General features: G+C 37.6%; 2 protein-coding genes across 2 annotated transcripts; both read left to right on the top strand.

Annotated features, from left to right (window-relative positions):
- The first annotated feature begins 3,617 nt into the window (after nt 1–3,617).
- LOC140235592 (retinol dehydrogenase 11-like) lies at nt 3,618–13,295 on the top strand. The gene is made up of 6 exons (XM_072315596.1): nt 3,618–3,693; nt 5,438–5,581; nt 8,311–8,502; nt 9,983–10,261; nt 12,071–12,272; nt 13,196–13,295. Exons 1-6 carry the CDS (start codon nt 3,636–3,638, stop codon nt 13,293–13,295), a joined length of 975 nt encoding a protein of 324 aa, XP_072171697.1. The 5' UTR covers nt 3,618–3,635.
- Nucleotides 13,296–28,723: 15,428 nt separating this feature from the next.
- LOC140235819 (tetraspanin-18-like) lies at nt 28,724–33,812 on the top strand. Its single transcript, XM_072315820.1, has 7 exons — nt 28,724–28,849; nt 29,703–29,909; nt 30,261–30,335; nt 31,057–31,161; nt 32,118–32,387; nt 32,965–33,048; nt 33,600–33,812. Exons 1-7 carry the CDS (start codon nt 28,724–28,726, stop codon nt 33,810–33,812), a joined length of 1,080 nt encoding a protein of 359 aa, XP_072171921.1.
- The last annotated feature ends 38,277 nt before the right edge of the window (nt 33,813–72,089 follow it).

Here is a 72,089-nt window from a genome sequence, read left to right as displayed (position 1 = left end):
ACACACGCTGTTACATGTGCGAGTCGACTTGGCACTTGTGTCGCCTTTGTCTTAAGTCATCAACAAAGTGTAGATCTTGGAGATTAAAGGGACTGTTACTGGTTGAGGTGGGGATTAAAGTTTTGAACATTCCTAAGTGAGATAATGAAAAGCCTCGTATGAAATATGAAAGAGCATGTAATTCTAAGAAGGATTCAACATTTATTTGATGAAAATTGGTTTTCAAATGGCTGAGATATCCAAAAAAAGTGATAATAATAAAAGGCGACAGGCCACGCCTTTATTAGGATCTCTTTGTTTCACCTTGTTTTTGGATATCTCAGCCATTTCAAAACCGATTTTCATCAAATAAACTTTTGATACCCCTTAGAATTGCATGCTCTTTGACATCTCATAGAGTGGTTTCTGAATATCTCGCAAAACGTTAAAAGCTAAATCCTCACCTCGACCAGAACTGTACACACCCTTTAACTAAAATTCCATATCTGGCGACTTTTTGCTGGTTTTGTGATGCAGGATCACATGATATCATTTTTTTTTTTATTGGAACACACTACATTGGTATCGTCGGCAAATATATAGAGTGTATTGTAGTAACATAGATGACTTTGAAATGTCATTGATGCACACTGCAGGAATAGTAATTGGCCCAATATAGAGCCTTGTGGGGACACCGCAATAAGTCATATAGGTGATGCTTCATGGCATATGTATTGCTTTCTATTTGTGAAATATATCTTAAACCATTCCCCGGCATGCCCTGAATTGTAATATAAAATTGTAATATGTGTACAAGGATAGTGTGGTCAAAACTTGAGTGTCGAATTCCTTGCTTGGGTCCGTGAACACATCAATGGCGTGTTTTTTACTCAGCTAAGTCATGCGGCAGTCTACCGTACCATGGGGTTACTGCCGTATCCGTGGAATAGAATTTCCTGAAAAGTCTTTCTATAACTTCAGAAAGACTAGAAAGAATATTATCATAGGACGATAGCATATTACAGAGCAGTCGTTTGTTGTGGGTTTGTTTGTTGTTGGTTTTTTTTTTTTGGGGGGGGGATTGGAACATTATTTGCGATTTTGCATGCGTTTGGAAATATTATGCCAGTTGACAGTGAAAGGTTACAAAGATGTAGTAGATGTGTTGTAATATTGCCAACAATTAAATTGTAAGAGTTTTAGTGATGTTAGTGAAACGCTCTCTCGTGGTGTACACCTTGTTCTTTGCAGTGCTACTTATTAATATTATATATATATATATATATATATATATATATATATATATATATATATATATATATATATATACATATATATATATATATATATATATATATATATATATATATATATAATGTTTTTAGCGTTGTGTACACAATGCGCACACCTATGAGCTATATGTACGAGAGTGAGTGACTGGGTGCTTCTTCAAACCTTCCATAATTATTATCATTATGATAAATTATCTAATCCATGTTGTGCGGATAGCCGCACCAACAAACACGATACATTTGATTCACCTGTTCACCTGTAAGTGCCAACCGAATGACTCGATTGATTAGATTGATTAAATTGAATTTATTGCCTTTTCATGGGGTGGAACACCCTGATCAGCAGAGTTGGTTTCCATGGGGGTCCACATACATACACAAATAATGGTAAAATGCAAAAAAAAAAAAAAAATACAAACACCTTGAGTAAAGACAAATATCTAATCCATGTTGTGCGGATAGCCGCACCAACAAACACGATCCATTTGATTCACCTGTTCACCTGTAAGTGCCAACCGAATGACTCGATTGATTAGATTGATTAAATTGAATTTATTGCCTTTTCATGGGGTGGAACACCCTGATCAGCAGAGTTGGTTTCCATGGGGGTCCACATACATACACAAATAATGGTAAAATGACCAAAAAAAAAAATACAAACACCTTGAGTAAAGACAAATATCACGTTTACACAACAATATCAAATAGAACGATACAAGGCACATAAAACAAGCTTAGATTCAAAAGTTGAATACATTTAACACAGCTATAACAACTAATTATGGCAGTTATACCTTAACATTAATTGTCCGATTTTCCCCCAAACTTTCACTGATGTGTTCTATTGATATTGTTGCCTTGACTCAATCTACATATATATGAAGGAGGACTTGTCCTTTAATGGCATCCAAACTGAGAATGCGTACAGCGCCATCTGTTGCACAACAATTCTACAGTTTTCTAGGACAAAGGAAAAGGACGAATCATGAGTCAACAAACTTTCGACGATATCGTGTTGCCGTTTAGTATAAACACAATAAAAAATGCACTGCTTTTTCTGCTTGATAGATATACACTAGAGTATATATTTACGTACATATTCATAACATGAACTTGTTTTCATATATTCCACAATATCGATTCTCTACTAGAAGCTCTTGCTTCCAAAAGGCGCTAAATCAATGGATTTAGCGCCTTTTGGAAGCAAGCTCTTCATTTTCACTCCTGGTTACAAGTGTGGAAATGGATCCCAGCCAGTGGTAAATTCAAATGTCCCACGTGTTTGTTATTTCTTACAACCTTCAAACCCCTTCACAAGAAACACCCCAAAGCCAAAGCAATCAAACAAATAAATCAAAGCCAACAAATAAACAACTGTATATAAAAAAAAAAAAAAAAAAAAAAACAGTAGCCTTTGAAGGCTATTCTAAAGGAGATTTCGGGCAGGCTTGGTTTGCTGCAGAGGATCAAAGGTTAAAAGATGACCGGTACTGCTATCAGTTTCAAAATGTCAAAAATGCAAGTAACAAAACAAGACATCGAAAAAAGAAACATAAGTATAAAAAGATAGGAGAAAATAAAAGAATAAGAAAAACAAATAAACCGAAACAAGGCAAGACAAAACTAAAACAAAAAAGTATAAACAACAACAACCAAAGTAAAGCAAAAACAAATTAAACTCATAAGAGGCAGAGACATGGTCCGAACTCGGTGTATGGTTTTTCTACCGTGACCAGCGTCTGCATATCCTCACAAACGGAGACCTTTTTTTTTCAATGACTTTAACTTAAAAAAAAAAAAAAAAAAAAAAAATGTGTGCAAAATATTATCAGAATGGTTTTACATTTAAAAAATTGACAATTTCACCTTGTCTAAAACAAAACTGATGATCAAGGAAAAATGTGTATGGGAAAAACTGAAATTAAACTACGGACTATCGTTGTACTTAAAATTCATTTCGCTGATATCTATAATTAAATAACATGACTGTATGGGCATCAAATTTTATACTGCCTCACTACTGCAGCTCGTGGAAGAACGGAACGCTATTAAAGTGACCAAAGCTTGTTGATATTGTGACGTCACACATTTAGTTGAGTCGGATCGTGCGAACTCTCAGTCCGTTGAAAAAAATATTACGTGCATTTATAAGAGGGGTCACGCACTACCTCTGCATAATTATACGCGCTGTACACGATACACAGCTGCCCCAGCGGCTCCGCGTACTTATCCAGGACACCACTGCCGTACACATCGTTTGATGTGTGTCTATATACCGTATATTGCCGCCCAAGTCGAGCCCTATCTGAAAGCCTATTGTGACAGAATCCGCGCCCAAAAATCCACTTCATATTCCGGGCTCAGATGAACACTATGACAGGATCACTCTCACCCACCACCGCAGTTGCTGGCATTTTGACTGGTAAGGATATACACCATTCTTATTTAATTAAATTCATAACCAGAGGTTCATACTGGACATCTTCTCCAGCTAATAAATTCATCATTGTAGACTGGATCAGTGCCAACTCGCTCTACCCTAGATTTCGGCCACAAATTCAAGGCCGCGTTGCGGGTTCCTGTGTACACTAGGTCAGAAAACGTTCGAGGAGATTATCTCAAACATTTTTTTTTTTGTTGTTGTTGCTCATTTCCTTTACCATGTCCTGTTTACTTGACCAATGTACAATAGGTCGGAAATCATTTAAGAATTCCTCACAGATTTTCTTTATCTATTTCCTTAATCATAACCTGTTTATTTGACCTTTTATTTCTACTGCATGTCTGCCTCTTTTTTTTTTTTTTTTTTTACTTGACTTATTTTTTTTTTTTAATCCGCGTGTTCTAGTGAGGCGGAGTTGTCCCCCTGGCCGACCTAGCAGGTACCCAGCGTGCGTGCACGTACCTTGTATCTTGCACAGCTTTACTGTGAGACGGTGAGAGATGATGATGCAAGAAATGATAAAATTAGGGTCTTGCTGCAAAAGGAAGATAATACATCACCAGAAATACACCAGCAATGACCAGACACGCAATAATTGAGGTGGAACATTGAACCATGGAAGAAGCACTCTTGGAGGGTCGTATGGGCACCCGATTGTGACGATGACCTTGACTTGTGCGACAGAGGACGCAGAATATACACTTTACATTATTATGGTAGAAAAAAAAAATAATACACGATATTAGTTTCTAGTTATACTAGTATCCCGCAACGCTATTACGACACAGATTAGCATAAGAAACGCCACCGTCTGAAGAGGGCAGAGGAGGAGAAAGAAGAGATATATTATGTTATATATCATCTTCTTTCTTCTCATACGTATCATGTATGATTATAATTATATCATATATTTATATATTGCATTTATAGATAAATACATTATAGCTATATAAATAGATAGATAGATAGATAGATCTATAGATAGACAGATAGATAGATAGATAGATAGATAGATAGATAGATAGATCTATAGCTAGATAGATAGATAGATAGATGGATCTATAGATGGATAGATAGATAGATAGATAGATAGATAGATAGATACGAGTACAGAGATATTCGTGCAATTGCAAAGGATATTCACTTGGATAAGTACTTTGGAGAGAATGGCATAAAAGTATAGTGTTACTAATAGGGTCGTTTCTATGTAAAAAAAACTACAACTATTAGAATTTTCCTAATAGTGTTGAGAGCGGCGTATAATTCGAAAATTTGTCGTATATTGTGTATAACCGCCCATATTTCACAGGGTGTGGATGTGAAAATTAGAATATGAAAATGGGAAATATTAGTTTTACCTGTGACACTGTTGGGTTTACATTGTTGTTTGCCATTTCTAACCATTTTGCTAGTTTGATTTTTTTAATTGAAATTGTTGTTATTACCGTAAATTTCTAAAAATCCCCAATTTCAGTGATCAATATTTTTCCTTGCTCCTCCCCCTCCTCCCCCTCCTCCCCCCTCCTCCACCCCCCCCCCCCCCCCCCCAGTTCCATGACTCTATAGCTGCTATGCTTCTGGCCAAGGAGGTCTTTTTTTACCTCCTTGCTCTGGCTAGTTGCCAAAGTTGCAATTTTGCGCCATATAAAACACACAAAATCCATAAAGCAGCAATCATGGCATGAAAAGAGTTAATATTATTCCTCGCAATCCCTCTACCCAGCTGCTATTGCCATGGTGTTCACGAGACGATGGCTGCAGGGAGGGCGCTGTTACAGCAAGGCGCGACTTGACGGCAAGACGGTGATCATCACGGGATCCAATACAGGCATCGGGAAAGAGTCGGCCAAGGACCTGGCTAAAAGAGGTATGATAATGTGTGCTGTTGTTTAAATCTACTTCATTCTCTAAGGCTGCACCCGAGTGCACATTCTGAGGGAATTGATGGGAAACGGGTTCACGATCGCGCATGCGCATTGAGTGAGGTGAGGACGTCACAGCCTTTACATGTCTCCTAATGGCCTTCATATACCTTCCCTATAGACATTATAGAATTCCTACAGTTGACGTGAAATTTGAACATATTGTTTCGGCATAATTCGCGTAAATATATGATGTAGAACTGTATTTACTTTGCAGTAATAATTATTGTTTGTTTTGTTTTTTCCTGTGCAGAGGGATGTTGCTGAAATATAGCCACGAAATAGCGTGACTATTGCAATAGTTCATTATTTGTGCAATTTTGCTTAAATCGATTTTTTTTTTAATTTCTACCATTCCATTTACACGAGGTTACTCAGTTCATCAACATCAAACTCATAAGTACCAATCATCGTGCCAAAGATGTACTGGTACCATACATAAAGAGTACTCGACAACTTCACCTGCAGACCTAAGTGTTTGTGCGCACACCTGGTTCCAAGCCAACCTGCAACAATTTAATTCAATTCAATTCAATTATTTTCATACTTCTTATTTATGAACATTACATCAGAAATAATAATACAAGTTATTTTACCTTGTAAACAATGTGCAAAAACAAACAATATACATGGTAATAACACAGCAATTGTAATGATAACTGGTCGAAATCGAAATGGGGTTGAACAAAGAGAAGTACGACGGGACCTATAACATGAAAGCAAGCTTGTTTGGCTGTAAGCCCCGAGTAATCAGTGTTTGTGAAAAAGAAACGGAAAACGGATAGATCAGACCAGACGATTTAATGGTACCGAATAAGACAAGCGGGGAATGCCTATATATGTGATAAAAAAGAAAATAAAAAAGAACTATACTAAAGTGTGAACCTTCATTGCGACCGAGCTATCATTCGTTTCCGGAGTAGAACATGATTTGCATATAGAGCGTACATGAACAAAAGTCTCTGACGTCATCACTTCGGTCCTCTATATACAGAGTGGCATTTTACTTCAGTCCCTTTTTTAAAATCTCACCCAGCAAAGAAATCGCAAGAAATTTAAAGTTTAAAGAAATCATTTCTTGGTTAAACTTCAAAGGGAAACTGCAGAATTTCAAGGAACTATAGATCAGATCTCTTACAAAAAAAAAAAAAAAAAATCATCTGGATCATCTCCTTTTCAAAACTGTCACATTTCAAGAAAATATTCTTGGGTTCACATCCTATACAAAACTACAAGATTGCAAGTTGCTTCCTTCTGGCACAGACTCCTGCATTACGAAAGTAGTCCAGTCCAAATATAAGTTATTCTGATTTAAAAAAAAAAAAAAAAAAAAAAAAAAAAAAAAAAAAACGAGTAAAGTATTACGAATTCAACAGTAAAAATTTGACTAAATCGGATGAAAAAATAAGGAAGTTATGAAATTGTTAAGTTTTGCTAATTTCTGCAAAACAGTTCTTGTACAGTGGATATGAATATGCAAATGATGAGCTGACCATGTCATAAGCTCACAATTTTCCATTGATCGTGTACATAAAAATGACGAAAATTCAATGTTTCTGTCGTTGAAGTGGGAAACATGAAGTTATTCCTGGTCGGATAACTTCAGAATAGTGATCAGTTAGATATATCAGGATTTGAGCCTGCGCATAATTGCATTTGAATAAAAAACTGGAAATTTCAAAATTTTATGTAAGTTTATTAATGGCAAGTTGCGAGGGATGACATGCTCACTTTGCCATTTGCTTTTGCGTGTTCATATTGACTGTTCTAGAACTATTTCCTAAAAAATTAGCGAAACTTCAAAATGTCATAACTTCCTTATTTTCACCCGATTTCGATCAAAATTTTACCGTTGAACTCGTACACTGCAAAAAGTCCGGTGTTAAATAGTGAACACCGAGCTGGTGTTAAATTTTCGGTGCTCATTTATGGTGTTAAATTAACACCCCCGGGTGTCATTTCCAAATTTTAAACTGCTTTTTGAAGAGTTTCTTAGTAACTGCACTTCTTGTTGATTTTTAATTTAAACAAGACGATCAAGAATTTTACATTAAAATACTAGATTTTTGAAAAAAAATGTGAAAATAATTTTACACCAAAGTAACACCAGCTGGTGTGGTCCCTTATTGAAGCTGGACGGGTGTTAAACCATTGATATTAACACCAACAAGTATCAAATCAACACCATGTGGTGTCATTTTTTAATTAACACCAGTACAGTGTCAAAATAACACCAGGTACAGTATCAAATTAACACCACGAAGTGTCAGGTGAACACTTTTCAACACCATCACAGTGCATTTTTAACACCTGTGGGTGTGGTCCTTTATTGAAGTTTGATCGGTGTTAGATTTAACACCCGTGGTGTTCAATCTAACACCCATGTTTTTGCAGTGTAATATTTACTTTCTTATCAGACTAACTTAGATTTGGACTGGATTTCCCCCTTTAAAGAAGTCATGACGCGTCGAAATCAAATTTCTCGATATTGACATTTTGTTTGATTTGAAAAAGACAGCATCCATTAGCTGCTTACACCTTGTCCATTTGATGATAGAAAGAGAGACAAAATAATAGGGGGAGAGAGGAGGAGAGAGAGGGAGAGAGAATGTCGAAAAAATATTCTTTTTGTTTTTATTAGGCCTAATTATGACATCTTCCTTTGTGTGTCCAGGAGCCCGTGTCATCATGGCGTGTCGTGACCTGAAGAAGGCCGAGGAGGCACAGCTATGGGTCATCAGAGAGTCAGGAAACAAGAACGTAGTGGTCAAGAAGCTGGACCTGGCCTCGATGAGGTCCATCCGGGACTTTGCCGCCGATATAAAAAAAGAGGAAGAACGCCTCGATATCCTACTCAACAACGCAGGTATGATAGAGTGATGACCAGTCTTTACTAAAAGGAAACTGAAAAAAAAAACCAAAAAAAAAAAAACTCTTAAAATAGAGTTCATCTAAAAACACCAAAACCAGAAAACCGAAGTAACAAAAAGATAGAAGAAGCACTTGCTAACACCATCCAAAAGGATAAGGACACATTAATGTATTGCATGATCATGTGTGACTTTTTGCGAAAGTAAATGAATGTATGTTTTTTTGTGCGTGTGTGTGTGTGTGTGTGTTGTGTGTGTTTTTTTTTTTTCTACACAGATACACTGCTTGATGAAATAATATCGTTTGTATTCTTTCGCACTGCGGGATCGACAAGGCAAATTAATTTGCATGATCACACGGTCAGAGAACTTTGTTCAAACTTTCTTATCCTATCATGCATATAACAATGAGTATTCACAAGCTACTTTAAATATTTGAAAAAAAAAACAATTTGTGTTCACACAATTACGTTGTGCTTATATTATGTACCATCTTATGTTGAAAATGAAAAATGAATAACATGATATGAAATAAAATACGACGATTATGTCACCGATAATAAATTGATATCTGTCAGAGATATTACAATTTGGCTTTTTACATAAATGCTTACACAAAGGTCATGATGCTATATTCTACTGTTGAGGAGAATTCAAATGACGTGCAAAACTATCCCTCGTAGACCCATGTATATCTTGATATACCGCCGAATCGAGGCAATGGAGTGGTAATGATAGTAACAACGACACCAGTCATTAGAATTATAAAAGAATGATGATAATAACAATAATGATAATGATAACTAATGATACTCATCATGATCGTCATTATCATCATTTTCTTCCAATAGTAGTCATAAGAGTTGAGCAACTAGGTAACAGTGTTACTGGTAACTATTTATTTAAAAAAAAATGAAAATATAGATATGCACATAAAATACTATTTAGGAATTACCTTTCGATGACAATATTGATGATCTTATTTTTATGTTTAAGACATCATTTACCATCTGCAGATGAAACAAAAACCTAGCTTTAGTGCTTCAAAATAGTTCTAAAATGTGAGTTAGGGATTGAAACAACCAGTGTAAAGAAGCTATAATTAGTATAATCAATGTAAAGTATTGTTAAACATACAAAATGTGAACAATAGTTATAATAAAATTGTCTCTAGACTAAACCGTCTATAGTTATGGTTTATTAAGAAAAATAGTGATATCTCCTGATATTTTAGGTTTTATTGCAAAATTTTTATATGGTAGGATGTTTTGTGATACAACTGACCTACACATATGCGTCAACTGTGATAATTCGAACATTTTTTGAATCACTGCTCCCAATGGTAAACAGTACCTTTAAAATACACCATGTAGTTTATTTGACAAAAAAGAATGTAACAAAAGTGACAAAAAAATGTGGTAACCATGGAAACGCGGCTTGGTAATGATTTTGTTAGATGAACTTTGACCTCTCCAGGAATCATGATGTGTCCTCATTGGAAGACGGAGGATGGGTTTGAGATGCAGTTCGGGGTCAACCACCTGGGTCACTTTCTCCTGACCCACCTCCTACTCGATCTCCTCAAGGCCTCAGCCCCGAGTCGCATCGTCAACGTGTCGTCGATCGGCCACCAGTTTGGCCGGATGCACTTCGACGATATCATGTTGGAGAAGAAGTATGATTCCATCGTCTCCTACGGCCAGAGCAAGCTCGCCAACATCCTCTTCACTAGGGAGCTGGCCAAACGGCTCTCGGGTAAATCAGCCTTATTCTGTTGCCTCGTTTGACCGTTTATGTGTTTGAATGCCGATTGGAACTGAAAACCCGCAGTGTTGTATGACGCACTTTCCAAAGTCCCTGGCACAGAGCGGGTTAGCATTCATCAGTGCGGTTTAAACTAAACAGTTTTTATATTGATGATACTTTAATTCAATATATACATTCTCGGAAATTCAGCACAGTAGATAGAAGATTACTTTGCAATATCAAAAGAAAAAATCGAACAATCAAGATTTGAAAATCATATAAGGCAAACTACAATTGTATGCGTCTTCTTTCAGGCAAATACCAACAATCAAGCAACCAACGTATTTTTCTTTTTTTTTTTCAACGCAAAGACCCAGTTTTTCAGCCTTCGGAAATATTTTAAAAAAATAGTTGAGGTTTAAGGAACTAGGAATGAAAAGAAATATAGAGCCTACGGTTATGACAAGAAATAAAAGTATGCATGTCAAGTATGAGATGATAAGCTATTAGAAGTTACAATAAACAAATATAGCGACAAATTGATTACAGGAACATCATTCGATGTCATTACGAACTTTACCTATTTTTGTCTTTACCTCATGTGAAATGTCTTTCACAACACAGCATTGTTATTCGTTTCTGATTAAAAGTAGTACATGTATCACAATTTCATTGATAGTTTTTTTTTCTCTTTTTTTGCTTTGATGTTTCATGAAAGTCAAAATGTGGCAGGCAGTAATAGGAATAAGGACGCACCTCCCATAAACGATTACTAAGTTGAGGCATTCTTTAATAATTATTATTTTCCATCATATATAACATACTTTATTTCCTTCACAAATGAAAGCATGTGATAAACAATCCTATAGGTTACTACCTGCCCACAGGCAGGTAAGTAAAAGGAAAGAAATACAATGGACCCGGTCCATCACACCACAATTGACCGTTACACAAATATATACATGTATGTACATTTACACACAAACATAATACATTTGATCAGCTGTTTCAGGACGAAAAGAAAAAAAAAATAAAACATGAACTTATATCAATACACATTTAGCCTAACAAAAAAAAAAACAACAACTCTATATAAATCACTCGTTCAATTACTGCGAGTATACGAATCTACCCAAATCCACCCAATATAATCATAATTATTTCTCATCCAATATTATAGAAAAAAGAATTATTATAGAAAAATTATTTGAAGTGACTGTGTAAACGTGTAAACTATCACGCAGTGATACACAAAGTCATTCATGCGATGTGGAATCGTATCGCAATATTTACCTCCAACAGCATACTGCGGTAGGTTGAGCGGGTTCTATCAGCTACTTTTAGTTTGTGTATACAAACGTCTTCCGGTGACATTGTACAGCATGACAAACATATTGAGTCCTTTCTTGTCTTTATTCGGTTTGTCCATGATATCTAAATAGCATCACGTTCTCTTAAAGAGTTGTTGTTGTTGTTGTTGTTGGTAGTCCTTCACTTCGCTCGCAAGACACAAAACTGAGGAGAATCTTTTGTCCAGATGTCGTCACACTCAACCATTGTGTCAAGATTCTCACAAGAAGCCAAACTATAATAGATATACCTCCACCCAAAAGTCAGTTTACTACGTGATACCGAGGGTTTTTAGTTTGTTTACTTGTTTGTTTTCTCCGCTTGCACAGTGGATACTGATCTGTTTTATTTAATATTATTGCAATTGTTGTAAAGATGACCATCCCGAATAAATTATCCTTTGTGATGACAGTCACGTGTTGAAGGACACGCCTCTTTCTTTCCAATTGCAAATCCTCAACTTTCCAGGGACGGGTGTCACGTGTTACTCTCTCCATCCGGGCGCCGTGGACACCGAGCTACAGCGGCACATGACATCATACAGTTGGCTCTTCGTACCTATCCATCCCATTATGCGTCTCTTCTACAAGACGGCCGAGCGCGGCGCGCAGACCAACATCTACTGTTGCGTGGATGAGAAGGCGGCGAACGAAACTGGCCTCTACTACAGGTGGGAATTATGATAATCAAACAACTTTAGGATGAAAGAAAGACATTATTCAGAGGGGTGAAGTTCCAGGTGTCAGTTTCTTCAATTAGTCTCTCTCTACAAATTCAGTTTGTTTAAGCAACTGCTGATCTGTAAATTAACAAACATGTCGGAAAAAGGAACCAGTGGGACTCGAACCTGTCATCTACTACTTTCCGCAGTTTAATTTGTAGAGGGAGACAAGTTGAAAAAAAGTCACACCTGAACTTTAGGATATACATCCAAGGGATATCATGAATCGTTGTTTGATACCATGATAAAGAAAACAGTTTGCAATGTGATATTTGAATGAGGTGAAACATGGCATAATCATACTTGACGAATTTCTCCAAGTCTTTTTGTTTCTCATTTCTTGGCATAACGACAAATAGGGTCTTTAAGCTTTATATATTTTTTTTTCATATTATCGTTTTGCTATCAATATCCTCGAAATGCGGAGACTATCGTACCAAACTGAATCAAAACGAAATGACTGCTTCGCCGGCCACGGAGGGATGGCGCTCTCTGCCTTTTGATCAATCGACCCGTCTTGCAGTTCGCCTTCCTGTAACCGACATTTAACCCTCTTTTAGTCTGTTTCCATCAATATTATTGCAGGTCATAATTATTGCCATGAATGAGCCCAACCCACATTATGTGGGTACTGAGAAGACTGCATCTGACTTGTTGTCAACAACCAACAATCGAAACTTACTTGCGCTACAATTTCTTGCCTTTTTTCTTTCTTTCTTTTTTTCTTCTTGTCGCGATATCGCGTTAAAAATCCCTGAATGAAACCGTTACCACATTGACAAAAGGACTTGAAGAGTAATGATTAGTCTGCATTTGGGTGAACTGATACATTCATCATCAAAAATGCCTTTTGCATTCCTGTCTGCTTGCAGTGACTGTGCTGTTAAGACCCCGTCTAAGGCAGCTCAGGATGACGCCGCTGCCAGCAAGTTATGGGAGCTGAGTGCAGAACTGGTCGGCTTGGAAAAATAGCGGGTGAAAAAGAACATCCTGCGATAGAGACGTGAATGAGAGTTAGGATGAAGATGAGGAGAAATAGGAGGGGAGGACTAGGGGAGAGAAGGAGGAAGAGGAGGAAGAGGAGGAAGAGGAGAGGGAGGAAAACGAGGACTAGGTGGAGAAGGAAGAAGAAGAAGAAGAAGAAGAAGAAGACCGCCATAATATGAGAAGGGGAGGAGGAAGAGGAGGAGGAGAGAAGGAAAGAGGAAGACGCCTCAGTTTTTTTTTCTTTTTGGTCTTCATCTGTTTGTTTTATTTGAGCGAGATGAAAATGAATCATGTCATTATCCCATCGGTTGCTTTGATTTTTCTTAGTGATGGAGAGAGTATAGTATCACATTGAAGTTCTCAGTTGAGAAACAAAGTACATTTACTATAGCTTTATGACGTTCTACCTGTTGAAATATCGATTCTTGTGTGAATGTAGTTCATGATTTGTATCAGGGAGTATAGCTTCCCACCTCCCTGTTTGTATGCTTTGCAAGTGTTAGTTTGTTCTCTCTTTGAAAGTGAATATGATGTGTATGAACAGATCGAGATCTTACCGCTTTGGAATAATATCTGAGAGCCGCGGCTGAATTGTTCGATGTAGTTCAGACAAGGGATGTTTAAGTTTATTGAATGCAAGTTTAATTCCTTCAACATAAAAACCAAGCTTTAAAGTAACTACACGTTTCTCCTGCTTGTTTCTTCTGCATTGCCCTGATGGAAATTCTCTGCTGGCAAATATGAATGTCAGTGATGTGAAAAGACTCCAAAAAGTCCAAAATCGAGCGGCTCGCCTGGTGCTTGGTGTAAAGAGAAGATCCCCGAGTGCTCCTTTACTGAAGCAGTTACACTGGCTCCCCATCAAAGAGCGTATCGATTTCAAACTAGCCCTTCTTGTCTATAAATGCATGATGAATACCGCTCCTCAATACCTATCCAACCTACTAACCACCCCTACAGCCACCAGATATCAACTCCGGTCACAAAATGATAAGACAGTCCTACAAATCCCACAAGCAAAAACCAAAGCTTTCGAACGTACATTTTCATATGCTGGATCTGTTGTCTGGAACACTCTACCAAAACAACTCCGTCTATGTGATTCAGAGGAAATGTTTAGAAGGAAACTCAAGACTGAACTATTTCAATTGTAACTACTAAGTATGTTCCTATGCTTTGTGAATGTTGTTTGTTGATGTATGTACAGCGCTTTGATCAGGTCCTGTAAAAGCGCTCAATAAGAAATAGTTATTATTATTATTATTATTATAATCGGTTAAGGGGTGGTATTAGGAAAGCTTTAGAAAGCTTGTTTTTATTTGACTGCAAAAAGCTAAATCATGCACATGCAAATAATACTGATTCTTATATCCGGGCGTCGCCTTTTTAAAAGACTCAATGTTCACGTAGCAGGTTCTCGTGCGTTTTGGTCAGAAAGTGATCCGCAAACTTTTGTCTTGGACGCTGTCAACACTGTACGAGTCAGTTGTGTATCAATGTACAGTATGTACAATCATGACATGTGCTTCCAGCGGCATTACCACTTCTACCGTGTGGACGCATCCGAGATGAAATACTTGTACAACCAAATGATGCCATGGCATATACAATTATGAACATTAAGTGTTTGTATATTATCTGGAATTATATTCTTGCTATTAACACTGCAAAGCAAATGTACTGTCTTCTTTATTTCAGTGTATGGGCATGGCTGGAATAATTATGCCCAGTTCATACCTCTGTGTCTATAATGTAGACCTTGGCTTTTGATTTGTGCTCACGACAGCTGAATTGGATGTCCGGCACTCTCAGGAGAAGTCGCGTATAATACCTACATGTAATAATGTGCCATCAAGCCTAACCTTTGGGGCCTTCTAAGATCTTCATGGTCCATGTCCCACTTCCATGCAAGACCTAAGAGTATGCTCTTTTATACGAGTACGATTTTTATACAACTTTGGCAGATTAGTGAACCGTGGAAAAGTTTAACAGTTCTCGTTACACTCCATGGTAGTGGTGTTGCTTATTTCATGGTGTACCGGTACTTGTTGTGTATTTAACTTCGGGTTTTCTATGAAGAGTACTGCAGTAAATGCAGAAGGAGTGAATAGGCCTTCGTGATGCAAACGAATGCACGCTGGCAACATTCATGGATTTGTATAGAAGCTGCACGCATCGATGAATAAGATTGGTACTTAGCTGGCAATTAAGATAGATGCGTAAAGATAGACGGATGGATAGATTGGTGGATAGATTTAAAAGAAGAGAAAGAGACAGTGGAGAGGGAAAGAGAGGGACAAAGGAAATAAGATTTTGATAAAGGAGGATGGAGAGGAAAAAGAACAAACAGACAGGCTGAATTAAAGCTACGCATCCACCAACGTGCAAGGATTAAAGGGGGACTCCAGTGCAGTTGGAATTAGTATGAAAAGAAGGACTAAATTTTTCTTGGCATAGCAATGAACATTTTTCTTGAAGACGAGTGGGACGAAAATAATATAAACTAGACCCGGAATTTGTCAAGACTGACAAATTAGGTGATCCGATTTTTTTTTTAATCAATGATTCGAGTCCTGATCACAATAGGCATGACCATAAGGTTTCATCCTTGTTTAGAGACATTGGCCGTGTGATATTTGGATTCTCATTTAGAAAAGGGAGTGAGACCTGCCATCTTTGGTACCGAATTCCGTATACACTAACGGAAATACAGAATGAAGTATATTTGACCTTTGACCTCACTTTGCACACCCAAAATGGCGTCTAAGCAAAAAGTGATTATTTTATGAAATGATTCTTGTAACATGGTCTTTGCGTGTGCAAAATATGGGAAAGATAGGACATGTATTCACCAAGATACTGGATGAAACATTTATGACCTTTGACCCTAATTTACATACCCAAGATGGTGTCCGATCAAGTAGTTGTTATTTTATGAAATAATGTACGTGACATGTACTAAACATGTGCAAAATATGGGATTGATAGCCATTGTTGTTGTTCATCTATTGCACAGAAAGTAGAAAGAAACAAAAATAAAGAAAAAATTATGTTATTTTATAGAAATTTGAAGGAGAAGCATAAAAAAATCAGAAAAAGATAAAGTAAGGAAAGGGAGATTAAGATTAACTAAAGAAAAAGAAGAAAAAAAGTGTTTAAAAAATTTAAAAAAATATTGGCAGGGGTGAGCCTCGAACCAGGGACCTTAGGATTACGAGTCGGATGCGCTACGCAATGACCTATTTCATTCTCCATAGGCCCTGTGTATTAAGCAAAATGACGCTGCATCGAAGCCTCGTGCCATTTTCAACCAAGTTTTTCGACGTGATGCCGACATCGTATGAAAAAATGGAGGGCACACTTACGATAGCCCAAAGTCTCAGCTACAACATATTAAAATCTGGGAGAAATTCACCGAAGCATAAGTGAGCTAGTGCTCGAAAAAGAGAGTCATGTCAATTTTCACTGCCAGAAAAACTGCTCTCCCATAGAGATAACACGTACACTGGTCAAATTTGACAATATTACTTTCAATCCATTTTTACGAGGTGATGCCGTCATCCAATCAAAATGTTGTAATTATATTAATTAAAGATCATATAATAAGCTACAACATACTGAAATCTGGGTGTAAATTGGCAAAGGATAAGTGAGATACGCTTGAGTGAACTTGAAATTTGATGACGTCATTTTGAAAATTTACTTTTTTTACTTTATTAAGAAATTTGATATCTTTTAATCATTTTTCCAGCATCGCCAACCCATGAAATAACATATTCAACTCATCAGCTTTCAGAATATGTAAAGAAAATGGGGGGTCACCGTCCATCCTGACAAGTAAAATCGGATTTAAAATTGGCGTTTTTTTGGCATCGTTGCACTGTATATCGCCATTGACGCGCGCGCGGAATTTCAACTTTGACGGGCCCGTATGACGTCATATTAAGTCGGATTGACTTGAAACTTGGTAGAAATATTCCTTGACATTTCAGGCATCCGATAAATGTAAAAAAACGGGAAATTTCTATTGCATATGAGCTGTGTGTGCGAATATGTGCGCGCGCGTACGCGTCCGTCCAATTTTTTCAATTTTTCAAAAAATGCTCCAAATGGTCTGAAACGTGTGCAAAAAAAAATTGAGCTCGATTTGAGCATACAAATATTTCAACGCGCGCGTACGCGCGCGTTTTGAGATAAAAATGAATTTTGAGAATATGAGTAGAATTCACTTGACTTGAAATATGTGTGACGTAAATTTCATTGAAGAATTCCATTCTATTAATGAGATATGCATGAAAATGTGTTTTCATATAATGACGTCATAGTGACGTCACGGTCGACTGATCACTATGATTTTACTTGCGCTGTCGTCTTTGCGACATGATACATATATGGTATAAGTTTGACATTGAGAGGCAATGCACTTTCTGAGCTAACCTCTGCACAAATTTTGTCCAGAAATAAAGAAGACTAGAGATTGTAATTTGTCATTACTGACAAATTAAGGTGATCCGATTTTTTTTTTTTTTTTTATCAATGATTCGAGTCCTGATCGCAATTTCTACGCATGACCATACACGTTTCATCTGTGTTTAGAGAGATTGGCCGTGTGATGTTTGGATTATCATTTAGAAAAGGGAGTCATATCTGCCCACCTTGGTACTGAATTCTGTATACATTATAGATAACAAAGATACAGCAACAAATACATATGACCTTTGACCCACCTTTACACTCCCAAGATGGCATCTGAGGAAAAAGTGGTTGTTTTGTGAAATGATTCTCGCGACATCGTCTATACGTGTGCAAAATATGGGAAAGATAGGACAGGTATTCACTAAGATACAAGATAAAATATCTATGACCTTGGACCATAATTTACATACCCAAGATGGTGTCCGATTAAGTAGTTTTTATTTCATGAAATAATGTACGTGACATGAACTAAACATGTACAAAATATGGAGGTGACAGGGGCTGTTTTTCTTGAGTTATTGCAAAGAAAGTTGCAGAAAGACAGAAGTTTCTCAATACATCGAAGATAAGCTTTAATTTCAACCAAGTTTTTAAACATGATCCCGACATTGTATGAAAAAAGAAAGGCACACTTTAGATAGCGCAATGTCTCAGCTACAACATATTAAAATCTGGGAGAAATTCACAAAAGGGTAAGTGAGCTAGTGCTCGATAAAGACAATCATGTCAATTGTCACATTTAAAGAAATTCCCTCCCATAGAGATTACACGTCATAACGAAGATACAGAAAGAAGTACATATGACCTTTGACCCCAATTTCCACAGACAAGGTGGCATCTGAGCAAAAAGTGGTTATTTTGTGAAATAATCCTTGTAACATGGTCTTTGCGTGTGCAAAATATGGGAAATATAGGACATGTATTCACTATGATACAGGATGAAACACTTATGACCTTTGACCCTAATTTACATACCCAAGATTGTGTCTGATCAAGTAGTTGTTATATTATGAAAAAATGTACGTGACATGAACTAAACATGTGCAAAATATGGAAGTGATAGAGGCTGTTTTTCTGGAGTTATTGCAAAGAAAGTTGCAGAAAGAAAGAAATATCTCAATACATCGAAGATAAGCTTTAATTTCAACCAAAATTTTTGACGTGATCCCGACCTCGTATGAAAAAACTAAGGGCACTCTTACGGTAGCGTAAAGTCTCAGCTACAACATATTAAAATCTGGGAGAAATTTACCGAAGGGTAAGTGAGCTAGTGCTCGATAAGGATAGTCATGTCAATTTTCATTTCCAGAAAAACTGCACTCCCATAGAGATAACACGTAAACTGGTCAAATTTGACAAGATTACTTTCAATCCATTTTTACGAGGTGATGCCGTCATCCAATCAAAATGTTCTAATTTTATGTTTGAAAGAACATGAAATAAGCTACAGCATACTGAAATCTGGGTGAAAATTGACCAAGGACTAGTGAGATACGCTTGAATGAACTTGAAATTTGATGACGTCATTTTGAAAATTTACTTTTTTTATTTTATTAAGAAATTTGATATCTTTTAATCATTTTGTCAGCATTGCCACCCCTTGAAATGACATGTACAACTCATCAGCTTTCAAAAAAGGTAAAGAAAATGGGGGGTCACCGTCCATCCTGACGAGTAAAATCGGATTTAAAATTGACGGTTTTTTGGCATAGTTGCACTGTATATCGCCATTGACGCGCGCGCGGAATTTCAACTTTGACGGGCCCGTATGACGTCATATTGAGTCGGATTGACTTGAAACTTGGTATAAATATTCATTGACATTTCAGACATCCGATCCGTGTGAAAAAGCGGGAAATTTCTATTGCATATGAGCTGTGCGTGCGTATATGCGCGCGCGCGTACGCGTCCGTCCGATTTTTTCAATTTTTCAAAAAATGCTCTAAATGGTCTGAAACGTGTGCAAAAAAAATTTGAGCTCGATTGGAGCATACAAATATTTCAACGCGCGCGTACGCGCACGTTTTAAGAGAAAATATGAATTTTGAGAGCATGAGTAGAATGCGCATAACTTGAAATATATGTGACGTAAATTTCATTGAAAAATTCTGATCCATTAATGAGATATGATTGAGAATGTGTTTTCATATAATGACGTCATAGTGACGTCACGGTCGACTGATCACTTTGATTTTAGTTCGATTGCCGTCTTTGGGACACGATACATACATGGTATAAGTTTGAACTTGATGGGCATAGCACTTTCTGAGCTAACCTCTGCACAACTTTTGGGGAGAAATAAAGAAAGAAGAAGAAAGAATCCGTACAGATACAGAAGGTGATCCGAGAGGATACTCGGATCACCTAATTAAAAAGAAGAACAAAGAATCAGTACAGATACAGAAGGTGATCCGAGAGGATACTCGGATCACCTAAGAAGTTAAGACATTTTGAAGTTTCGTTAATTTTCATGAAGCAGTTCTTGAACAGTCAATTTGAATATGCAAATATTAGAGTGAGCATGTCATCCCCTCACAACTTGCAATATAGTTTGTACATAGAATTTTGAAATTTCTTTTTTTTTTTAACGCAACTACGCCCCCGTCTCAAATCCAGATTTATCCAACTGATTATTATTCTGAAGTCTTTCAACCAGGAATAACATCATGTGTTACACTTTAACAACAGAAGTACTGAATTTCGTCTTTTTTGTACACGATCAGTGAAAACTGTGAGGTGAAAACATCAGCAGCTCACTCATTTGCATATTTATATCACTCATTTGCATATTTATATCAAGTTATCAACTGTACGAGAACCGTTTTGAAGAAATTAACGAAACTTCACAATTTCATTACTTTCCTAATTTTACCCGATTTTGATCAAATTTTCTGTGTTTTACTCATAAGATTATACTCTCTTTTTTTATTAAAATTACTTATAACTGGACTTGAATTCCTCTTGAAGGGATCTCTACAAGAGATCTTCACCCGATACGCTATACGACCAACATATCTACAATTTTTACAGGGTCACAGTATCTCAATGGTGGAAGTAAGATCGTCATTTGATCATGTTTGATTGGCCCTTCAAGTATATAGGTCGTAAAACAACAAGCCACGAATCAATAACTGCGTCATTAGTTCCTGTTCATAACAGGTTTGCAACAACATAATGACATGGAGAGATTTAAGGGGGACATGGAATCATGGGCATGTGATTTTCTTCATTTTTTCTCGTCATACGGTGGAGCCATATAAGATGTATTATCATGGTAATAGTTTCCGCACACACAGAAAATACATTTGTGTCCCAACTGTTGACTGATATTATCACACAAGTGCATTGAGAATCGCCAAATAGCTACATCACATGTATACGAATTTTGTTAGTTTTTTTTCCATAGAATATTGTGATTGTTATCTTCATCAGTATTACTATAATCATTACTGCAACTTGAACCATTTTACTCGTGTCATACGATCTATTCAATTGCTCACGTAAATAAACGCAATAAATACTCTCTCAGACATTCTTTGCAAGCGACAAAATCGCGTGTGGCCTTCAAAATTGATGATGATATAAATATGTTTCAGTCCCATTCTCTATTCATGTACAGCATTTCAATTCACGATCACGTCTTCCACCGTGCAGCGATGTTTACCTCTTGTCACCTCCGCCAGTATGTTGCCAGTGAAGATGAGTTTCCTGAAGTCCACGCACCTTTCCCTCGGCGTTTTACGCCGTCGAACATGGGAGGGTCACGTAGAAAAACCCGTAGACGGAAAAAGAAAAAAAAAAAGAAAAGAAAAATAGTCGTCAAAGGAATTCGCACGCTTGGGCGCGCTCATTGTCGACAAACCCCTACGACTTTCTGCGCTCCCATTGTTCGTGCGCAGCGAAGACGCGATGAGTAAAAGGAGAAGAACTGGGCAGGGCACACGAGCCAAGCCGAGACGCTTTCTCCACGCTATCTAACCCTCCATTCACGGCTAAGTATTCTCTATAAAAAAAAGGCCTATACAAGTAGCTGGTATACAAAGTGACAAATTCAACCTTTCAACCTCGCATTTTCCCCACAGAAGAAGAGGGAAGATCTGAATGGCTAAGGTACCTTTGCTGTAGTAAGAGGGGCGGTAACGAGCTATACCGGGGCTTGTGGTTATTTTTTGAGCAAACGCGTCGGATCGCCGGCTTCTTAAAAAGCATCAACGCTTTCCTCGTTGAGCTACTTCGGAAAAATCATGTGATACTCCGGGATCCCGTTTCAGTCTTTAGCGTTATGGTTTTGATATTTCTTGACATTTGATATCTCAACGCCAACACCGACGTCGCTTTAAACTGACGCGTCTACCCCACACCTAAAGGTATGTACTTACACTGTGCTATATCCCAAAAGAGTGAATTCGTTCTTTAAGGTCCCTCGAGGTCTTTGTTTGTTTGCTACTGACAGTGTGGTCGTAATACGGACCGAAGGAGTTTATCTTGTTTACCAGAAAGCCCACTTAATACTTAATACTCAGTACATCGAAATGGTTCCGTCCTTCTGAAACAAACACTGGGCTGTTTACAGAATGATCGAAATGATATGCAACATTTACAATTGAGATGTCAGTTATTACATACATGTAGATATTAGTACTTAAGTAAAGGTTATGCCCTTTTACTTGTCAATGTGTTACATTTTATACCTGAACGATTGCAGTCATCAAATTTTTGTTTATGTTTAAACAGTTTAGCTTCTTTGATTTTCTGTTCCTATTCACCTATACCGTTTCTGATGTAGTACAATGTAGTGGAGAGGGTGAAATTAGGTAGGGTGAACGTGTAAGATATACATGTACATGTATGTACTTTATAAAATGAAGATCACTTTACATGTATATGAAATCAAATGTTATAAGTGCTCTTCACACTTGTAATTGCCACCTTTGATATTTTCTAGCCGTATATAAAAATACATATACATTATGTAGGTATCGCCTTAAAGTGGAGAACACACACACACACACACACATATAAATGTACATGTATATAATAAAGTATTGGAACAAGTTTACGCGGTTGACTGCAGGTTCATCCGTATTTATTGCAACTCTGAGTTTCATGTAACCTCCATGAGGCGCAATCATCAGGCAATTATTACTTCCCAGAAATAATAATTTGAACAATGAAGGAGGTTGCATGAAACTCAGAGTTGCAATAAATACACACATTTTGTACGGATGAACCTGCAGTCAACCGCGTGAACTTGTTCCAATACTTCTGTCTAAAACTCTTCCTTTGAGGATATCGAGCACTCTCCATAGAAGGATAAAATCACCAAGTATATATATATATATATATATATATATATATATATATATATATATATATATATATATATATATATATAAATTACTTAATACATTTTATTACACATACCCATACAGTGAATGTATGTTGTTCATGTTGTATTCTCTCGAAGATGGTAACAAACAGCACTGATTTCCTCTGCAGTATGAGGGCATAAAAGTAATGAATGACACATGAAATTGATCTTACATGTGCATTATATAAAAATATGACCCATGGTATACTCATGTACATGTACATTGTTGGAATACTTCTGATATCAATGGATATCGCCCAACTTCTTTTGTCACTGAGCTATTAAAATTGATGTAAGTATACAAATGTACGTAAATAGGGCCTACTTGAAAGAAATATGTTTTTTTTTAATTCATCTAATTGTGACTATACTTTCCAGGGTTTTCAATTTGATGTGTCTAATTTAAAAAAAAAAATAACACCGCTATCACACAAAGGAAATCCAATAAAAAAAAAAAAACTTTAAAAAAGGCCTGCAGTACGTGTATCGTCACCTCTTCATGTTAAAAACGAATAAACCACATGCCCCCACCCGTCATTAAAGAAAAAAAAAATACAACGGGACCCTCTGCTACAATAACTGTAAAAATCGTGAAAGAAATCCAAATACAATTTCAACTTTAACTTACTACCCACACCTTACAGAAAACCCCATCAGATTTGCTTTGGTGATCGAAGAGAAATGAGGATCTTTGCAGACCATGTCAGGAATCTCTTCCCTCCAAGCTGCGTTCACATATTAATATGCAGTTCCAAGAGCATCCAAGTTCTAAACTTGGTAGAATCAGACTCATGACATGCTCTACACATTTCTCAGTGACTTGAATTGAATGGGGTTTCCTCCAACATAATGAAATAGGTAAGACGATTTATTTTTGGACCCTGAAATAGCATTCAGATGTTTAATCATATTGGAAGTAATCAATGCGAAAATCCCATTGTATTCTTATGGGGGACATACTGTAAAGAATATAGGCCTATGAGAAACTACGGTATGTATACTGTCGTTCTAATACACAACGACTTCGTTATGCTAAAAAGTAAAAAGCGCTACGTATACAGGTATCAATTTGACACACAAGTAAATTCACATATCTATTATTGTACATTCATGCAAGCATGCAGGAATTCAACATACATTGTACATTCTTTCTTAGTATATTGTATAGACATGTATGAATATAGCAGATCTTTCAGATAGATAGATACTGATGATTAAGATGAAGGCCGTTAGTTATTTCTCATCCGATGTAACTAAGGGTTGCTGGTTTATGTCCTGCCTCACACCATGGTTGAAATGGTGCGAGATGCAGAAAGACTTAACAGACATTAAGAATTTAAAAGGAATATTCTTTGTGTGGTTTATAGAAATGATGAATTCAGTATAAGGAACACATTTAGCTTTGCTAAAATTCAGTAGATTTTCTTTCATTCTGCTCCGGAAGACAGAAAGACGTAGTCAGAGACGAAATCAAAGTTCGTTTGTACTACATGACGTATACATACATTGTAAGGATGTACGTTCAGATATTTGTACAGGTTGATAATAAAGCGGCTTGGGGAATTCTTCGTATCAAATAGGGTTACTGAAGTGTATACTAGGCGTAAGCGCGTTAGACACGTTACACATGTGCGGATGAGAAGGACATCACAAAACGTGACTAAGCCTTGAAAACACTGATCCTTTCAAGAAAAATATGAAGAAGAAAGAAAAGCGAGATAACCCTTGCGTTGCATTCTAACGAGTATGATATCAAAACATTTCAATGATGTTCCAAGGCCGGGAAATCCGAGGAGTTCGAGCCGCTCCGAACAATAATGATATTAGGAGTCTCATTTTAATAACAAAGGGAAGCTATGGGCGTTATCTGCGCATTTATAGAACAGTTGACCCATCCTAAGACTGTATATATCTTCGCTGACAAAAGCACGTCATTCCTGTGTCGTAAACAGGGCCTTGGGGCTTTTATCTGCTGTTTATTATAGACCACATTCGCTTATTGAAGTACATGTATCACGGAAAACGCCCTATTTCAAGGAATATCTAGTTAAAGTGAGAAGCAAAAGAGTTTTAGGTGTTGCAAAGAAAAAACAGCAACAGCGAATGAATGATGTGTAAAAAAAGGATTCATGAATATTGGAAATGGGGGATATTAGGAATAGGAAACGATGCTGTTTCAGACTGGCACAAGCAATATTTTTTTTTCTTGTACGTCTGAGCTTTATGCTATGTCTTTATTTCTGCATCACTATGCAGGCCTAAAAGAAAACAAAAACAAAAACAAAACGAGTATGGTGGTTCTGGTAGGCTTACACGATTCGATATTACACTGATAAAGTATACGCCTATTATACCTGTGTTAAAGCCTCTCCCATATCATTTCTTTTTGAAGAAAAAAAAAATCAACAACAACTCGTAAATCTCATTTCGCAGTGTATATCTATAAATCTCGTTCCATAAACATGTACCTTTGTGGTTTCTTGAATTAAACTTTGGGTCAATGTTCGTCATTACTCATAAGAAAATAAGACAACAACGTAGTTTTTCTTTCGTGATTTGGTGATCTTGAACATTTTACGCTTTGGTCCGACTGGATATACTGTACATTACATTAACAAGGAATGCTGTAATCAATACGATCAATTCGTTGATAGTGATAGCCAACCAATATCACTATCTTTTCCAATGTAGGCCTACTTTTCATACTCGAGACTGCCTTTTCCCTCCATTTCTATAGTGTTCTTTAAGTGTGTGTTCGTGGCTAGTATGTGCGTGGGTGCATGCGAATCAGCTACATTATGCTCTTTAAATGGTGTATATAACTTTGATATGTGCATATTATGTGATTTATTGGTTTGTTTAGTGAGTGGCTTTGGTGGATATTCTCGACACGTCACAATATCTTTTATCCTTTCCTTAGGAATAAGGGCTCCATCAATTCAAGCGCACGTTGTTTCTCTATAAAGAGATGTGTGAATTTATCATTTATTACTCTGTCATGGTTTTCTATTTACCAAATGACGGGATAAATGAAAAAGAAGTTTAAAAAATATGTATTCTGAGATCATCATTAGTGTAGACCCCTACTACATTGTAATTCAAAGTGATTGGATATACGCATCATAAGAAACTGATACCTTGGCCTGAAGGCTACATTGTAAGTTGAAAGCAGACATTCATGACAAAATGTAAATAGATAATATTCGATAATACATTGACATAAATGCATTGCCATCGAGGATTAAGGCGCATCTCCCAGTATTGACGACAAGTATTTCATATATTACTGGTATCATTTCTGGAACTGGAAAACCCCTATGGCACTCAAAGCCGTATATGACCAAAATGTTCTTCTTCATCCGAATTCTAGATTTCAGAGTAAAAAATGCTTTATGATTTTGTCAAAAACATCGCTACCTCTAATACAACGGCTTCCCGCTAAACCAGTCGAAATCATGAAAAGCGTGACCATTCATATTCCTGTTTTTATTAGAATCCTCTACCAACTAAAAATGGGAGCTAAAGATTGGCATCATTCAGTTGCACTTGCCACTTAGCGCTCAAAAAAGCAGAAACTGCCAGCTCGCTACGACTGAAGAACGCACTCTCTCGCCCGTAATTCTGGTATACGCCTCTACACCTTTTGCGAATGAAAGTATCAAGCAGTGCTAAATAGTCTACAAATCAATTTCTGAAGAGCCATTGTCCTGCTTGAAAAGCACGTCACCTAAAATGGTCGGAAAAATAAGGAAAAGAGACACTCTCGCACAATCGGAGGAATGTTTACGAAAGGGCGTTCAATAAAACACGGCTTGTTTGGCTCGCTCGTTCTCAATAGCTGATCGCTCGGGACACACACAGTACAACGGTAGGCTTTTGTAACAATACACAAGCAAGCGGTGAAATGCCCGACGCACAGCGATGCACGGGCGCCACGATTGCTTTGTCAATGCATATTACACTAGTAATCTGCAGTCCAGAGCATGGACGGCTTTATACTGTTTAAAAAAAGCTTTTGGACGACTGGAAGTGTCACTTTCTAACATGCTTTATGACCTAACATCCGTATCCGGGTCTTTAATGCACCGGTGAGCAAATGCACTGTATGTGATAAATACTGTAAAATAAAGAATCACTCTTGGTTCCATCTACTTTGATTAAGAACCCAATATTGTACATTTTATCTGACTAAACGTCTTTTGATCTTTCTCAGCTATTTTTTTTTCATATTGAGATCGAAGTAAGAAGATTTAAAGTTGTTGGTTTTTTTTTGTACCTCTATCTCGTCATTATTATCATTCTTTCCTTACTTATGAATGTATGAGCACGTTCGTCATTTGGGAATAGAATTTCGAGCAATTATATTATTACTTAGTGACAGTGTGAATCATGAAGGTGATGTAATTATCCACTTTTTTTTTGTTTCGTAATTATTTCACTGCCTATTTGCAACTAAATTTCCCCCATCTCAAATTTTACCGTTTTGTCTTGTGCGCGATGTAAAACAAATGAAAAGTAGAGAGATAAATAGAATAGGTTTAACACCATTCCCCCCCCCCAAAAAAAAAAAAAATAAATAAATAATAATACAACATGTAAGAGGATCTGTTTTAGTTTGTTCAAGACTGAATAAATAAGCAATAAGGCTGCAGAGAAACTTGATTTTAAAAAGGCCTAACCTAACCCTAAACCTAACCCTTACACACTAACACCCTTATGCACTGCATCATATTCCAAAAAAAAAAAAAAGTATATTTCAGAATGTTCGACATCTTAATTGAATTATCGAGGACTCTAGTGCATGTAATCGACCCTCACTTATTACATCAAAAGTTATCTCGATACGATACATAGTGAGTCTTGGAATAAGCAAAGGATGGTCTGCAGATGTATCGGCCGTGAAGAATCCATCAGCCAAAAATACTATTAATATAGCAATGTTTAATTCAAATGACAGCCTTCTTCGTAATGTTAGTAAATTTCGGTCACATGAATGTGACGTCGGCCGTCAAAGAACCGGAAAGGACCGGAACAAAAGGACCGAAAATGTGACTTCATCAAAATTCTTTATAAGAGGACGACACCTCCTTTCGAGGATGAGTGCATCAATTTTTGTCGGTGACATAGTGGGAGATCAAATAAACGTAAAGAAAATATATCGAAACTTTTTTTTGGGGGGGGGCAGAATAAAACGTCATTTAATTTTTGTCAGAACAAAGGATGGGATACTACATGTACATAGAGCTTAAGATATAGAAGAGTATTGTGTGTTTGAGTGGCAATAGAACAATAGAATGCCGTTTGCTATTATACATATTTGTTTGCATTCAGAAAGACATGACTTTCCCTATTGCTATGTCTGATTTGTTTGGAATATTCTGCGTACAATGCATGTCGCGATAAAATTCACTACGTATAGGCTTTGTGTTGATAGATAATGTCTTTAATAATCGAATAATCCCATTTCCAATTTGCCTCTCACTCTGTCTCTGCACTCGATTCTAACGATTTTTCTTATTGGTTGATTGTGTTGTCATGGTTACAGATTGTCCATTGGGGGCCGAGGATGGAGAAGGAGCAGCAATATGAATCCAAAACCACAAATAGGAATGAGATCGCGAGTCGCGGGTATCTTGAGGTCGAGGAGACGCGGATGGTAACCTATGCACACGTATTCAATGGAATCTTGTTTGTGAGTACATTTACCATATCATTTCCATGGTCTTTGTCTTGTACTGTATCCATTAATAATTCATGATAATTTTCATTTGGTTTCGCAACAGGGTCATGTATTTGAAATGATCGCATGGTTAATAAAAAATGCAAAGGTAAAATCTACATAGAAGATTATGAAGAGAACACAATAATATGAGCCGTTAAACCATGCACATGCATGATAAAAGAAACTACTTGAAACGAATAGACTAAAAAGAAAAATATATAATGTAACATAAAATACATTAAAATATACTGTCATTGGTAAGATTACTGTTAAACATTCAAACCGTCTTTTTGTTGATCAGTTACCATGAATTAAGCGCACTTTACCTCCTGCTGTGTCAACAAAAATCAACAAAATTTAAAGTAGATAATTTCCCGTATTTTTTCAGCTGACTCCAACGTGAGACTAATAAACATAATATTATGTGCAACATCAAAATGTATCTTTTAAAGAAGTTACGTTTGCTTTGTCATGGCAACATGACCCATAAGAAATGAAAGATACCTCAATTGTACTACAGTGCACTCACGTTATAACGAGCACGGCTATAACGAAATTCCGGTTACAACGAAGTAAAAATTAGGACCGCGACGTTATTCGTTCTATGTATTTATGTTGTTTATATGTTCGTTATCAACGAAATTTCGATATAATGAAAGAATTCTGCCGGTCCCAAGGACTTCGTTATAACGGGAGTCCGCTGTACTTTGGAATCATTATTCAAAACGACATTTCTCCCCAAACACACCCTTCCTCCTCTGGCCGTTGTCCATCTACCCCTAAACTTCCTCCTCTATCTCCCTCCCTCCTGCCCCATCCGCAGTTTTCTGGTCTTGGAGCAATCGCTATCTCACTATGGGTGTGGATCGAAATCTCGTGGTTCGACTCCCGCGACGGTATCATCGATCTCATGGGCCCGCTCTACTACGTGTCCAACTTCACACCGGTCGCGGAAGGGGGCGTCTTGTTCTTCGTAGTCATGATCGGCGCAGTGGGTCTCTGCTCCCGTTCCCGTTGTACGCTCGTATGGGTAAGGATACAAACCAGCGGATATTCAATTCGATTGTGATTCGGTTTCTATTATTATACGTGTACCAGTTTATTGAAGAAATGTTTTTGGACGTGTGTGGAGCAACTTGCACTCGGGAAGCAAGAAATCAATCCAGAAAGTTACCGAAGACGATGTAGGCCCCAATATTTACACGAATCATTGCGAAAGGCATATTTGGAAATTAGTCGTCGTAATTCGAAGAAGCGAAACATTCGAAGGCTGTGGGTGCAAATACTATGCACTGACGTCAAGCCGACAAAAATGCTTGCCTTCTTCATTACACCACAGCAAGCTTTTGATAGCTATTTCCTTTTCTTCTTCTACCCACAGTATTTTGGCCTGCTGTTGCTACTCTGCGCTGTGTCTTTTGTTCTTGCAATAATCTCCTTGACTCTCTTCTTTGAGGTAAGATTCAGCGATCAATGTAGAGGCCCTCAATTTATAACAGAAGTTCATCAATCCAAATGAAATCGTACATACGAGTTTTTTTAACAGTATCGAAAAAAAAAATCTATTACGAAAGTTTTTTTTTATGTCTCACTCCATCAGTTCAATTCATACAGCTATATATATATACACGTAGGCCTATCAACCATCCGCTATACGATAGTATTCCAGTTGTTTCGCTGTTACAGTGCACTCCCGTTATAATGAACACGGTTATAACGAAATTCCGGTTACAAAAAAAAATGCAGGCTGCATCATTATCCACTCTCAATGTATTTTTATCGTTTATTTGTTCGGTTATAACGAAATTTCTATATAACGAAAGAAAACTGCAGGTCACGAGGACTTCGTTATAACGGGAGTCTACTGTATCTATCAGAGAGAGAGAGAGAGAGAGAGAGAGAGAGTGTGTGTGTGTATGTGTGTGTGTGTGTGTGTGTGTGTGTGTGTGTGTGTGTGTGTGTGTGTGTGTGTGTGTGTGTGTGTGTGTGTGTGTGTGTGTGTGTGTGTGTGGAATCTGCCTGCACGGGTGAACTTGTAAAAAGATGAAATTACAGATAGACGGTGAACGAAAATGGGAGAAGACTTGAGATCGATTGAAATGCAAGTGCTGTCTTAATCATTTTTTTTTTCTGCTTCTCCTTTGCCTTCCATTTCGTTTTCTTCTTCACGATCTCAGCTGACGGACACGATAAAATCGTCTATGCTGTCTAGAATACGGGATCACTATGATACTCAGGGCCATGAAACCACCACGAAATATATAGACGATATTCAAATAGAAGTGAGTATTGAAGTACAGTCTCCATTATACCTTGAACCTTTTCGTCACACTTCAGTTCACACACTTAAAGGGATCGTACAGTTTTGGTTGATACCTGATTTTAGGTTTTTAACAATTTTTGGCGAGATAATGAGAAGCCTCTCATTAGATATGAAAGAGCATGTAATATCCAAGAGGGATTCAACGTTTATTTGATGAAAATTGGTCTTGAAATGACTGAGATATCCAAAACAGAGCAATCCCAATAAAAGATGGGACCCACCTTTTATTAGGATTGCTTTGTTTTTCTTTGTTTTTGGATGTCTCAGCCAACAGATTTTGAATTCCTCTCAGAACGGTATGCTATGTATCATTTCCTAAGTAGTTTCTTGGTATCTCGCAAAAAGTTAGAAGCCTAATCCACATCTCCACCAATACTGTACTGTCCCTTTAAAAATGTTATTGTAATACATGCATACTGGTGAAGGCCTGACTGCAGAATTCTTCCCTTTGAATACGAATGTCTGAACGGAATTTAAAATGAAATGTTTTCCAAGAAAAGGTAGTATTTCACATAATCACGTGATCATTGAACAACGCTTTCGACGGCTAGTCAGAGCCACGTGTATCACTATGTTCAAGTATATCAAACACTGGATTTTTGTTTCTTTCATTGATATGCCCACCATCTTCCATTTCCTTTTTGTTTTACATTGTTCAACAACCAAAAATACTCTTTGCTGCTTTCACAGCCTTTCTCTCGTTAATTTTTTGATTGTTTGAGTTAGATAAAGATTAAATTGAATGTCATATTTCTGTTTGCATTTATACATCTCAGAAAACGTATTTCTGCTACGGACTTTCAACTGTTATTCATACCCTATAGCCAATACCCTCAATCGACTCTGTGTAACTTCGTCCAGTATAACGTCATACTTATCATAAGAATATAACATCTCTTTTTGTTTCTTCTAAAGTTCAAATGCTGCGGATCGACAAGCTATTCCGACTGGGCGTCCTCCCAGTGGTACCAAAACCAAAACAACTCAAGAGCCCGGGGTGCCGACTTCCCCCGCATTCCTTCGTCTTGCTGTGTTCAAGAAAACATCACGTTGACATCGACGTCCTCCTCATCGTCAACTTCGACGTCGCCATCGTCAATGGAACCGATTTTTGTCAACGAAACAGCGTGTATGCTCGGTGTTGGTGACGATGGGACGCTGCCGAACATGTACATGTATTCTAGGGTAGGTCATACGTCAGCGAAAAAAAGTGAATTCTGGAATTATAATCTTCATATGAATTTGGGGGATTTTGTATTACGCCTTGCTATCGCGTCGCGGTGCAGATTCGGCATTCAAGCAGACAGGTTCCCGAAAATTCAAGAGAACAATAGTAGTCCAGAAAATATTCATTTGGAAGACCAAGCAGAAGCAAAATTGATGCAATGAACGGCAGCCACTACATAATAATCAAGACTGGATCGGGATTTTGAAAGTACAGTAAAAACCTGTCTTAGCGACCACCTGTCTGTAGCGGCCACCTGCCGTATACGACCGCAAAGAAAATTCCCTCCGAGATTTAAAAGAATAGCATGTTAAAAGCCTGTTTATAGCGGTCACCTGTCTCTCACGGCCGCTTTTTTCTTGCCCCTTGGATGGCCGCTATGTAGACAGGTTTGACTATATAAGATGTCTTCTTCAGAAGGCTCATGATGTATTATTTTCTTCTACAGCCGAACACTTGGTCTCAATTTTAGAAAATTTGTGCGATAAGGTAAATCCCTCTACATAAAAATGATATTGGTGTCTTCTACCCTTACAGGGTTGCCATCAGTACATCAAAGACCCAATTGATGTCCAGATCCTCACTCTCGCCATCCTCGGCATCGCCCTCTTCATCGTTCAGGTACGTCGTCTTTAGTGTTGGGCTCTTCTTTCAGGCAGCGCACATCAAATCATGAATTCTTCAGAGAAGATTAGGCCTATTGAAAGATAGAATGTAGAGTAACAGTATTCCTGTAAATTGCATCACAGAGTTCTTGCGATCTATATGTTTTTGACTTGGAATAAAACACTTTGTGTCACTTCATTGTCGAAATTTTGACGACCGCTTTACGGTATCTCTACACCAAAATCGACTGTTATCGTTGGTCGAAACCCAACTGGGACTTTGTGTCTGTTTCCGCCTAACTTAACGCTGTCCTGCAATGTCCCGTATTGCCCAATCTCCGGACGAAATCAGTTTTCTAGACGAAGTCGTCGTTAACCTGAGCTTATTCATAGCAAAAAATGTATTGCTCGTTTTGCCAATGATTAAAAGTGAAATTCATTTTGACATTTTTAAAGAAGTAGACTTGTTTGTTTAAACGTACTCTCACACACACACTCGCAAAACAACAACAACAACAACAACAAAAAGCAACACTAATATTGGTATACGTCTTCTTTCTCTTCCAGTCTGTGTGCGTTGGCGTGCTTATAAACCTCTTCAAGAAGATGGGACCACAGTCACCGGCGCAGATGAATTTCCAGGAATCCGACACGGCCCGTCAGACTCTGGACAAACTCGACTACTGGCTCGATCGCGAGACCGAGGAGATCAAGCGACAGAGCGCCCAGCGAAAGAAGGCACTGCGGAAGAGCATAAAGTCTTTGACAGAGAAGACGTAGCAATCCGCTTCTATCTCGCAGGAACACGGATTTTTTCGCGTGGGACTATCGAACATTCTCAGCATGGTTGTCCCGATGTCCAGTTCACGTCTGTCAGTGAAATGCTGGCTGATTGGAAACGCTGCAGATATCATTGGTCTGCGTGTCGCCTTTTTTGTCATCTCATCAAAATCTGTCTAACTGATGAGGACACTAGTGGCCTAATACCTAACAATGGCTGTTGGACCTATAGGCCTAGGTCTAGACCCTCGATGTCTACAAAGAAATTGCTGCAAACCTAACGACACGATCGAGTTATGTGTAAGCGGTTTAATTAGACATGCTCGTATCATAGACGGTCCTGTCTGTTTTCAACAAACACTGCGCCCGCCGTCTACATTTGCATGCCCCTTAATGCAAGTGATGGTTCGAGATCTTGCTCTGACATTTATAATGTCACTGACAGCCGCTGAATGAGAGCACGTGGGTAAAGAAAGCCTACTACTATTGAAATTTTACTGACTGCAAATCGGACCGTGTCACAAATTACATTGTCAGGTAGACTTGAGATGATGTGAGGATATTTTTTTCTACCTGTATTCTTACTAGTATTTGAATGCGCATATCGTTCAATGTTGTTAAAATTGCACTGAATGATTGTGCCTTTGCAGAAAAAATGTATACTCTAAGGAGCGTACTTACTATAGAATTCCTTCCATGTCTCACAAAATATTCGGTACAAAAGTGTATCGGAGCACGCAAACGCGCAGAGGGAAGACGTATGAACTTTAATTCAGTCGTCAAAAGATGGCGCTATTGATAAAAAAAGAATGTTTAGTTGCACCATTAATGTTTTAGCGGTTAATCATGTATTATGGTGATGTCACTGTCACGATTTATGTTATTGATTAAGAAAAAAAACTAACTTGCGTTGTATTGGTTTCATCATGTATATTTCTGAAGCCTGCGATGCGGGGTAGCCTTTCTCATGTGAAACTTCGATTTTATTTAATACAAGTGTACTCAATAAAGACTCGTAAGTGAAAATATGAACGGTTGTATGAAAAAAAATGATACATTACATGAAACTATGGGACATAGAACCTGCATTGCAATCATGGGAAAATGAGTACAATAAATTTCGAAGCCTGTAAAAACAAGGCGTTTGTAATGACATCAAACCAAATCTAAACCTTATTCACAAGATTATTATTATGAACAAAAATGCACCTTGCTTGTTTATAATGGGGAGTATATCGACCAATGTAACAAAATAGCACCATTTCGTTCCTTTATTGTTAGTCACGCTTTAGTTCTCTTTTTGCCAGAAGGGAGCTGCTGCTTAGCAAGCTCTGTGACGATTGCACAAATTATAATCGCTGGCAGCCAAGGGCTTAAACAACGCGACATGGATGCATTATAATATCAGCATACAGTGTAATAATGTTGTCACTCGTTTGGGGTAAGGTAAAGCAATAACTTTACTTCAATAAAATGTGTATTTTATGTAATTAAAGTGAGTAAGATATACAACATCTTTCCCAGCTTGTTGCAGTATCGTCTTGTGTCGACTACTCATATGCGTAATACGTTGTTGTTGTTGTTGTTGTTGTTGTTGTTGTTGTTGTTGTTGTTGTTGTTGTTGTTGTTGTTGTTGTTGTTGTTGTTGTTGTTGTTGTTGTGTTAAAAAAGGAAAAGAAAAAGGATCCTCTTAAAAGATATTTTGTCTTGAAAAATGCAGACATCAAGTCAGACCACAATAGATCTTAAACAAATCAAACATGATTATTTACATTGTTATGAAATAATATCGTCTCGGGGAGGGAGCTCATAATAAATGTCTCCACGAGGGTGCTTATAATGGAGGTCTCCTCAAGGGAGCTCATAAGAAAGGAGGGGTGTAGAAAACAGTAGGAGGGGAGGGGGGATGTACAAACATTGACATTAGCCACGGTCACACTGGCAAGAAAGTCTTCCATGCAGGGTGATCGCAGTACTGTGAGATCTACTGTATCCGGCGATTGTATTATTCTAGAAGTGCGCCCTCAACATTACCATTCACTCGCTGTCAAGCGGTCTAGCATCAATTCGCGAAAATTTCATGCCGAGAATATTATCATGTTTTACAAGTAGTTGGAGCCGCTGCGATGCTCAGCTGAGAATATGAATAATTATGCTTCAGGACTAGGGTTAGAATTGACTCTGTTTAGGATTAGAGTTAGGGTTAGAGTTAGGGCATGGACCTATCTAATGTAGAACAGTCCATGATTAGGGGAACGTTGACCTCGGTAGGGTAATAAACTGAGTAAACTCCAACCCAAATCTCGAACTTCAAGCATCATCGGCTGAGCATCGCTCCAACATACACTATGCTACCCTTTCAAGCTCGGGTAGAGGTCTCAACCACACACCTTCTGCTGGCCACATTATGGCCCATTATAGGTCCATAGGTCCATTATTATTCATTATTATAGGTATGTGTGTGCATATTATTTTGACTCATTATCACAGAGAAGGGTGATAATTCTCTATTACAGAGATACGCACTGAAGATACTGATAAAAACTATGTAGGCCTAATACCTGAAAAATCCGAATTTAATGCTAAAAGATCGTTTTTAAGAAAATACAAATTCCATCAACAATTTAGTTACTAACATAGAAATGAATATGCTGAATGTAGTAACCCCGCGCATTCTGATGAGTATCTTTTCAGTTATGAGTTCCTTTTTGCTAAAAAAAAAACAACAACAACAACAATGAAAGTATGTAGAATTAGCTTTGTATGTTCTTCGATGTCGTTATTCGGGTAATTTTGTGAAGCATTTTATCCAGCAAAGACGGTACTTGGTTTGAAAATAAGAAAAAATGTGAAATTCGTAACTATCAAATGGATAGTCTGCTTTCCCGCAAACTTTATTAGGGTGGGCAGCTAGGGATAGTAGTATTGGTCAAGGTGAGAATACATTCTTCTTTTAACTTTTTGTGAGATACTTAAAAACTACGTTATGAAATATTAAAAAAGCATACAATTCGAAGATGAATTCAAAGTTTATATGATGAAAATCTGTTTTGAAATGGCTGAGATATCCACAAAAATTAAAACAAAGCGATCCTAATAAAAATGGGTCCGACCTTTTATCAGGAGCTTTTTGTTTTTACTATCGAAGCCATTTCAAAACTGAACTTGCATCAAAATAAACTTATGAATTCCTTTGAGATATAATTATGCTCTTACATATTTCAATATAAGAGCTTTTTGTTTATCTAAACAATCATCATGAAAAAGAAAAAAAATGTTGGAAACTTCAAACCCCATCTCTACCGAAACTGTCCCATCCCTTTAATGATTTTGATAATAATCGTATATTTTTGGCATCTCACATTGGGTCATAATATAACTATATTCCTCTTAAACAGGTGTGACCTACGGCGAACATCTAACATAATCACATATCATTGATATTCTCTAGCAAAATCATGAGATGCTGTATCGAAGTAATTGACTTTGCAACGTAACTTCTCTGGCTGGATGATCTGAGAATAATAAGCTTTGTCAGAAACCAACATCTAATGTTATGTGTGCCGATAACACTTGAAAAGGAGCTGTATTAATTTGTGGAGTATTATAAATTCAGCTAAAGGACGCAGTAGAATGTCATGCATTAGGCATGTTAGGTACGTTTATACTACAGAATTTATCATTTCATGATAAGTACTTTGCACTTGTCATGAACTGGTCAAATAGAGAACTATTGATGCATGGTCTTTGAAAAACATTGTGTGCCTGAAACCACTTTAGAGCTGTGTAGGCCCTATTTATAGTTTGTTAATGATTTTACTTTCGAATACTTTTTGAAATACGTTTTTGCTTTGTAAACCTCCAGACGAAAGGACAGGGCGTCGAAAATGGGTATAGATTATCATTCTATTGTCATATTACTTTGAAGGATAAGGTCTTCTTTTGATTCTATAATGGTTTTATAAGTGCGTAGTTAAACGTTCATCGCCATTTTGATACAATAGAGCTGTATACAGGCACATCTCGTGAATCGAAATATGCAGATATTGAAGACAATCATCTTTGACGCGATGGAAATATTCACACCTTTTTCAGAAAGATTGATACGTTATCACGCTATATTGGATTGATATCAGACGCGTAATTTAAGAGTAAAGTGATTCGTCAACAATATATTATACAGCAACTCGTTCTCTCTCTATTCCGATTACAATTGATCTGTCTTTACTTGCGTATATATATATGTATATACATACATAATTTCCCAGGTCTGTTAAATATCATTATTGATGGTTACTTCAACTTTTACATTTTCTGTCACACACATGTTAAACATGATCTTAGAAATTTTGTTTCACGTCACCAAAACAGTCGTAGGTTTCATAAATGATCATTTGGTTTCATTTTTTTAATGATTTTGCGTAAGAGCACCTGGAAGACTTTTAAATTGCAATATTTCACTCGATATTGAATTTGATTTCTTTGTCAAAATATAGAATAATATCATACCACCAGAATTGTAGATGCGCTTTAAAAATCGGTTTGATATAGAACAAGTGAACTATTGAATAATGAATGTTACACTTTTTGCCATGAACATGAGGTTATTGTATAGAACTGTATATATCATAATATGTTTCGGTATAATATTGTACTCTCCGTATGGCCCCAATGGAACATCATGCTGCAGCATTGTCATGGTTAACAAAAAAGAAAAATGATAATAATCATAATGTATCCTGGGCAATTCGTTCGGGGTTTTTTTTTTTCGTTTTTTTTTTTTTTTTTTATACCGTCAGGTTTGTACTACTAAGTTACTACTATACTACTACTGCTATACTACTACTATCACTATTACACTCTATAAAAAAAAAATAAATGGTATATCAACATTTAAAGATGTTGTCACTCTTCGCGTTCAACCTTTTGCTGAATAAAATTTAAGTTTAATCTAAAGGGATGGTATAGTTTCGCCTGAGATGGGGCTTCAGGTTTCCAACGGGGTTTTTTTTAATGACTTTTTTTTTAAAGATTTTAAGAAATACGAAAGAGGATATACATACAAAGAGGAATTCAAAGTTCATTAACTTGATGAAAATTGGTTTTGAAATGCCAAGAATTCCAAAACAAAGCGAGCCTAAGAAAAGGCGCGACCCACTTTTTATTAGGATCGCTTTGTTTTACTGTGTTTTGAGATGTTTGGACATCTCAGCCTTTTCAAGACCGATTTTTATCGAATAAACTTTGAATTCCTCTTAAAACTGTATGCTCTTTAACATCTTATAAAGTGGTTTCTGAGCATCTCGCAAAAGGTTAAAGGGATGGTATATAGTATCGGTGGAGATGAGAATTGGGCTTTTAACTTCTTGTGAGATAACACAAAACCGCATATGTTAATAGTACAGAGTATATCATTCTAAGAGGAATTCAAAGTTTATTAGATGAAAATTGGTTTTGGAATGGCTGAGACATCCAAAAACAAATTTAAACAAAGCGCTCGTAATAAAGGGTGGGGCCCACCTTTTATTAGGATCACTCTGTTTTGGATATCTCAGCCATTTCAAAACCAGTTTTCATCAAATAAACGTTGAATTGCTCTTAATTTCAACTTCATGTTCTTTCATATTTCATAAAGGTTTCTCATTATCTCACCATAAAAAAATGAAATGTTAGAAACCTGAAGTTAGGTCTCAACTACAACTTAAAGGAACTGTACAGTACTGGTTGAGGTGGGGATTCATGTTTTGAACATTCTTAAGTGAAATAATGAGGAACCTCTTATGAAATATGAAAGAACATGTAATTTTAAGAAGGATTCAACGTTTATTTGATGAAAACTGGTTTTCAAATGGCTGAGATATCCAAAAAAGTGATAATAATAAAAGGCGACAGGCCACAACTTTATGAGGATCTCTTTGTTTCACCTTGTTTTTGGATATCTCAGCCATTTCAAAACCGATTTTCATGAAATAAACTTTTGATACCCCTTAGAATTGCATGCTCTTTGACATGTCATAGAGTGGTTTCTTAATATCTCGCAAAACGTTAAAAGCTATATCTTCACCTCGACCAGAACTGTACACACCCTTTAAAAGCTGAATCCTCGTCTCAACCATAACACAAAATGACTCAAAATGTTAAATCTAAGAGTAAAAAATAAGATACATTTAATGTTGAACTACCATTTCAGAAATGGTAAATCCATTACGTGGGTGTGTACATAAACAAAAAGATCGGAGGTGTGACAACACTTAAAATGTTGATTCACCATTTTCATTTTTAGAGTGTACTATTACATTGGACACACCCACATGACACACGTATGCAAATCAATGAGGTGAAGGTGCCATCACCTTGCCGGTCTGCCATTGACCTTTACACATTATCTACAATTGATATCCTTTTGAAATAAAATCATAACGATGAAATAGTAGCGGTCGAAAGGAATCATTGTAGTTGTGTTCAGATTATAGTATCAGCACTTAGTACGACTTCAGGTGGATCGCGTTCTAGTTGTTGAAGTATCGACCAAAAACAATTTTGTACTATTTTCAATACGATTTGTACTTTGAATTGTTGTATACGTGGCCGCAAGGGAATCGATAGAAATTGCTTGTAATAGGCAAGCAACCGCAGAACCGACAAGTTGTCGACTAGAAAGCCGCTGCAGCTGGGAGACAAAACTCATAGAATCAGGAGAGACATACGTAGTCTTATTAGTTTATTATAAATGGGCTTTAGAATCTCTGCAATCTGATTGGTCAATTGTCGTGCATTAATTTTTACTGACCCACACTGAGCCATGCGTCCGGTAAAATCCGAACGTATGGCCAAGGAGGTATGTTCTCTCATACCTCCTTGGTATGGCTCAAGTCTTGTATAGGTGTACCAGACGCGTACCGGACGCATGATGGGGAATATGGTTGTACTTCATGAATTTACGGGCCCATTTTATAACACAAATGATGCACAGGCCTATTTCGTGGATCAGTGAGAATTTGTTAACTTTGGAACAGTCTAAAACCCACTCGCTACGCTTTTGGGTTTAAACAGTTCCAAAGTTGAACTCGCGTATCAAATTCTCCGATCCACTCAGTCCTGTGCATCATTAGACACAGCAGTTCGAGAAGTATTTCTATGTTTCAGATGTATTTCTAGGTAGGCCTATAGACAGACAGAGATAAAAAAAAAAAAGCTGTGACGTATAGTGGTGGATGATTGGATGGAATCTTCTCTCCCACCTCCCCCTATAAAGTTCAGTTTCGTAAAGAAATTTGCAAATTAATGCTGATTGTAATGTATGTCTGTGTATGCATGATTATCAATGTTGTCATTGTAATGTATGTCTGTATATGCATGATTTTATTTGTTTGTTTTGGTTGGTTTCTGTTTGCTTCTTTGCGGTTTTCTATTTGCTTCTCTGTAGTTTTATGACTCCTGTAATGCAGCTACATGTATATCTAAAAAAAAAAAAAAAAAAAAATTCTTTCATTGTTGTGTGCGATTTCCCCGCGTCGCGGGGACCAATGGGAACGCGGGGTAAGAGTGGGTACACAACGCTCCAATTATATACTTCTTCAATCCAAGGAGGTAGACCGCCTTGCTCAAAATCAAACTGAAGGCGTCTTCAAGTTCTGTGGATCTTACCATGGACCTACTGTAGGTCCATGATCTTACCCACCTCACTTTTTGCTTCTTTGCCTCTTGCACCGATATCCCATTCTCCCCTCCATCCCTCCCCTCCCTCCCCATTCCCCCCTCCTTTCCCTCCTCTCTTCCCCTCTCCCCCATCCAATTTACCGCCCCTTTTTTCCTACGACATGACCTTCCTCGATCGACGTTCATTTCTGCGCCTTGCTGATCTGCAGTCTGTTGTCCTTGCGTTACAGGGGAGTGTGTGTGTGTGTGTGTGTGGGGGGGGGGGGGGTAACACTCGTACACTAAAGTGTTGTACATATAGTTGACTGGGTCGAGGGTCATCGCTCCTCCCCCCCCCCCCCCCCCCCCCCGCCCCCACCCTTCCGAGGAGAAGATTCTCCGGTTTTCTTTGCGGGGGGTTTCTCATTACACTGTTGTGTATGTATTTCCTCAAAGACTGTGTGTGTGTGTGTGGGGGGGGGGGGGCTAGTCTGCATTCCCTCTCTCTACGGTTCCGTGGCCCCTGTGTAAGCACTATGAACAAAGCCTCCTCAGTAAGTTCACACTTCCGGGGTTATCAATCTCGTTTAAAAATAGAAACCAAGAATTATTTCTGCACACGAAATCCGCCTTCAGTTTTGTTCGGATCGCGCATTTTTCTCTCCTCCCAATCACCCGCAGTGTTGGAACTTGTAATTTGTAGCCACTTCTACTTTGAATAGCCATACCTAACGTTAGTATGAAAGTATCTTGTTATCAATTGCCACCGTTTACTGGAGTTTGTCTCCGACGGAGACAGAGAGCCGTGAATTGATAATAACTTCGTGTTTAATAGAATCTTACGTGGTTTGTTTACATTTCTCAGTGGTCAATAAACTTGGGGGATTGATTTGCTGAAAGAAAGATATTGAGCAATACGTTGAGACTCTTCCATTATATATGTAGGGGTTTGGAGCCATGTTGGGAAAACAGAAAGAAAAAGTAATAATACAATCTCTTTATCATATCACCATAAAGGAATAAGATAAGTAAAAGTAAGATACCGTATTTTATTATCTAATGACAATGACGGAAATATACGCCATGACTAACCAGAAAGTAACAGACAAAGTTCAAGGTTTGTAACCTCAACCCCGGCTACACAAAGAGTGGATTAGCCCGTAAAAGTTGTTTCTTCCACTTTTCATCACACACGTGCGTTCTCGACAACCTTTACACACACATTCCCCAGGAACCCTGCTCGTCCAGCGAACAGCTCGATCAGCGCAAAAATCGAGTGTTGTAACAATAAACCATTCGGCTTCTCAGTTGTTCCTCGTGGTTACGAACGATCAGAGCCTCCTCCCGATGGCGGCTGTGATGATACACAGGAAATCTTCGTTGATATCGTTAGTGGACGCGTTGTCGTATGTCGTGAACCTTGCAGGGCTGAGCATCTCAAAGGTAATGTCAATATATAATGGAATATTTTTGTCGTTTCATTTGATTTTAATTCGCTGTAAGTGCAGGGGCACTCTCTCTCCGGCCCATGTGTGAGATATTTTTCAGACGTGAGACGAGAGAGTTTTGTCGAGCGAACCAGGCCAGACCATCGAACATCGCCACCCGGCCCGGCGACCCCCGTGAGCAAGAGCTCCCTGCAGCCCCTGATGTTGGATCGACAATTTTGACCTCGCCAAGATGTTTTTAGATCATCTTAATTGCACAGATAAATCAGTGTAATTTTTCTTTTGATCAACATTATCTGGTACCGGTATATAAAGCGCGTTTAAGAGTCACGTGGTTCCTTGTGATTGCAGTGGGTGGTCTCAGAAAAAGCAATTCAACGTAGAGTTCTAGGTCGTCTGAGCCCATAAATAGTCACAATCCATCACCCCTTTCTAATACCGAGATGGTGATTTTCATGAGAAGCACCATCAATAAAGCGGTGCACAGATTCCATCAATTTCTTGATCTGAAAAGCTTCTCTCATTACCATATTAGTTGTGAATATATTCCTGATGAGACTGCAATACTATAGGCCCTACAACAAAATTATTGTATTGATTGCTGATGATGATTATACAGGATTTACAGCAGACTCTTTGTTAAGGTATTTCCACACTTTTTTTGCATTGGCAATTGGACCCAGCAGGTAGGGTATATTACAAACCGGGGTGTGTGTGTGTGTGTGTGTGTGTGTGGGGGGGGGGGGGACACGGGAAATCTTGCCAAATAAGTTTCAGAAATCATAGTTTCTACTTTCATATGATATCACTATACAGTGATGTTTTGGCTATCCAGACTCACGAGCAAGTTGTGAAAAGAAAAAGAAAAAGAGAAGAATTGAAGTTATCTTAATAACAAGCACTTATTGATTGTGTATCGTAAATACAATCTTCATTGAATTTTCTCTTTCATGTGAAATCAGAAAGAGAAACGATGAGTTGGAAAATGTGTTGAAACATCACATCTTGCATCATGCCTAACTTTTTTTGTAAAAAAAAAAAATGGAAAAACCACTAATATGAAATATTAAAGGGCATACAATTCTAAGAGGAACTTTAAGTTTATGTGATGAAAATTAATTTTGAAGTGGCTGAGGTATCCAGAAACAAAGAGATCCTAATTAGAGGTGGGACCCACCTTTTATTTGTTTTATTTTGTGTTTGGATATCTCTGACATTCCAAAACCAATTAATTGAATTTTCATCACATAAACCGAGTTGTATGCTCCCTTGCATTACATAGAGTGGTTTCTAAATATATTGCAAAAAGTTAAAACATGAATCCTCACCTCAGTCAATATTCCAGCCTTTTAAAGGACAAGTTCACCTTCATTAACATAAGGATTGAGAGAATGTAGCAATATTAGTAGAACACATCACTTATAGTTTGAGGAAAATCAGACAATCCGTTCAAAAGTTATGAATTTTTGAAGTTTTTGTGCAGTCACCGCTGGATGAGAAGACTACTGCACTGTATGATGTCACATGCGTACAACAATATAAGGAAAATATAAAGAGAATTTCACAAAATTTCATCTTTTGAAAAAAGTACACATTCCTTTGACTCGTTACTGACATAATGTTATGGGTAATATTATTCCCATTGCCTTTAGAAAGAGGCAAGCCAAGTGCTCTTTTATTATGCGAAAAAAGTGAAAATATGTTGAATTTTCTTTATACTGTTGTACTCGTATGACATCATGAGCCTTAGTAGTCTCCTCATCCAGCGGTTCCAACACAAAAGTTTTAAAAATTCATAACTTTTGCATCGATTGTCCAATTTTCCTCAAACTTTCACTGGTGTGTTCTACTAATATTGCTGCATTCTCTCAATCCTTATGTTAATGAAGGTGAACTTGTCCTTTAAAGGGCAGTTTTAGCATTAAAGGGCAAGTTCTTGACAGTAAGCTATCCAGACATGCTGTGTTTGTCGGAGCCTTGTCAAACCAAGGCTCCACCGTGTAGGGGTGGATCCAGGAATTCCGTAAAGAGGGGGCGCGTTTACAGAATGTAATAAAGGGGGACACACGCACGCCTCCTCCCATTTTTTCTTTTTATTTCTTTTGTTTCAACGAAATATAAAGGGGGGGGGGCGTGCTCCCAGTGCGGTCCTCCCTGGATCCGCCACTGATTGTGTGATTTGAAAAACAACTAATCATGGCCTGGACATTAAAATGATATACTTTAAATGCTCCTGCTACCTACCCTGCCTCATACAAAGAAGTGGGGCACTGACATTTAAAAGGAGTATATATCTATGCATCATACGCACTTCATATTGTCAGAAAGATTTATAGCTCTCTCTCATACACACACACACACACACACACACTCACACACTCCCACTCAAACATAAATCTAAATGTATTCACATACAAACATGCCTGTGGTGTAACATAGATATACACCGTAGGTCTATAGGCTTGTGTGCAATGTTCACAAAGTATTGAAGAATTTTTCTTTGCGGAGTTTAATGCTTCCAGGTCAGCGTCCCTGGTCAGTGACGGTGCATTAATCTGCACATTACTTGAATATGAGACCGTTCTGAAGCAAATCATTTTCACACAACAATAGATATACAATGAACTCTTGAATGAATCCCATAAGGATTGGAACAATCATCTCCCAGCATTTCCATTGATTCCCACTGATCAGTTACTAGCCTTCCCCTTTAAAGGTCACTGTTCTTTTTTGAAAAGATAATGAAAATTTTCAGTCAAGCACTTGATGTAGAAATGTCTGACAGGAGACAAGTAAATTTATGGAGAATGATTTGTATTCAGAGCATAGTAGTGATAGTAGGTCAAAGGTCAATGCACTCTGATTAAAACTGTTTCTTGTACAATGAAATCTTTGTTTTCCAAGGCGAAATGTCACCAAAGCAGAGCAAGTGGTACAATTTCCCGCTCATAACTTCCACTAGATAAGTCCAGTGTATAATTATGTTGCTTGGTGTCAAGGGTGGAAATTTACATATTATGTACATTGGGAAATAATTCCTCTGTACAAAGGGTTCCAGGTCAACCCATATCGTTAGTGGTCAGGATCAATTAATCTCATCTATCTGAAAATAGAGGGCCACCGTCTCATGGGACAGAAAGTACAAAGCTGCATTTTTACCATTAAAGGGACTGTACAGCACTGGTTGAGGTGGGGATTCATGTTTCAAACATTCCTAAGTGAGATAATGAGAAACCTCTTATGAAATATGAAAGAGCATGTAATTTTAAGAAGGATTCAACGTTTTATTTGATGAAAATTAGTTTTCAAATGGCTGAGATATCCAAAAAAGTGATAATAATAAAAGGCGACGGGCCACACCTATTATTAGGATCTCTTTGTTTCACCTTGTTTTTGGATATCTCAGCCATTTCAAAACCGATTTTCGTCAAATAAACTTTTGATACCCCTTAGAACTGCATGCTCTTTGACATCTCATAGAGTGGTTTCTGAATATCTCGCAAAACGTTAAAAGCTAAATCCTCACCTCAACCAGAACACACCCTGTAAGATGCACCACTATATAGTCGACATTTTCCTAAATACATGTATAAGAAGAGTTATTTCCTTGTTTTTGCCTCAGAGCTATTTTTTCTTCAGGGAGAGGCTGTTTTTTTTTCTTTTACTCAACAACTCTTGTAGCTGTATGAGAACAGGAAATACCTGGAGGAATGAAAAGGATGGAAGCTTTATTATAAATATGTTTCTGTCACCATTAAAGGTAAAGTTTAAAGAAGTTCTGGATGCCTAGATTGGATTTTGATGTACCAGTACATCTTCATTTCTGAGTGTGTTGTTTGTATGCCACTGTTTCGAAATGGGTTCTTATGGCACTTGCCAGAAATATTCCATATGGGGCATATTATATCTGTGTGCTTGCACTAGTCTCAGAGAGGAAGACAAAATTTTCTCATCAAAGTGATGCCAACTAATGCAGTGCTTGCCAGAATTTCTTCACGGACGACTGTCTACCGATTTTGAACGTGGTACGTGCACATTATTTATGATAACAGCGTCTGCCATTGTGCGTGCATTTCCTGCACTCGCACGAAAGTGCAAGCAAATGGAGATGTCACACCTTGAGTGAGAGAGAGAGAGAGAGAGAGGGGGGAAACATAACAAGAGAGGTAGATCTCATGTCAGCTATTTGCTAAACAACTGAATTTTCCCCCTCTGCCCATGAATGACTTAATGCTGTTGAGTGCAGTGCATCACCCCCGGCAACCAATGTTTTAACAATGATGTTAAAGGACAAGTTCACCTTCATTAACATAAGGATTGAGAGAATGCAGCAATATTAGTAGAACGCATCAGTGAAAGTTTGAGGAAAATTGGACAATCGATGCAAAAGTTATGAATTTTTACAATTTTTGTGTTGGAACCGCTGGATGAGGAGACTACTAAGGCTTGTGATGTCATATGAGTACAACAGTATAAAGAAAATGTAAAGAAAATTTAACATACTTTCACTTTTTTCGCATAATAAAAGAGCACTTGACTTTCCTCTTCCTAAAGGCAATGGGAATAATATTACCCATAACATATGTCAGTAACGAGTCAAGGGAATGTGTACTTTTTTCAAAAGATGAAATTTTGTGAAATTCTCTTTATATTTTCCTTATACTGTTGTACGCATGTGACATCATACACTGCAGTAGTCTTTCTCATCCAGCGGTGACTGCACAAAAACTTCAAAAATTCATAACTTTTGAACAGATTGTCCGATTTTCCTTAAACTTTCAATGATGTGTTCTACTGATATTGCTACATTCTCTCAATCCTCATGTTAATGAAGGTGAACTTGACATTTAATGCACGTTTGAGGAGTGCATGCATACCAAAGGTGACAGAAAAAAAAAAAAAGAATGGAAGATACAATATAGTCATGCCTTTGCTCAGATGGGCACACACTAAGGGAGTTTTTCTTCAAGATTTTTCCTTTCTGCCGTCATGACTTCGAAGTTGTTGAAACATTTAGGAAAAGGTAACGGTAAAATCTTATTGTGGACATTGATGAATGAAACTTGTGTAAATGAGTTTGAATTGTATGCACAATTTAAACTTATTAGTGTTCACATCTATGTGTGTACGTTTTTATATTTATCGTATTTCTTCTAAAATTTTTAATTCTCCGCCCTGCAGGGTGCCCTACGCAATATATTTATAGACATATTTTTGGGGGTTGTCCATCCATCTTGAATGTAGTTTTATTGTAGTTTACAAAAGACAAGTTAACATTTAATGGATTTTCTTTGTAGGTGGCCCACAAGTAGGCTATGCAAGTATAGGGCGTAGATGTGGTGACATGATATCTAACTAAATTTCTCAAGGTCAAAGGTTACTGAACTCTTGCTAAATAGGACAGTTTTCAGCTGTAACTTTTTCTCTTTTTTGGCTGGGAATGTTAAAGGTACTGTGTACCATTGGGAGGACTGATATAAAACAGTATAAAACAGAAGCACTGAAGATGGATTTTTGTTTAATCTGCAAATTATGGTAAACAATGCCTTTAAATAGTAATATACAGTTTGGTAGTAAGAGTAGAACTAGAAACAAACAGAAAATGATTTGCAGAGTATTAAATGGGAAAGGTCAAAGGTCACTCCTGGAACATATGGTGCATTTGTTCAGACAACAGAATTTTAAAAAGATTGAATTCGTGCGACTAGGGAATTACCCCAGAGGTGGGACATCAAGTGAAAGCAGATCTATAGTGCTTTCACATGTACCCAAGAGTGCGTAATTTGAAACATGATTGTTTGCAGGTAGCAATTTGTGAGGAAAATCATTTCTGTGTGTGAACACTTGATTTACACATTTAAAAACAAGGTCTTCTGTGTTCACACATCTGTGTACTGTCATCTGTGTTCACACATTTCTGTGTGTGAACACTCGGCAAAGTCCAGACACATTTGCCAACTGGTTAAACATCTTGTACCATTTGGTTGATCATGAAGATCATTCCTTTGTTTCTTCAGCGTCTTTTGTGTCAGTGTTGCCGTGTCCATTCAAGATATGTCGCTTTGTTTAGTATACCACATAAACAAAACACTTGTAGACTTGATAGATGTATAGATGTTTCTGCATTGTATTTGTGTCGTTGTTCTGTTCCGTCTCTTATGCACTTGTCAATGTAATGACTCACCCCACTACCCCCGGACATGGGTGCGTCATTTCCTCGTTTGGTCCGTCAAATTTGTGACCCAGGTGTTCGTCATATTACCAGCTTTGTCCGTCAAATTTTTGACCGAGGGGTGCGTCAAAATCCCATCATTGTCGGTCAAAATTTTGACCGAGGGGTGCGTCATGGTACGTCACTTGGCTATGGAAAATAACACGCATTATTTTGAACCGAGGGGTGCGTCATGGTACGTCACTTGGCTATGGAAAACTGCACACATTTTTGCACGCTACCAGTACCAGATACACGTACCGCTAGTGAAATTACAGTGAGCGCTTTCCCGCGGCAAGTGAAAATCAAAGTCGGGAAGCGTTTTGGAATGAGAGGGAAAAATGCTTGCCAGAATCTGGCAAGCCAATAATTTAAAGGCCACCCTTTCTCCTTACATTTTCCCTCCAACAAACCCATGAAATCATGCATACTCAATCTCAAACCAGGGACTGTTCAGCGATGTAACAACTTAGTTCAACCTTTACTGTCGAACACTTAGTGCCTATTGCATATCGCGATGCAACACCAAGAAAGTTCGTTTACATTCCAATACACAATGTGCATCTAAATGATGTTCTGTGGTGACAAAGGCGAATTTTTGACAGTAAAAGAAGCGGCAGCAGAAGAAACTGCCTGCCGCATGCCATTTTCTGCTCGCGGGATAGCCCGACCAGCAGACGCGCGACGCTGTTTAATAGCTGTGCAAATCTCTACGTACAGCGACTGGGCTGTATGTAGTTACTCACGGGAATGCCGTGGCGTGGTGTGTACCTGCGCTGCAGCAGTATGCATAAGCATCCACCGGACTAGCAATGGCCGCGCACACACAGCGCATCTGCACACATGTGATTGTCATGTATAGATTGCATGCGCAGAATACATACTACTGTACGGAATATCGTAGCAGCAGCATGGTGAATGACGGTACGGTGCTTACAGGGCCATGGTAAGGGAAACTTGCCGAAACTTTGACAAATTATGTTTACGAACCAAAAGAAAATGAAATTGCTTGAATAAAACGTATGCAAAAAATCGTTTCAGTATTTACGGGGGTGCGTCAAATGTACCGAGGATGTCCGTCAAAAAAGTTACCGAGGTGTGCGTCACTTTCAACGTGTTGTCAGTCAAAAAAGTGACTGTGGTGTTCGTCACTTGCAGCGTTTTGTCCGTCAAAAAAGTGACTGTGGTGTCCGTCAAAACCCCGTGTGGTCAGTCAAAAAGTGACCATGACACACCCATGTCCGGGGGTAGTGGGGTGCGTCATTACATTGACAAGTGCATTATACACTGCAGTTGTCTCTTGTAGCTCCATGGTTTGTCTGTCCATTTGTCAGTTTGTCAGTGTGTGTTCCCTCTCCTTTCCCTAACTTTCATCTTCTTCACATATCCCGAAACTCATTGTGTCCAAGAGCCAAAAAAGTGTCAGTTATCTATTGTTTATATAATCCTTCACCCAAACTTTACAGTATGTGTGCCTGAAGCTAGAGAAAGTAGTTAATCTTTCACTGGAAACATGGAAGGAAGGGTAACAAATTACGTTCACTTGTGGAATGACTCATGATAAGGATCAGGAGAACCACTTTGAGTAGTTTGGGAAATAAAAGATCTGCCGAGGGTGAATCGGGTTATCGCATTTGCCTTGTGAATTGTCACATCATAATAACATGATACAGATATGGGGCCCCTTTCCACTTCAAGCTAGCCTTGTCTTCAGACTCTTCTACTTAATGTTACCTTTTCAAAAGAGAAATGAGCCATAGATCTCTATTTTTTCTGTCAATCTGTTCATAAGTTATCAATTTATAAAGTTTCATTGCCACCATCGCTAGATGAGAAGACTACTGCAGCTTGTGATGTCACATGCTCAGAATGACATAAAGAATTATTTAAAGAAAATTCAACATATTTTCACTTTTCTCGCATAATTAAAGAGCACATGACTCGCCTCTTTCAAAAGGCAGGAGTAATGATATTACCCTCAACATATTGTCAGCAACAAGTTGAGGGAATATGTAGTTTTTTTTCCAAAAATGGAGTTTAAAAAAAAATTCTTAGTATTTTCCTTATAAATATTGTTCTACGCATGTGACATCACAAACTGTAGTACTCTTTTTCATCCAGCAGTGACTGCACAGAAACTTTTAAAATTCGTAACTTTTCAACAGATTGTCTGATTTTTTTCTCAAACTTTCACTGATGTGTTCTACTGATATAGCTGGATTCACTCAATCCACATGTATAAAGGTAAAATTGTCTTCTTTTAAGCATGACACTGAAATTCAAGGCATAACAGTGAGAGTCAAGACCAAACTTGACTCACTTCTTGTATTTGATGTTTCTATACAGGAATACATGACACCGTTCTAAACACACCAAACAAAACACACAGTTTCTTACATCCACAATTCAGTAATAAAATCAAATGGATACTTGCACTGTAAGTGAAAACCACATGGAATCAAGGTTCATGGTCAAATACCGTTGGTTTTTTTCTGTGTTTTTGTTTGTTTGTTTGTCTGTTTGTTTGTTTGTTTTTTGCTACCATCCAAAATGAGAAAACGAGTGAAATCTCTCTTAATGTCATTTTTGGGATTAAATTTCCCTTGCAGAAGTCTGCTATGTCTTTATAGTCATATGATTGCTATAGAGAAAAGAAGAAGAAGAAGAAAAAAAAAAAGAAAAGATGGATGTATGTATGCCATGCATTATCATGGTTGCCATAGAAACTGTGTAAATCTTCAATTTTGTTATGTACAGTTAGACATGTCATGTGTACAATGTGTTTTCATACTATATGAAATTATGTACCTGTAAAGGCCCCAAGAAAATAGACCCCCCTAAAATTTCATTTTTTTTGAAAGTTTCAGGATAAGTGTATTGATCTAAACAAGAGAGCTTACCCTCACAAGTTTATGTTATCCACCCCTGAAATCAGAGTGGAGTTACCAAGCTACTTCAAATTCTAAGAAAAATGACATCATCCATGTGGATGTAATTTTGAGCTCCACACTTTCATACTGCGTCCATCATCCATCATGATTGGATGTGTCATTTTTCTTCTTTCAGGTAAGAAATCTTCTATCTCCACTCAATCATTCTAAATCATGCTCTCTGATTAGTTGATTTGGAGAATTGTACAATATTTAGTGTTCTGTAGTTGAATTGAATGGTTCCTCCTTCATGAAAAGAGGAGTTTAGATTACCAATGGTGTTCTCAGTCAGGGGTGGATCCAGGAATTCCATAAAGGGGAGGCGCCTTTACAAAGTTAAAGGGGCGGGCTTGCCCCCTTTTTCTTTTTATTTCTTTTGTTTTACCAAAAAATAAAGAGGGGGTGCGCGCCCGGTGTGCCCCCCTCTGGATCTGCCATTGTTCTCAGTGAAGTTATTGAATACTTACCTTTTATCAGATAATGCTGGTTATGACTACTGATTTATGATGTGTTATTGACTACAAATTGTGGTTGTGTTGTTGCTACATTTCTGTTGTGATGTATAGCAGTTAATCAGGGGTCGCGCTTAACTTTTTTTTTAACTAGCCACACGGACCAGTTAGATTCAATTTTGGCTAGTCCGCAAAATTTTTGACTGGCCAACAGAAATTTTTGACTAGTCCGTCTTGTTTTTTAATCGCATGACTAATGTCAATTTGGGGAGGGCCCCAAGTACATTTCAGTTATTATATCATATATCATATTCATTATCATTACTTCATTATCATCATACATCATCACTATGTTTTGTAACAGTTTTGTGACAGGTTAAATTGTCTTCCGGGTCAGGGGCAAGACATACAGCCTACAGGCCTTCTCAGAAATGTTGATGTTTATTTACGAACGCACACACGCCGTAATCACACCAACACGACATTCACAAGAAGTGAAGAACATGTCGATTATTCATTCTTTTTTTATCTCCAAACAAACGTTTCAGTAGTGACAAATACAGGCCTAATTAATGGTCGATTTGTTTTAAGCTAAGCATCTTTTTGAGGCACCATTATAAACCAGGGTGCTACACAACTTTTTTTAATCACTTGCCCGATCGGGCAAGCAGATTTGCAAATTAGTGTAAAACACTTGCCCGAACAGAAAAAAAATCAGAAAATATAAATAATTGAAAAAAAATCACTAGTATGTCAAGGTTTTAAAGGGAAAAAAAAGAGAGTGAAGTTGATAAACAGCTGAGGTTGAGAAAAAGAGAGAAATAGCATATTTAAGGCCAATTATCAGGGTTTCATTTTTGAGGACTATTACCACGCTCCTTTACGCCTTGTCAGGAGCACTAAAATAGGTGTAGCTCTCCTTATTTTTTTTTCACATAATATTGGTACTTCAATATTTAAAATGCTTCTGGTAATTGGTTATTCCATCTCCCCTCTACCTGACTCCTTTCACTGTGTACTTGTACTCATTTCACTCTGATCTTTCCACACCTTGGCCTCGATCTCATTGGAAAAGAAAACCAAGAAAACACAACGAGAAAACACACACACACACACATATTGCAACACACAACAAAAACCTCTTCCCTACACCTTCCTGATTTCCGTGTTTCTGTCAGGTGAAAGAATAAAACAACAGTACTACATGTATGTTGATTGAAACTCGACACCAATTCATGCCAGCCAGGCCAGGCTGCCATGTAACTTCAAAGCACATTCCGACAGCTGGCTGGCAAAACCACATGGCAAAATTTGCGCGCGCGTGTAGATTGCTGGATTGGGTGGAGCTAGGGGCCTGGGAACAGGCAAGGGTGATTTGATAGTCTGTGAGTTATCAAAAGCAGACCTTTTGAACAATTGAAACGTCATGATACTATCTTGTCTTCCTTTTGGACTGAAAGAAAAACATCAAAAAGACGAGTTGAGTATCATAAATTTTTACATAGTCATGCAAAAAGATTACTACACTCATGTCATGACAAGAAATTAGTCAATATTCCAAGACAAAAATAAAGCAGCCTCGGGTACCTGACGGTGACATCGAGACGCCATGCATTTACCATGCACGTTTGGGAGCAACATGTTGGAGTTGGCAGGGGGAGGGGGTGATCCTGGAGTTTGTGAAAACTTCCCGACACCCAGGGAGGTTAGATTCTCTTCCCGCTGTCTAACCGGGTAGTGAATTTGTCTCGGCATACGAGAACTTTCATATATTTCTGTGATTTAGTTTTTAATCAAGTGATTAATCAATCCATTTCTACAGTTCAGTAAACATTTGAAATACTCGATCAAGCACACTATTATAATTTATAGTGTAATCGACTGTTCGATATTTCTACTATGGGTCACAAGAAAGGCTATAGAACCATTGTTACTTATAAAATCATGATCTTTGCAATGATTCCTTGAACTCAACTCACGAGCCAGTTCTTCGATCGATATTTCCAGGCTATATTTACACCCTGTTTATAAATTCCAGTGCGCACATTCTTTCGCCTGGCACCTAGCTGGGGTCTGGCACCTGGTTTTGTGGAAATTTTCACAAGGGGAGAGGGGGTGGGGTGTCAAGTTTCTCGTAAGACCAGAGACTGCATACACAATCTCTTCGCTTCTATTTACTGTCGTGTTTTTCCCTTTTGCTGTTAATGAACATTTAGATTTAACTTTACGAAGGTTGCTATCTAGCAAGTGGTTCTTGTTGTGAGGTGTATGTATTTTTTTTTTTTCATCATTCATGGGCCGGAGGGGAAAGAAGAAGTATGCTCAGCAAGCTGTCTTTTACACCAGCATCAGTAATTATCGTCACCATCACTCAGATCATTCGGCCCTTGTCCTATAACATTCAGAAACATGACCAACATATATGATCACTCGAGATAAACTGCACCTACGCAAACAACAACATCCCGACAACACAAACTCTACAAAAGCTCACACACAGCTGGGATCAAACTTCCTTCGAAATACTGCAGCAAAGCGGAGAAATCGCCGTTACGACAATGCATGTACAGTGCTAGACAGAAAGATCCGTCTGTCCGGAGGACTCTCTAAAGGCCCGGTCCCACTGCACTTACGGATGCAAAGAGGATGTACAGCGTACAAAAAATCTTGCCATCCGTTGGAAAACGCTACGAATCCGCTGTGTACCCATCGCATACGTGTTTCATCCGCTCTATCCATCGAGCATCCGTCCACTGTGATTTCATCCGCGCAGAAAGTTTTAAGCTGCTTAAAACTTTTAGAACGGATGAACTTTCCGCTGTGTACGATGTAAATCCGCGACATACGAGCAACAAACGTTGTATGTCCGTGCGGCATCCCTTAAACGTCCGCTGCATCCTCTCTGCATCCTCTGGGCATCCTCGCAACTCACATCCGCTGCAGCTAAAAACGGAAAGAGGGAGGAAAGATATGGTACGTGGAACGTCTTTACATCGTTAATAGCACGTTAATAGAAAGGATGTAAGCGTATGCATCTCGTATAAAAAGCATTTCGAAAGCATCCCCTCTGCATCCGCTCTGCATCCGCTCTGCATCCGCTCTGCATCCGCTCTGCATCCACTCTGCATCCGCTTTTTCTGCTATGCGTCCGTTTCGCAATTATCTCCGGTAACCCCTTCGGAGCTGTCATCCCCTTCCATCCGCTTTCATCCGCTAGGCTTCCGATGAACATCCGTTTAACATCCCCGCTACATACTACCCACGTCCGTTCTATTTCCGTTCTGTTACCGCCAATTTTCGCCAATTTTGTCAATTTCTGGAGCGGATGAAAGCGGATGAAGCCATCCCCGAAATTTTGCTCGTCCGCTGTGTCCTTTCTGCATACGCTTTGTGTCCGTCGGCCAGTGGGACCGGGCCTTTATATTTTGCCATTAACGCTGTCCTCCGTATACGGAGGGGATCCGTGAAGCCAGACGTAGTCTCCGCGGAACATTCCCCGACGGACAGATACAGACCGATCTTTCGGTCAAGTACAGTGCCAGACACTTAAATTAATCACTTTTGAATACTTCGAAATATAAAGGGAACGAACAGAGTGACATTAAACGAAAGAAATTGTACCAAACTAGTGATAATCACGATAATATTAGAAACCACGGAAGAGAATAAGCCCTAGCGGAAGTTTGCAGCACCGAATTCGAACGCCAAGCGAAATACACTTGTACAATGGAAACTCGGTATGACGAGCTCCTTGGGACCGAGACAATTTGTTCTTTGTAATCCTATTAAATGTTTATATCAGTAGTCAATAAACAATACAAAACAAAGGAAATGAATTCAATGGGACCAGAGAAATCAGTTTGTTATCAGATCTCCGAAGGCGAATGAAGGTCTAGTCACTGTATATTACAACTATACCTGGTATATCGAGTTTCCACGGTACACGGGAAACAAAGTTCGAACACTTTTCACCTGCACATCGTCAAACAAAGTATGAACACATGAACAGAAACTCACCTCTTAATTGCAGAAAAATGATGCAATAACATCGTTAAGATCACACAGACAACACTCTAAAAAGTCAGTTCGTACTTGGGAGGTATAATAGGGGAATAAGCGGATGAAGAAGTAAAGAAGAGAGAGAGAGAAAAGAAACAGACATTGGACAAAATGCATGTAGCAGCATGCGCATGTGGCTGGCCAGACACACAATACAACTACCGGTATTCGGTATACATGCAGATAACACGGCGATCGATGTAAACACCAGGGGTGGTATTCTGTAAGCGCGATCCTTATTTCGATCCTAGGAGCGCGCGTAGGACAGAAAATAGGATACCCTTAGGACAGGCAAAATCGGTATTCTGTAAGCCTGTCCTAAGCCTATCCTAGGACAGTCATTTATGAATAATGAATATTAATGAGGAAAGACAGGACACGCCCGACGCAGTATCTATAAGCCAATCATCTGGCTAATTTTACGCAATGCGCGCCCAAGATCTACATTGCTCAAGAGTGCGCTTCACGCAGCTCTACTGTGCGAGGAGTTAAAAATGTATTGTCAGTCTAATTTTACAGAACGTGTTTAAGAATACAATTTCGATTATCAAAGCTTTAGCACGCACTTAGCCCACCATTATAATAAATGTACACCTTACGAGTTCCATTAATTTGCATTTAAAGTTTTTGCAGAAATTAGCTCAAATTTTGAACTTTTGGAGGATGTTGGGGTAAACTGGGATATCATCACTGCATGCCAAACTTCGCCCTTAATTCAAAGTTATTATAAAATATATAAGATTTTCTTAAATATAAAAAAAAAATAATAATAGATGCACACACACACACACGCACACACACATGCGCTCAATGTCTTGCTTATAGTTACTGTTTGTCCCACTTAAACCAAACCAATGTTCCATTTCTCCCAGGAAAAAACAAAAAACAAACAAAGACAACACAAATACGACACAGGAATAAAGCGTAGCAACCCGTTATGTGGCTAGCATTAAAGTCTTTGGGTACGATTTAACATGTGTGCCCCATTCTAAATATCAGAAAGTTATTCGAGAAAATTCATCAAATCACAATTTTTGGTCCCACTTAATTCACCCCGCTAGCTCTCCCCTGTCTTTATGGTAGTATAGACTTACATGCAGGGCAATGATAACAGAATAAATGAAGGAGATTACTGATAGATTAAACAAATATATAAACATGGAGCTACTATAGCTCCATGATATCCTTTTATAAACACGTATGTTCACTACATTTTGAAAAAAAAAAAAAGTTAACCCATGCACATAGACTGTTAGGTCACCGGGTTGCGTCACACACTATACGTACGTCTTAACAATAATGTGTGCGTATGGATCGTTGCGTTACTAGTACTTTTCATATTCTACACGCGACCTAGAAGCGCACTGCGTACGTTTCTTTTTCTTTGGTTACTAGATCTTCATAGCAACGACTTCGAGGGTCACGTAATGTGGGCGGCGAAGGTAGGCTACTTGCACTGCGTCCGCATGACGTTCGGGCCGACGTTGAGCATTTAATAATAATGATAACAACAATAATGACAATAATAATAATAATAATAATAATAATAATAATAATAATAATAATAATAATAATAATAATAATAATAATAATAATAATAATTATAATTATAATAATAATAATGAAAATGATAATAATAATGATAATATTAATAATGATTATCATTGTTACAATATTAATGATTATGATAATAGCTTTTGTTGTTATTGTGTACATAATATACTTTTGATTTATTTTGTGCCGAATAAAATGAAGTGTGAATTGAATTGAAAATGGCGAACAACAAACAAACACATACCAGCTAGAATACAACTGTTTCGAACATTCCATATAGACTGCAGTTTTAGAATCCTCAGTATGAGAGGAACAGATAACTCTGTTATATACGATTCATGTATTTATTTTCTTGTTCATGAACATACAAAATAAGAGACAGTATAGGTCGTCAGTATGGCCTATATACGCAATAGCCCGGCATAAAGCGCCAGAGAAAGATTGCCTAGAGGCTATCCTTATTTTTGCTCCTAAACTTGATCCTACTTGTGCTTACAGAATACCACTTATCTTAAGATCTCATTAACATCTAATTATATCTAATTAACATATCAAGTTACGCCCCTATCCTAAGCTGGGAGAGAAATAAGGATCCCTGACGTCACTATCCTATTTCTCCTCCTACGCGCGGTGTTACAGAATACCAATCGCGTATTTAGGAGCGAGAGCTGTCCTAGGATCCTTACAGAATACCACCCCAGGGTCCATGGGCGTCCGCTAGTTTGCAGGCACAAACCCTTGTAGGTCGTGGAAAAAGTCTGCATGCGCCAAGACTACAACACGCACCACTGGCACTGCAGCCTCTCCAGGGAGAAGCTACAACACGGCCTATACATATGAGACCGTGCCAGGGTGGTGCATGTAGTAGTCTTGACGCAGACTCCTTTTCAGGATGCACAAATGGACAGGATGCACAAACGGACTAGCTCCGTTCGCGCGCTGCACACCTACATACGCAGCGATTTGCGTTCAGCGCTTGTCACAGCCAGTATGCTGGGAACGACACTGTAGCAATATTTGGCTGGCCACACGGACTAGTAACTTCCAAATTTGATGATTTTTAGCTAGTCCGACGTGATTTTGGGTGGCCAATGGCCAGCGGACCATCGCCAATTTCGAACCCTGAGTTTCCATTATGTAAGAATTGAAATTGCGACTTCAGATATTTTAATTCCAGATTAAAGGGGATGCTGTAGTTTTAATTGAGATGGGGGATTCAGATTTTAACTTTTTGTGAGATAATTAGAAACCACTTCTGAAATGTTAAAGAGCATACAATTCTAAGAGGAATTCAAAGTTTATTTGATGAACATTTGTTTTAAAATGGCTGAGATATCATCCAAAAACAAAAGTAAAACAAAGTTGCCCTAAGAAAAGGTGGGTCCCAGGTTGTATGGGTGGGTTTAACTCGCCCTATACCAGGGCGAAGTACCAGGTACCAGGTAATATCTGCCGAGAGACATATCAAAGAATTCCATTACCCTTTTTAGTGCCCTGTTTTGCACTATATGTGACATAAGTCTGAAAGCTGTGATGTTTTGTTGTTATTGTTGTTGCAAACAGCCCCTATCACCCCCATATTTTGCACATGTTTAGTTCATGTCACGTACATTATTTCATAAAATAACAACTACTTGATTGGACACCATCTTGGGTATGTAAATTAGGGTCAAAGGTTATAAATGTTTCATCCTGTATCTTGGTGAAAACAGGTCGTATCTTTCCCATATTTTGCACACGTATAGACGATGTCGCAAGAATCATTTCACAAAATAACCACTTTTTCCTCAGAGGCCATCTTGGGAGTGTAAAGGTAGGTCAAAGGTCATATGGACTTGTTGCTGTATCTTCGTTATAGGGCTCACACCCGTAAATACAAGGGAATGCCCCAGGCCCCTTAACAAATTCGTACCAAAGATACCAAAATAAATGAAGAAAAAAATTGATTAAAAATCAATGATGTAGTTTGGCAAAAAACTGAATAGCTGTAGATATTGAGTATGAATTCCTCTACAAATTGCATTTTGGTTGGAAGATGAAAGCTTTTCTGGTGGAATTTGAGGGGACTATATTTCATTGGGTACGTGTACGGAAAATGGGTGATTTTTTGAGTGACAAGAACTCGTAGTCTGGCTTTGCGGACCCCTGGACAGAATTTGAACTGAATTATCCACCCTGAGAATTTGATGGATGAAAGGGTATATCTAACTAATCCAGGTAAGTAAAGCTGAAATACCTCATTTCTCCCAGCTATTTTACAGATTTTTTTGAAATTTGATTTTTAACACACATCCCTATGGGGAAATATTTATGGGTGTGAGCCCTATAGTGTATACAGATTTGGTACCAAAGATGGCAGATATGACTCAATTTTCTCAATGAAAATCCAAACATCACATGGCCAATGTATCTGAACACAGATGAAACCTGTATGGTCATGCCTATTGGGATCAGGACTCAAATCATTGATTTCCGAATACAACTGTACATCGGATCACCTAATTTGTCAGTGTTGACAAATTCCAAGTCTAGTTGTTGTTGTTGTTGTTGTTGTTGTTGTTGTTTGTAGTTTCCAATAATTACACCAGAGCTTTAAATGGTTAAAATTTGCAGTGTGCTCTCCACCTTCCTTGAGTGGGGTAAGGACTTTTTCCTGTTGTCATTTTGGGAGGAAGTCTGTCTATTTCCCATGTAAATGTCACATTGTATGTCATTTCAAGCGATGATGTATATATGCTTAAAGGACAAGTTCACCTTCATAGACATGTAGGTTTAGTGAATGCAGCAATATTAGCAGAACACATCAGTGAGAGTTTGCGGAAAATCAGACAATCTGTTCAAAAGTTATGAATTTTTGAAGTTTCTGCTCAGTCACGGCTGGATGGAAAGACTACTAAGACTTGTGATGTCATATGTGTACAACGATATAAAGAAAGAATAAAGAAAATTCAACATATTTTCACTTTTCTCGCATAACAAAAGAACACTTGACTTCTCTCCTTCGGAAGGCAGGGGGATAATACTACCCTTAACATATGTCAGTAACAAGTCGAAGAATTGTGCACTTTATTTAAAAAGTATTTAAAGTTTTGTGAAATTCTCTTTTTATTTCCCTTATATTGTTGTACGCATGTGACATCATACACTGTAGTAGTCTTCTCATCCAGCAGTCTTCTCATCCAGCAGTGACTGCGCAGATACTTAGAAAATTCATAACTTTTGAACGGATTGTCCGATTTTCCCCAAACTTTCACTGATGTGTTCTACTACAGTAATATAGTTGCCTTCACTTAATCCACATGTATATGAAGGTGGTGTGTGACAGACGGGCTGCAACGATGATATATCACAGTGCACACTAGTAGATATTCTATGGTATGTTCCTCATGTAGATCAGTCAATTTTATAGATCTATATTTTCATTGTAGGTGCCTTGTATAAAAAAAAAAAAAAATTGAAGGGAAGGAAAAAAAAGAAGGAAAAAAGCAAGGTTCTTCAAGTTTAACTTGCCTTAACCATTCCTTACGGAAACCTGGTTTACCAGGTGCTTGTGGTGTCAACTCTATGAGAACCTGGTATATCTGGTTCCCAAAATGAAGACAAGAGTATCTTTCATGACACAATTCACATTCTTGTGTTAGTATATCACGGAAAGTTTGAATTACCATAAAAAAATGCAGCGGTATTGCACAGTGTTTTGCATTCACATTCCAAAATACCATGATATTTCTCCAAATTCATGAAATTCTTCCGTCGAGATGTTTTCAATCAGTTGCACCATGATATTTCATGGTAAGTGTGAATTGGTCTACCAAGATTTTTTCTTACATCATAGTTCTGCAGGTGTATAGGGCCAGTGATGCTTGGATAATAGTTGCCAGGCAACTATCTGTATCGGATATCTTACAGAAAATAGCCAGAAGAGATGTAGAAGACCCAATTTTTTTTTCTACATCTGTTACTCCACACGAAGTTTGTTATGTTGATTTGAAATGAGAATGCATGCCGCAGAAAATTCAATAGTTTTGTCACACATGTAACTTCCACTCAAGCTAATTACACATGTTAATGTGCAGCCAGCCAGCTAGCTACCCAGGCTGCTGTTACGTCAAAATCATTTTTATAGTTGTATGCAGCAGACTGCAACGTCAATTCACATGCACATTATGGTGGCCAAAATATTAATTAGAACTTTTCCTGTAGTAATTATGATGAGAACTGGCCTAATCTGATGTAAAATATATGTTATGCATTTTAATGGGCTTTGAGAAGAATCTATAACATGTGTGTTATGTGTAAAATGTATGTGCGTAGACTATACAGAAACTGCATACGACTTTTTAAAAAGGCATATTAATGGATACCCTTATATATAAGAGGGACTATACTGGTAATTATATGAACAAATTATGATCAATCCACAACTTGGCTCAAAACAGAAGTACAGTAAATGATGCAAACCAAAGTACACATTTTAATCATGCATAGAAGCACATTAACACAGCCATTAGTAGTCAACAGCATTGATTCATATGCTCTCCCACCCCCGTGCACCCCTGATTTATTGCCGTCGTTCTTCGTCCGTCGTGCATCGTCTGTCGTGCGTAAACTTTTTACATTTTCATCTTCTTCTTGAAAACCCCATGACCGATTTTCACCAAACTTGGCAGGTACTAGTAGCATCCCTAGGGGGTTAGGATCTCAGTTTGTTAAAATGAGCACCATGCCCCACTCAGGGGGCCCGCAGGGGGCCCAAACCCCCGAAATTAACCCGTTTAGGACGTGCCCCGAGTATACTCGGGCTGACGTTTTCCAGGCTGTGGACTGGTCCCGAGTATACTCGGGCTGAGAGAGTGAAATGAACACGCATTTTTAAACTTAGAATTTCACCAACAATACGATGCCTATGTTGAAAATGATTTATATTTTGTGGAACTACATACATCAAAGTTGCCATCTGTGAACATTTTGTGATGATTGGTCATATCTTATGTCTATAAACAAGCAAAATATTGACAAACATGAGTGCAATTTTCACGACATTCAGACCTTCGCAACGGTCGGGAAACTGACCAATGACGAGCGACCAGCCGCACGCTCTGGCGATCTCATTTGCATCGGTATGCAAATTGTCACACTAAATTGAAAAGCGTGCGTGCGGCGGTCAAGACCGTTGCGTGCACGCACCTACCTTATTAGCACACATTTACATGATAAAGTATTGTAGCATACTACTTCGTGTTATATCAGTAATGCAATGTCGTACTTCTGGATTTTCTATGAAAGCCATCTCGGCATGGCAACCTGCTTACCATTATTGGCATGAAATGTTGGCCTTCTTCTTCCGCTGCAGAGTCCTGGGATTTACCAAAACTCGGCGAATTGAATAAATTCAAAAGTAAATCTTTTGCGTGTCCCTGCATGCATGTGATGTGTGTGAATGTTTCTGTGTCTGTTTGGTATCATGACAGCGATGTTACTTGTAGTTGATTGAAGAGTTTTACCGTCATGAATAATATTCTGATTATGTTATAAAATCGTTTAAAAAAAAGAAACCACTTGGCCAAGAACAAACCTAGTAGGGGATGTACTGCATACAAACAACGCAGTCGATTGTGCTACTTCATCGAAGTCGTAAATTCATCATGGCGTAACACAGCGTCACATGTGCACGTGTTATGGGCGAGAATATTCTAAATAAACCAGCTGGCAAGAGTATCAGGTTACATTGTATATTTATGAATAGACAGGATGCAGATACAAAAACCCTCTCGTAGACGCAACCTAAAAGGGCAGGGGATTATGAGCATAATAGAGAAGGTCAAAGGTCGATTACTGACAGTCTTTCCGTTTCTGTACCGGTCCATATAGAATGGATGTTAGCGATGTGCTTCGTAAGTTTATGTAACCATAACTTTATGGTTGTTGGGAATTGAATGTGCAAGTTCCCATGTGCATGTTCCAAACATTAGTTTATTATAGAAATTAAAGTGCAACAACGAAATGCGCTGCAATAAAGCGAATAAAGAAGACACATGGCACAAGTTTTCTCTCATACGTTTATAGCATTTGCGAGAAATTGTCTATGAAAAAAAAAATGATCGGTATTTGGGATTTGCAGCAGTTCAAAAAAGTATATTAGATAAAATTATATCCCATATTACGCTCATAGTGACAATGGTGATTTCGACTGTTTAGTCTATATTTCTATTTTTTGTATGAATTCTTTATAATATGCTTATTTTCGGATGCAGTCGCTATATAAATTATTTAAACGTTTAGAAATCTGGGTTTTTAGTCCATTTCTTTCGTAAGTTCATAAGTCAAAATGATTTTGCTATCATTGAGTTGCAAGGATTTCAGCCAAACGCCACTGGTTGTACAATCCATTTTCAGTCAATCGGATATGACAACTCATGCCGAATTTTTTTTTTTTTCATTCAAATTACACTGTAGTAGAAAACGCTACAAATTTGCGAAGCGGTCATTCAATTCTGCGAAAGACGGAGATGTGATTATGGAGCGCTTCAATTGTAGCACTCGACTTTTTGGGAGTAAGGTATTTCGAGCAATAAAAGTACGAAATGCTCTTCTCTTTATTTGATGTAATTAATGTTTTAATGCTATCACCAAAGTGGTTTAAGCTCTTATTGTGCATGTGTCTTCTCTCTATCTACCTCTGTATTTAGGTACATACTTTCAATCGAATTAAAGACTTTATGAGATCGCGTTGCAGCATTTTCATATTCATAAACGATTGCAGCAAATTCTCGTTTGCTTTATGCATTATGCACATTGAATGAGAAAAGTACTTTATTTTCCGTCTTTTTTCGGGGTGATTGGTATGCACAATGAAATAAATATTAATTTACACTCTTGACAGAAGAGAAGATCATTTCAGGGGAATTAGCCCTCTCCTATGAGAGATCGAAGAATGTCGGGAGAAATGGTGTAATTTCAACAAACATGTCTTTTCCTTATTTTTTGAAGTGATGTAACGATGTTAGGCCTTCAAGCCTGTGTGGCATGTGCTCGCCATTCTTCCATGGTCATGACGACTTCTTCAGCTTCCAGGTGGCCAACCTTTTGTTGCTAAATTGAATGAACTTTTCCGACGAACTCGGAAATGCTACCTGCGACTCTGTTTGAAAAAAAAAAACTCTCACATAGAGACGAATATGAGTTCTCGATTGGCATTCTAAATTGAAGTGTGTTCATGCTACATTTTTGAAGTGATAGGATATAGCGAAAGGAAAACAGAGCTGAATGATCATCTTCATGGAACTGTATTTTTTTTTTTACCGATTATGAATTACCTAACTATGAATTGAAAGACAAACATACGCAAAAAACGACTGCAAAATCTTCGCATAATGCACCATTTTGTAAACTCAAGTTTGCCATTTTGCTTTTCCTTTTTGACACATTATTTGCTTCGATTAGTGCTCCTTCATTCTATCTCATTACATTTCATCACTTTCCTTTCCAGCTATCCACTACATTCCCGTCTACAAACGTATAGATTGGTTATTATCATTGATGGTGGCGGTCACTTCTCCAAAATATTTTGCCCGTTATATATATATATATATATATATATATATATATATATATGTATATATATATATATATATATTATAATCTAAAAAGATATTACCATAATACAGACAGGCAAACCTAGCCGTGTGTAACATTACATTTCGATTACAAAAGTTTGATCGGATTACCATCCACCAAACAAAATTTAGAAGACCACCATATTTCCCCCCCCCCTTTCCATCTCTCTCCCTCTCTTTCCCGTAATCCAATTCTTCATTATCATCTACAAATGTGTGGATTGAATATTATCATTGATGGTGACGATCACTTCTCGAAGATATTTTGCCTGTATTATGAATATATATATATATATATATATTATATATATATTCTAAAAAGATGTTACCATAACACATATTTTATAGGCAAACCAAGCTGTGTATAATATTACATTTCGTTTGCAAAAGAGTGTTCGGATTACATCCATCAAACATAATTTAGAAGACCAGCCTATTTTTTTTCTCTCTATCTCTCAATCTTTCTTCTTATCGCATAGACTCCAATGTTTCGCCTGAAGACCGGAAGACCTCATAAATGTTATATCAAATATACATATTCATCAAAACAATCAGCTTTCCTGTTAGTGATTTTTTTTATCATATGATGAATAACTTATGTCTTATCACTTTGTGAAATCTTATTTCATGTGATTCGTAATGAGCAATATCTTCCCCGCAGTACGATAGAGTTATTAGTCAATCGTAAGATTGCACTAGTAAAATTGGCAGCATTTAAACCCCAACAGTAAAATCACAAATGCGCTCGTTGATATCTTTTATTTATCCCAGGGAAACCTAAGTTATATCTGTAGGCAGTAATGATGGATAATTTCAGAAAGCAAACTTCTTTATACACACAAACTTCAGTGTGGATGGCAGGTATCGCAAGAGCATGGATTTTTCAGATTTAGTCATCATTAGTTGTCAAAAACAGCCAGAAAGATGCATTGATTTATTTGAATATTGAAGATCCCATCAGGCTCTTGTCAATATTATGAAAAAAAATAATTGCTGAAACAAAACCAAGAAACAAACTCAAATGAAAAATTGGTCTGCAAAACTCAACTTTGATGATGCTTGAAGTTTTTTTTTTCTGTCATACGTATGAATGACAGCCTGATTATGCTATGAGATCGTTCAAAAAATCTACTTGGCCAACGAACCAAAAAGAGGATTTACTGTATAATATTCATACAACGCAAGAGCCGATATTGTCACTATGGGGTCCTATGTATTCATCATGGTAAAACACAGCCTAACATATTTGCGTGTTTTAGGCAAGAATACTTTGAATAGACCAGGTGGCCAGAGTATCAGGTTACATTGTACCTCCTTGAATAGACAGGATGTTCATACAAAAACATTCCTAAGACGCACTCGTAGACGCCATCTGAAAAGTCGGGGATTATGAGCATAATAGAGAAGTTCAAATGCCGATTACAGACAGTCTCTTTTTTCTGTACCGGTCCATAGAATGCATTATAGTGATGTGATTCGTATGTATTACGTAACCACTTTTACGGACCCCAATGATTTTATGGTTGTTGGGAAGCGAATGTGCAAGTTCTCATGTGGTTGTAACCAACATATATGTATAGAATTTAAACTTCGACAACGAAATACGCTGCAATAAAGCGAGTAAACAAGACATATGGCATTTTTTTTCTCTCATACGCTTAGCATTCGCCAAAAAAATTGTAGATATAATTATGATGTTCGGTATTTGATGTTTGCAGCATTTCAAAGAAGCAGTCAAAATAAGATAATATCCCATATTTCGATGATACCGACGATGGTGATGTCGACTGTTTAATCTTTTTTGTTGTAGTTCTGTATGAATTCCTCATAATATGCTAATATTCGGCTATAGTCGCTCTGTCAATTACTTATACATTTAGAAGTCTGAGGTGTTTTCAGTCCACTTCTTTCGTAAGTTCACGAGTCAATTTTTTTTTTCCATCATTGAGTTCAATCCATTTATAATCAGTCAAATATGACAACTTATACGGGAAAAAAACCCGATTTTTTTTTTTTTTTCTTTGTAGAAAGCGCTGCAAATTTGCGAAGTGGTGATTCAATTTTGCGAGAGACGGAGATGTGATAACCACATCGCTTCAATTGAACACTTTGTTTAGGAGCAAGGTATTTCGGGCAATAAAAACATGAAATTAATGTTCTTGTCTTATCTCATGTTTATCGATGTAATCAAATTCTTTTCATGTTGCTATTGAAGTAATTTATGCACTTATCGTGCCTGTGTATTTTTTTATGTCTACGTATATCTCTGCATTTAGGTATGCCTACATTCATTCATTCCATTAGACTTCGTGAAATCGCATTGAAGCATTTTCATATTCATAAACGATTGCAGCAAAATAATGCTCGTTTCCTTTATACATTATGCTTATTGAATGAGATTGTTAGTACTTCATTTTTATTTTTGCCTTTTATCGGGGGATGACTGGTATACACAATAAAAAATATTGATTTACAATGACAAGAGAAGATCATTTCAGCAAAATTAGCCGTCTGTTATGAGATATCAAAGAATGCCGGGAGAAATGTCGTTTATTTCAACAAAAATATCGTCTTTTCCTTATTTTCTGAAGTGATGTAATAATTTTAGGCCTTCAAGCCTGTGTGGCTTGTGCTTGCCATACTTCCATGATCATGTCGGCTTCTTCTACAGCTGCCGGATGGCCAACCTTTTTTGTTGCTAAATTGAATGAATTTCTCCGTCGAACTCGGGAATGCTCACCTGCTACCCTGTTTGAAAAGACGCTCTCTCATATTGAGACGAATTTGAATTCTCAATGGACATTCTAATTTGAATTGTGTTAAGGCTACGTAATTTGAAGTGATAGGATATAGTGAAAGGAAACTGAGATTGAATGAACATCTTCATTGCGCGATCTTTTTTTAGACGATTTTTAATCATCTAACTGTGAAATTAGAAGACAATCGTACACACACACACACACACACACACACAAAATTTCAATGACTGTAAAATCTTTGCATAATGTTGAACCATTTTGAACACTCGAATATGCCGTTTTGCTCTTCCTTTGTAATACATTTGCCTCGATTAGTGCTGCTTCGATTTATCTCATTGCATCTCATTACTTTCCTTTCCAGCTATCCACTTCTTCATTCCCATCATCTACAATTAATCGTTTAGATTGAATATCCCCATTGATGGTGGCGATCACCTTTCCAAGATACTTTGCCCGTATTATTATATATAATCTCATAAGATATCACCATAACACAGATTATAGGCAAACCTAGCCGTGTGTAATATTTCATTTCGTTTGCAAAAGTGTGCTCAGATTACCGTCCGTGGAACTAAAAAATTTAGAAGACCAGTCTATTTTTTTTTTATCTCTTTATCTCTCAATCTTTCTTCTTATCGCATAGACTCCGATGTTTCGTTTGCAGACCGGAAGAGCTCATAAATGCTCCATCAACTGACTTGAATAGGTGTTATATATATATATATATATATATATATATATATATATATGTATATATATATATATATATATATATATATATATATATATATATATAAATATATATAAAACAATAATCTATCCCGTTTGCTGATGATTAACATATCACTGTGTGACATTTAATTTCAAGTGATGTGCAGTGAACAATACCTTCTCGCCATTACGGTAGAGTTGTAAGGGAATCATGATTGCACATAAAATTTGCAACATAAAACCCGACAGTAAACTTACAAATGCGCTTGTTGATCTCCTTTATTCATCTCATGGAAACCTAAGTCATATAATTATGGTCGAAATCTGGAGGCAGTCATGATGGATAATTTCACAAAGCAAACGTCTTTATACAAAAATGCATGGAGTTCGCAGGTTTAGTCACCATTAGCTGTCAAAGATTGCAAGAAAGATGCAGCGATTTATCTGAATATTGAACATCCCATCAGGCTCTTGTCAACATTATGAAAATTGTTGAAACAAAACAAAGAAACAAACTCAAATAGAAGATTGGTTTGAGAAACTCAACTTCGATGTTGCTTGAAGCTTTTTTTTTCTCTCTCTCATACTTATGAATGACAGCTAGATTATGTTATAAGATCGTTCAAAAAATCTACTCGGCCAACGAACCAAATAGAGGATATACTGTATAATAGTCATCATTTTCATACAATGCAAGAGCCGATATTGCCACTATGGGGTCTTACAATTATATTCATCATGGTGAAACACAGCGTAACATGTGCGCGTGTTATAGGCAAGAACACTTTGAATAGACCAGGTTGCCAGAGTATCGGGTTACATTGTACCTCCTCGAATAGACAGGATGTTGATACAAAAACATTCCTAAGACGCACTCGTAGACGCCATCTGAAAAGTCGGGGATTATGAGCATAATAGAGAAGTTCAAAGGCCGATTACAGACAGTCTCTTTATTCTGCACCGGTCCATAGAATGCATTATAATGATGTGCTTCGTATGTATTACGTAACCGCTTTTACGGACCCCAATGATTTTATGGTTGTTGGGAATCCAATGTGCAAGTTCTCATGTACTTGTTACGAACATGTATTACAGAATTTAAACTTCGACAATGACATACGCTGCAATAAAGCGAGAAACAAGACATATGGCAGAAGTTGTCTTTTTTTTTTCTCTCTCTCTCACATACGCTTAGAATTCACAAATAAAAATTATGATGTTCAGTATTTGATGTTTGCAGCATTTCAAAGAGGCAGTCAAAATAAAATTACATCCCATATTACGACGATACCGACAATGGTAATGTCGACTGTTTAGTCTTTTTTGGTTCTAGTTTTGTATGAATTCTTCATAATATGCTAATTTTCGGCTATAGTCGCTCTGTCAATTATTTATACGTTTAGAAGTCTGGGTTTTTCAGTCCATCTCTTTCGGAAGTTCACAAGTCAAATGATTTCGCGATCATTGAGTTATAATGGTTTTAGCAACACACTACCGTTTTGTAGCTCAATCGATTTATAATCAGTAGAATATGGTAACTCATGCCTAAAAAAAAAATAAACTTTTTTATGTAAATTTGTAGAAAGCACTCCAAATTTGCGAAGTGATGATTCAGTTTTGCGAGAGACGGAGATGTGATAACCCGTCGCTTCAATTGAACACTCTACTTTGTTTAGGAGCAAGGAATATCGAGCAATAAAAGCATGAAATGTTCTTGTCCATCTCATACATTGATGTGATCAAATGTTTTCATGCTGCTATTGAAGTGGTTTATGCACTTATCGTGGCTGCGTATTTTTTATAACAATTGCATTATACATCTCTGTATTTAGGTAGACCTACTTGCATTCATTCCTTTAGACTTCGTGAAATCGCATTGAAGCATTTTCATATTCATAAACGATTGCAGCAAATGCTCGTTTCCTTTATACATTATGCTTATTGAATGAGAATAGTACTTCATTTTCTGTCTTTTATCAGGCGATGACTGGTATACACAATAAAACAAAATAATATTGATTTACACTCATGACATAAGAGAAGATAATTTCAGCAAAATTAACCGTCTGTTATGAGAGATCGAAGAATGTCGGGAGAAATGTTTATTTCAACAAACATATCATCTTTTCGTTATTTTCTGAAGTGATGTAATGATTTTAGACCTTCAAGCTTGTGTGACATGTGCTCGCCGTTCTCCCATGGTCATGTCGTCTTCTTCTATCAGCTGCCGGGTGGTCAACCTTTTTGTTTCTAATGAATGAACTTCTCCGACGAACTCGGAAATGCTCACCTGCGACCCTGTCTGAAAAGACACTCTCTCACATTGATGCGAATCTGAATTCTCGATGGGAATTCTAATTTGAATTGTGCTAATGCTACATTTTTTGAAGTGATAGGACATAGTGAAAGGCAAACGAGGTTGAATGAACATCTTCATGGCGCTATCTTTTTTTCTTTTTTTTTGTTGGCTATTTTGAATTACGTACCTACGAAATTGGAAGGCAAACGTACACAAAAAATGACTGCAAAATCTTTGCATAATGTTGTACCCTTTTACCCTTTTTTGCCGTTTTGCTCTTCCTTTGTAATGCATTTGTCTCAATTAGTGCTCCTTCATTTTATCTCATTACATCTCATCACTTTCCTTTCCAGCTATCCCCTTCTTCATTCCCATATACAAACGTGTAGATTGAATATTATCAGTGATGGTGATGATCTCTTCTCCAAGATACTCTGCCCATAAAATTTATATATGTATATATATGTATATATATATATATATATATATATATATATATATACACATATGTATTATATAAAACGTAGAAAGATATTACCAAAACACAGGCTGTAGGCAAACCTCATCTTGTATAATTTTACATTACGTTTGAAAAATCTT

Source organism: Diadema setosum, chromosome 12 (genome assembly GCF_964275005.1).
Source record: "Diadema setosum chromosome 12, eeDiaSeto1, whole genome shotgun sequence".
In the NCBI taxonomy this organism is placed as follows: domain Eukaryota; kingdom Metazoa; phylum Echinodermata; class Echinoidea; order Diadematoida; family Diadematidae; genus Diadema; species Diadema setosum.
Note: the sequence above shows the minus strand (reverse complement) of the source record. Positions and strands in the feature narration are given on the sequence as shown.

Excerpts from the sequence above, each read along its gene's own strand:
- LOC140235592 (XM_072315596.1), top strand. The coding sequence starts at position 3,636 with ATGAACACTATGACAGGATCACTCTCACCCACCACCGCAGTTGCTGGC. Across the intron at positions 3,694-5,437 it reads AGTTGCTGGCATTTTGACTG|CTGCTATTGCCATGGTGTTC; the intron begins GTAAGGATATAC and ends CCCTCTACCCAG. Across the intron at positions 10,262-12,070 it reads GCTGGCCAAACGGCTCTCGG|GGACGGGTGTCACGTGTTAC; the intron begins GTAAATCAGCCT and ends TCAACTTTCCAG.
- LOC140235819 (XM_072315820.1), top strand. The coding sequence starts at position 28,724 with ATGGAGAAGGAGCAGCAATATGAATCCAAAACCACAAATAGGAATGAG. Across the intron at positions 29,910-30,260 it reads CCCGTTGTACGCTCGTATGG|TATTTTGGCCTGCTGTTGCT; the intron begins GTAAGGATACAA and ends TTCTACCCACAG. Across the intron at positions 31,162-32,117 it reads TAGACGATATTCAAATAGAA|TTCAAATGCTGCGGATCGAC; the intron begins GTGAGTATTGAA and ends TTTCTTCTAAAG.